General features: G+C 35.0%; 5 protein-coding genes across 6 annotated transcripts; 2 read left to right on the forward strand and 3 right to left on the reverse strand.

The window, feature by feature from the left end:
* The first annotated feature begins 27,638 nt into the window (after positions 1–27,638).
* Positions 27,639–29,358, forward strand: LOC122313839 (NADH dehydrogenase [ubiquinone] iron-sulfur protein 6, mitochondrial). Its single transcript, XM_043129109.1, has 3 exons — positions 27,639–27,807; positions 28,735–28,819; positions 28,953–29,358. Exons 1-3 carry the CDS (start codon positions 27,694–27,696, stop codon positions 29,060–29,062), a joined length of 309 nt encoding a protein of 102 aa, XP_042985043.1. The 5' UTR covers positions 27,639–27,693; the 3' UTR covers positions 29,063–29,358.
* Positions 29,359–30,113: 755 nt separating this feature from the next.
* LOC122313838 (ATPase family AAA domain-containing protein 3) lies at positions 30,114–39,365 on the reverse strand. The gene is made up of 8 exons (XM_043129108.1): positions 38,772–39,365; positions 37,655–37,750; positions 35,181–35,291; positions 34,797–35,106; positions 34,072–34,162; positions 33,075–33,408; positions 31,967–32,115; positions 30,114–30,948 (listed from the first exon to the last, which is right to left on the reverse strand). The coding sequence occupies exons 1-8, from the start codon at positions 39,093–39,095 to the stop codon at positions 30,438–30,440; spliced, it is 1,926 nt and encodes a 641-aa protein (XP_042985042.1). The 5' UTR covers positions 39,096–39,365; the 3' UTR covers positions 30,114–30,437.
* A 650-nt stretch (positions 39,366–40,015) lies between these two features.
* LOC122313837 (trafficking protein particle complex subunit 11) lies at positions 40,016–45,622 on the reverse strand. 2 transcript variants are annotated; one of them, XM_043129106.1, is made up of 7 exons: positions 45,087–45,622; positions 44,751–44,995; positions 44,584–44,664; positions 44,146–44,487; positions 43,600–43,766; positions 42,673–43,508; positions 40,016–42,167 (listed from the first exon to the last, which is right to left on the reverse strand). In XM_043129106.1, exons 1-7 carry the CDS (start codon positions 45,487–45,489, stop codon positions 40,702–40,704), a joined length of 3,540 nt encoding a protein of 1,179 aa, XP_042985040.1. In that variant the 5' UTR covers positions 45,490–45,622; the 3' UTR covers positions 40,016–40,701. The 2 variants fall into 2 exon arrangements, with proteins under 2 accessions (XP_042985040.1, XP_042985041.1); XM_043129107.1 differs by having other exon boundaries at positions 40,016–42,146; positions 45,087–45,621.
* A 1,135-nt stretch (positions 45,623–46,757) lies between these two features.
* LOC122314139 (FAS1 domain-containing protein SELMODRAFT_448915-like) lies at positions 46,758–47,846 on the reverse strand. The gene has a single exon (XM_043129555.1). The coding sequence runs from the start codon at positions 47,782–47,784 to the stop codon at positions 47,026–47,028; it is 759 nt and encodes a 252-aa protein (XP_042985489.1). The 5' UTR covers positions 47,785–47,846; the 3' UTR covers positions 46,758–47,025.
* A 3,528-nt stretch (positions 47,847–51,374) lies between these two features.
* On the forward strand, positions 51,375–60,442 carry LOC122314044 (protein SMG9-like). The gene is made up of 8 exons (XM_043129425.1): positions 51,375–51,762; positions 52,199–52,307; positions 53,751–53,866; positions 57,146–57,265; positions 57,471–57,557; positions 58,377–58,525; positions 58,833–59,100; positions 60,157–60,442. The coding sequence occupies exons 1-8, from the start codon at positions 51,529–51,531 to the stop codon at positions 60,307–60,309; spliced, it is 1,236 nt and encodes a 411-aa protein (XP_042985359.1). The 5' UTR covers positions 51,375–51,528; the 3' UTR covers positions 60,310–60,442.
* The last annotated feature ends 506 nt before the right edge of the window (positions 60,443–60,948 follow it).

Consider the following 60,948-nt stretch of genomic DNA (forward strand, 5'->3'; position numbering starts at 1 on the left):
TATAATTCTTTGAACATGCAAGAGATAAGTTTTTATTAGAATTGAGAGCATGTTTGGATCTACAAATTTTCATAATTCTTAAAATTTCTTGTAATTTCATTTTCAAGTACTAGTCAAACATAAAATATTTTTCAATTTCATATTTTAACATTTTTCATATAATTCTTACATAATTATTATTTAAACACAAAAATCAATGCAAACATTATAAACTTCAAAACAAAAACAAAACAAACCAAAACAAAACAAAATACCAAAAATTTAAATTCAAATAATTTTTTAATTTTATAATGCCTTCATTCAACTTTTTATTGCTCCTTTCTCAAAACTAGGAGAGGGCAGCAAGGTCCCACCCCCTACCACCTCACTCAGCCCTTTCTCAACAGGTTAGCAACCCAATCCATGTAATGCGGAGGCGGGGTACACTGCATGCATCTGGGCACCCTTGCGAGTGTGGGGGTGGTACGAACTGGGCCCTTTCCACCTTTACCTTGCCCCGCTCCATATACACACAAGTATATATATATACGTGTGTGTATTTTAAAAAAAAAAATTATATTGATAGTAAAATGTTGTTATCATACTAAAAGATCAAACCCCCATGCACTCTCACTCTCCCAAACCTCTCTCTCTCTCTCTCTCTCTGATCTCACCCCTCTTTCTCAAACCCTCACTCTTGCACTCTCACCATCATCGTTGCCGAGCGTCCTCTCCTACATTCTATAAGTATCCCAAGCCATTTTTTTAGATTTATTTTGAATTGTCTTAATATTTGAATTTGAAGGATGGGATTGTAATTTGTGTGCTGTGAAGATTTGTGTAATTTGTGTGATTTTACTAGAGTACCTACATATTCAATCGAAACCCCTAAATTATGGTAGGGTTTTAATATTGAAGCCCCTAGATGTTTTTGGATTTCAATTTTGAAACTCCAAATTTAATTTAAGCTTTCTATAAATTAGTTTAGGGTTTCAGTCCAAAATCCTAAATTAAATTACAGATTGGGGTTTCAATATTGAAACTTCTTGATGTTCATGATTATATGATTTTAATTTTTGTTTGATTTTTGCATCATGTCATCATGTTAGGTTTTTATCAATCAACGGCAATAGATAGTGAGTCAAGTCTAATCACTAGCATTAATACTAGATCTCCTAACCCTACCAACTCCCTATCACTCTACCCCTACCCTTACACCCATGGGTGTAAGGGCCCACCAAGTAAAAAATCAATTTCAATTATGTGGTCTCACTTATCCAAAATAGAGAGTGGTGACTCCAATAACCCTCAAGTTAAGTGTAACCATTGTGGTAAAGTGTATGGATATCACTAAATGAGACATGGTACATTCCAATTGAAGGTTCACTTAACATACCAATGCAAAAAAAATCCAATTAGATGTTCTTTACAATAAAAAAGTCAATCTAGGCTTGAGATTGGATTTTAAAAAATGGCGGATGAGAGTAATGGGGGGAAATGTTAAAGGAATATACGAAGTATGATTTAGAAGAGTGTAGGAGATAACTAGCTTATATGGTGATAGTAGACAAGTTACTATTTCGGTTTTGTGGAGGGTGGAGGGTTTGAAGCATACTCTAAATACTTGGAAACTAGGTTTGACATTTCTTCTCACCACACGATAACGAAGAATATTATAAAACTATACATTGTATATAGAGAACTATTGAGAAACCAATTGAGGGGTCAAAGAGTTTACCTCACAACCGATACATGGACACTAGTCTAAAATTTTAATTATATGAATTTGACGGCATATTTTGTAGATTGTCAAATTTTCCCAAATTGCCATTCACAAGAATGAGACTATTGTGAAGGCTTTGGAGGCCAAAATATAAGAGTTGGGGTTTGAGCAGGTTGTGACAGTAACGATTGACAGTGGCTCTTCTATGAGACCTCTTTAGGGTATCTTAATATTAAGATTGGAGGATAATAAGACAATCATGGGTGATGAGTATTTATATGTGAGATGTGTTGCACATATTCTAAATCTTATTGTGATCGACGGTCTGAAAGAGGTGCATCATTTGGTTTCAAGGCTTAGAATTGCAGTGAGGTTTGTAAGATCTTCACCGACTTTGCTTGATAAATTCAATGTTACTATAAAGGTTACGGGTATTGAATGCAAGAAAAGATTATGTATTAATGTTCCTACAACGTAGAACCCAACCTTCTTGATGTTAGAGATAGCTCGGGAGTTTAAAAATGTCTCTAAATTATTGAGTGAGGAGCACATACCATATGTCAGCCATTTTAATGATAATGGGAGATTGGTTAAGCCTAATAATGATGATTGGATTGTTGGGATTTTTGTAAAATTTTTTAGGCAACCACCATTTTTGGGTTTTGTATGTTACATTCAATGAATTTTTTAGCAAGTATGTTAGCTGAAAGAAGAATTGGATAAAATATACAAGAGTGACCAAACTAACTTGTGGGAAACAATAATTAGCATGTGGACGAAGTATGATAAGTATTAGAGGGATTTGAGTAGGTTAAACATTTTCCTATATGTATCTGTTGTTTTTTGCTCTTAGTATAAAATTGATAACATGGTGTATAAATTGGAATTGATGAACGAGAAGGCATGGCCAAATCATATTGCAATAAGGGTACGAGAAACCCTTTAAAGATTGTTTGATGAGGTTTCACATTCAGTAGTGGTGATTTTCCCATCCCAAAGTTGGGATAGGAAAAAAGTGTAGGTTAGGGTAGGGTGAGTGGTTGGGGCAGATTGTTGAGCTTCGTTAGCCTTCAAACACACAGTCAGAGTTGGATAGTGACTCGCTCAAAAATGAATAGCACAAAGGTTATCCCAAGTGCAGGAAGATGTCGTGTAATAATTAGGAATAAAATTCTTAGATCATCTCCTCGGGAAAAATTGTTTAAATCTAAACTAGTATAAAATGGAGAAAAGTTTCACAAATAAAAGTAATGGTATATACAATGAATGGAAAGGTGCAACAGAAATAAGAAAGGCACTAGTCATAGATTAGATTCATATTTTTAGATTTTTTTTTAATTGTCAAAGTGGAACGTAAAAGACTAACAAATTAAAATTAACAATTAAAGATTCAACTATGCTAAACAATTTTAATGAATCTGAAAATTAAATAATAAACTGAAATTAATCTAAAATATAATTGTAATGCATATTTAATAGAAGTTTAAAGAAATAAGAAAAATAACTGATATAGAATAAAATAAACAGCAAATAAAATGCCCCACTTTTAATCCAAAAATATCAAAAATACACCATAAATTTCAAATTGAAATTAAATAAATAGTAGAGAATGAAAAGATCAAGCCAATCGAACGAAGATGGAAATTGAAAGCAGTGGAGGAGGCTAGACTGTAATAACAATTGGACCCCTCAAGAAGCTCTTTAACGATGCTGCAGTTCTTCAATGAAAAGAAAGAATCAATAATCTCCTCCCAACTAACGTGCTACATATTCAATCCCAGAGAAAAAATATACACAGCACTGAAAATGCCCCAGTGAAATAAAAAATGTTTCGGCCAAAGTGCCCCCCAAAAAGAAAATTCTATATGTGGCGCAATTAAAGAGATATTATATATTTTTATTTCTACGTCAAAAGTCCCCAAAAAGTCAATTGCTATATGTGGCCGAAATGCCTCCAATATAATAAAGTAGTCTCCCCCTAAGGTCAAAGTCTCAATCTCCCTTAAAGTAGCATGCGGTGTGAGTTTAAATAAAACAAGAGGCCGATCTTTGACTTTTCAAAATGAAAAATGTCTTTCCTTTGTGCGGCGTGTAACTTTTAATAACTCATCACTTCCATTTCTTTTGATAAAGATAAATAAAATAAAATAAGAATAAGAATAATAAAATATATAAAAAAAAATACGTGTTGTACATATAAAGAAAAATTGCTCAATTAAATTACAAGTTCTAAAATTAAGTATAAACCATACTATTAACCAATTTAAATCACAATTTGGATTTATTCATCTTAATCATTTTTTTTATATAAAACCACTAATAATGTAATGACAAAAATTAAAATATATTGATTTTAAATATATAAAATATGCAATATTTCAGCTCAATCACATATTCCAACTAGTGTTTTGCTAATCCTTGAGCAAAATAATAAAAATTAATTGAGATGAATATTGCATAAAAATTGAAATTCAAACAAAAGCAATCAAACACAATTCTGAATTCTCACAAAGGTGATCCATGACTACTCAACCTTAGGAGCTATACCCATCAAGACTGTCTCAACAATCCTTCATGAAAAATTTGGAAAAATATCTTAGAATTCAAATATGTGTGTAGCTACACGGTTGTGTATTCCTCATTACTAGCTAGGATTTGTCATATGATTTTTCAACAGTAAAATTAATCATTGCTGATTCTAACTACCTCAAAACCCAAGAGACTAGCAGTTTTCACACTAACTCTGTTTAAAGGTTGAATACTCAACTCTCAAAGTTAGGGTAACTATTTCTAGCCCTTTACTTAGGAAAGTTCACTAAACTGCATTTATCTTCTTCTTCTTCTTTTTTCTTGATTCTTTTCGAATCTTGTTTTTTCTTTTTTTTCTCCTTTTTTTTTTAGCATGGTTATGTAGTCCTGCAGTTTACTTTTTCTGTATTAAATTAGTGAACAGTAAATGATGAACACTACATGCGTAAGCATGTACAAAGTGTCCTTCAAACTTTTCCCTTCATTCTATATAAATGTTACCAAGTCTCATCTCAATAAGTATAGCAACCCGATGTTTCAAATCATATATCAACAAATATGATGCATCAGAAATCATACTCTATGTTTAAGGTTGAAAATAAATCTTCACAAAATAATTCTGTTCAACCACTCCACCAAGGTACTCAAATTTCACAAGGTACTAGAAATGAAGTGTGTGTCAATCATATATGTATCAATACACATCATATTAGTGCAATTTTTTTTAAACTATGCACACACGTTACCCCCAACTAGTAAAAGACATGGTTCTCAATGAATCGAATGAAATAAAACAAAGTGCACAATGATAAGTAAGTAACACGGACAACCAATCATGTGATATAAAGTGAAAGCAAAACAAAAAATATAAATAAAAGATAAAATGCAAGGAAAGAAATAAATAATTAATTGAATCAAAATCAAAAAACTTCACCGGGGTCTTGCATAAGCAAGGTCTCTTCGTTTGGATCAAAGGCAGTCATAAACAGCTTTAGACGTTATCCATTGATAGTGAAGCTATTGCCATTCTTCAGATTGAAAATGTCTACCGCCCCGTGAGGATGAACCTCCTTTGTAATGTACAGCCCACTCCATCGCGAATTTCAGCTTCCTGGAAAAAAGATGTAGTCTTGAATTATAGAGGAACACTTTCTAATCAGGGACAAATGTTTATCATGGATCCTTTTGTCATGCAAGGCCTTCATTCGCTCCTTTGCCAAGTGAGAATTGTCGTAAGCCTCACTCCTTGCTTCATCAAGCTCTGAAATCTACAGCTTTTTTAAACCTTTGGCAACATCAAGTGAAAAGTTAATTTGCTTAATAGCTCATAAAACATGATGCTAAATCTCAATAGGTAAATGATAAGCCCAACCATAAACTAATCTATAAGGTGACATCCCTAAGTTAGTTTTGAATGTAGTCCTATAAGCCTAAAAAGTATCAACCAGTTTTCCAACCCAGTCCTTCCTAGTGGGACAGACTGTTTTTTCAAAAATAAGTTTGATCTCTCTATTGGCCAACTCAGCTTGATCATTAGTCTGGGGTGATATGGAGTAGAGACTTTATGGGTCACTCCATATTTCTACATAAGTTTTTAAAAATGTTTGTTATAAAAATGTGAACCCCTATCACTAATAATCGCCTTGGGCATGCCAAAATATGCAAACAATTCTTTCAAAAAACGGATGACAACCTTATGATCATTTGTTCTACAAGGTATGGCCTCTACCCATTTTGAAACATAATCCACAGCAACTAAAATATAAGAATTCTCAAACAAATTTGGGACTTCATCCCATAAAGTCAATCCCCCAACAATCAAATATCTCAAGTGTAAAAATAGGGGAAAGAGGTATCATGTTATGTGCTGTGATTTTTTCAAGTTTCTAACAAGACTCACATGCCTTACAAAAAGACTCCACATCTCTAAAAATAGTGGGCCAGTAGAGTCTACTTTGTAAAATTTTGACAACAGTTTTCTTAGTTGCAAAATGGCTTCCATAAGCTCCAGTATGGAAAAAGTGAAAAACAGAGGTAAACTCATCATTAGGAATACATTGACACACCAACTGATCAGCACAATATTTAAAAAGATAAGGAGTGTCGAAGTAATAAAATTGTACCTCTGCAAGGAACTTACACTTGTCCTGAGCTGTCCAATACTCTGGCATTTGATCAATGACAAGGTAATTCACAATGTCCGCAAACCATGAAGTGCGTGACACTGCAAAAAGATGCTCATCTGGAAAAATCTTCATTCAAGTGAGGAATAGATGTAGACACATCAAGTAGCTGCAGTCGTGACAAGTGATTGACTACCACATTCTAAACTCCCTTCTTATCCTGAATAGTGATGTCAAATTCTTGAACTAAAAAAAATCTAATGTATCAACCTGGGTTTAGCATCCTTCTTTGCCAATAAATATTTAAGAGTAGAATGGTTAGGAAAAATGATAACATTAGACCCAATAATATAAGAACGAAATTTATCTAAAGTAAACACAATAGCTAATAACTCTTTCTCGGTGGTAGTGTAATTTCTCTGCGCATCATTCAAAGTTCGACTTGCATAATAAATGACCGTAGGCTTATTGTCCACTCTTTGGCCAAGAACGGCACCAAGAGCGAAATCACTAGTATCAGTCATAATTTCAAACAGCAAGTCTCATCGAAGAGTTTGCATAATAGGTGCAACTGTTAAGTGTTCCTTCAGAGTCTCAAAAGTATGTTGGCACTAATCAGTCCAAACAAAAGTAGTATCATTTTGCAACAAAGTACATAATGATTTTGCAATACTACTAAAGTCTTGAATGAAACATCGATAGAAGCTAGCGCGACCAAGAAAAAAACGAATATCCTTCACTATCTTAGGAATAGGCAGTTGAGATATTAATTTTATCTTGGCCCTGTCAACCTTTATACCACGTTCAGAAACTAAATGCCCAAGTACCAAACCATTAGTAACCATAAATTGATATTTCTCTCAATTTAACAATAAATTCTTTTCCTCACATCTTCAACACAGCAACAAGATTTTTTAAACAGACGTCAAAAGATTTACCAAACATAAAAAAATCATCCATAAAAACCTCACACATATCATCAAGCATATTAGAAAAAATACTTATCATACAGTACTAAAAAGTAGCAGGTGCATTATATAAACCAAATGACATTCTTCTGAAAATAAAAGTACCAAAGGGACAAGTGAAGGTGGTCTTCTCTTGATCCTCTAGTGCTATGGCTATTTGATAATAACCAGATAAGCCATCCAAGAAATAATAAAAAGCATTACCCGTTACTTTTTCTAAAATCTGATTTAGGAAATATAATGGGAAGTGATCTTTTTGACTAACCGAGTTCATACACATTCTCCAATCTGTTACCTTCCTAGTCGAGATCAACTCACCATTAGCAAAATTCAATAATAGTTAAACTAGTTTTTTTGTACTACCTGTGTTGGACTTACCCACTTGCAGTCAGAGATAGGATAGATGATGCACATAGCTAACAATTTCAATACTTCATTTTTCACCACCTCTTTTATGGTATGATTCAACATCCGCTGTGCATCATGAACTAGTCTCGCATCTCCTTCTAGAATAATGTTGTGGGTACAACTTGAAGGATAAATACTTTTAATGTATGCAATAGTCCAGCCTATTGCTCCTCGATGATGTCTTAGCATTGTTAATAATTCTGTTTCCTACTTCAAAATGAGCTGAGAAGAAATGACCACTGGAAATGTATCCTCAATTGGACCCAGAAAAATATACTTTAAGTTCTCGGGTAATGGCTTCAACTCTAGTATTGAGATTTCTTTCTCTGATGACTTCATGGCTCCTGGTAAATCAATAGCTTTAAAGATTGGCCTATGTCAATTACTCGTGTAACTCACATTTGATAACTGAAGAGACCCAGTCGACTCTGTCAACTGCCCATCTGATTCTATCAATTCTAATAACGTAAGAATTGTCTCAACAAGAACCTCAGACTGCTTAGGAAAACCATCCTCAGATGCACTCTCAGAATCAAATACTGATAACAACTCTAAAACGTCAAAATCATATATCATATCAACAGCATGCACATTTGAATCATCGCATCTACTAGGCATCTTGCAAACATTGAGCACATTCATCTCTAATGTTATATTCCCAAAATTGAGCTTCAGTACTCCATTTCGACAATTGATAAGTGCATTCGAAGTAGCAAGGAATGGGCGTCCAAGGATGACAGGTGCACGGTGAATAGTAGAGACTGATTGTTGCATGTCAAGAACTACAAAATTCACTGGGTAATAAAATTTGTCCACCTGGACCAGCACATCTTTAACTGTACTACTCGACACTTTAACTGATCTGTTAGTCAACTGTAGCATGATGGAAGTCTTTTTCAGCTCACCCAATCTCAACTGCTCATATACTGAGAATAGTAGTAAGTTTACACTACTCCCCAGATCAAGTAGAGCCCTCCCAATGTGTAACTCACTATCATAATGGAAATGTAGGGAGAGCCGAAATTTCCAAACTTTTGAGAAGTCTTGCTCAATATCAGTGCATTAACTTACTCTGTTAAGAAGGCTTTCTTCTTCACATTCAACTTCCTATTCACTGTACATAAGTCCTTAAAAAATTTTGCATACGAAGGTACTTGTTATATAGCATCCAAGAATGAAATATTAATATTTACTTGCTTAAAAATTTTCTGAATCTCAGTGTGATATTTGTTCTTTTGGCTTGCTGCCAATCTCTGATGATAGGAAACCACAGGTTGGTATCCTTTACTAGTTTCAGTCTCTCCACTCACAGGCTTCTTTGACTCTAGCCTCACTTCCTCTGTTCTTTTTCACCTTCATCAGTCTCTGTTACATTTTCAAATTTAAAACTAACTACCTGTCTGTTCATGATCATCTCAGGTTGGGAAACTTCATTCCCACTTCTCAAAGTCTGCTCCTTTTGTCATATACCAAAAGTAAAAGATTAGGTTTGAAATTTTTGAAAAATAAATGATGTTGTCTTTGACAATTGAAAAAGAAGAACCTTTTATTTAAATTTTTTGAAAAAATGAATGATGTTATCTTTGACATATAAATCTTTTTAAATTTGAATATAAAGTCTCATGTGCCTATAAATAGATCATTTAAGAGCTTCACATTCATAATATCTAGAGCATACAACATTCATTAAAAGCTTTCATTCTCTCTTCTCTAAGTATTGTGTCTTAATTCTTGTTCATTTTGAGAGAGATATAGTTTGTGCTGTATTGTTTCACTCATTGAGGAGTGTTTTCTGATAACCAACCCACTATCAGCTCTTGTATCAGTAAAAGAGTGTGTATAACTCTTGTGCATGCAAAAAGTGTTCTACATAGGGAATAGTTGAATCATCACGTGTAAGGTGATTGCAAGTGTAGAGAGTATTCTACACGGATCCTTTATAGCGGTGTTGTTCAAATGTGTAATAGGTTTCTATTTCCACCTGAACGAGGTTGAATAGTAAATTTGGATATCCTTATATTTATTGTTATTTCGTATTTTGTTTATATTTTATATTGTATATTTGATTTATAATTATTATTTTTAAATATAACTCAATTCACCCCCATCTTGTGTTAGTCATCTTGGCAACAATTGATATCAGAGCTAAGAGATTTATTATAAAATTAACTATCTTTTAAGTTAAGATCTTATGGCTAATATTGCAGTTTCATTTGGTGAAAGTCAATCTAGCAGCCGGCTTCCACTCTTTTATAGAGACAATTACTCATTCTGGAAAATTAGAATGAGAATATTCCTTCAGGTTCAAAGTCGAGAAATCTAGAAATGTATTGTAAATGGACCTTATATTCCAACAAAAGTGGTTGATGGAATAAAGGTCAAAAAGAAAGAAGAAGAGTTTGATCGTGAAGACAATAGACTTTATACTTTAAATTTAACTATTATGAATTTATTATTTAATGCTTTCAATGGAAATGAATTTAATAGAATAACGACTTGCATTACGGTAAAAGAAATTTGGGATAACTTGAAAATTATTTATGAAAGAACTTCGCAAGTCAGGGAATCAAAAATTTATATTCTTACTTATGAATATGAAATGTTTAAGATGAATAATGATGAATCTATTTCTAATATGCACACTCGTTTTACTAATATCATAAATAGCTTGACAGCTCTTGGCAAAATTTATTTCAAGATGGAGATAGTAAGAAAAATTCTCAACTCACTACCAAAACACTGGGAATTAAAAGTGACAGCGATTTTTAAAGCTAGAGACCTCAAGAAACTCGAAGTGAATGAACTCATCGGGTCACTTATCACCCATGAGTACACATTGAAAAGAGGAGAAGAAGAAGGAAAGCTAAAGAAGAGCTTGGCACTTAAAGTTGTTCCTCATGAAAGTAAAAGTGATGAAGATGAGAAAAATGAAGATAAAGATGAAAAAGTTGAAATGATAACAAGAAAAATTCAGAGGTTCTTAAAGAAAAATAAAACTCTTTCGAGGAAATCCTTAAAAAAGTTTTCCAAGAAAGATTCAGGTAAAAATGACACTTTAATTTGTTATAAATGCAATAAGCCTGGTCATATCAAGCCAGATTGTCCTCTGCTAAAGAAAGATCGAAACAATGGCAAGAAAACAATGAAAGTTACATGGGATGTTTCAAGTAGCTCAGATAGTGAAGCAAACAATGGAGAATCAGCAAATCTTTGTCTTATAGCTAAAGATGACATTCAGGTAACAAATCTTGATAATATTGAAGATCCTTCACATGAAGAATTGCAAAATGTTTTAGAATACTGCTTTGAAAAAGAAAAATTCTTCTTTAACAAACGAAATTGATATTTTAAGAAAAGAAAGTATCGTTTTGAAAGATGAAAATCTTGAGTTTAAGAAGAAGAAAACTAATTTAAAAAATATTATTGAAAACTTTACAAATGGAAAAAGAAATTTTGAAAAACTTTTTAGTAGTTAAATATGTGTTTTTGACAAGGCAGGCTTGGGATATATGCCAAAACAAAAATACAAACCTTATAAAAACTTCTTTGATAATCCTTCTACCTCAAAATCTAATATTCAAAATTCTTTTCATAAAAATAATTTTATCAAAAAAAGATACTATTATAATCATTCAAGTTTTTTATAGATGTCACATGCTATTTACAATTTTTGTAATAGAAATGATCATAATTATCATACTTGTCCTATTAGAAGAAAGCATACAATGACTATTAGGGTCATATGGATACCTAAAAATCTTGTTTCTTTTAATACTAATAAATAAAGGACCCAAAGAACTTGGGTATCAAGAAAAATCATTTTAATTGTTTTTATAGGTATGCACGAAGTCCTCCACAAGCAAAAACAAATAGTTTTTAGATAGTGGATGTTCAAGACACATGACAGGAGATAAGACCAAATTCTTTAATCTTAAATATAAAGAAGAAGGACACGTGACATTTGGAAACAATTCGAAAGGAAAATCGTGGAAATATATAAAATTGGTAATAAATCTTCTCTCATAATTGAAGATGTTCTACTTGTTAAAGGTCTAAAACTTATTTTTTTGAGCATAAGTCAATTATGTGATAAAGGATTTACAGTTACTTTCAAAATGAATAAGTGCATTATTTTAAATGATCATAATTGTAATATTTGTTTTATTACTTTTAGAAGCAATAATGTTTATACAATCGATTTTGAAGAAATTACCTCACAAGATGCTATTTGATTTTTAGTTCAAAATAAAACTAGTTAGCTATGGCATAGAAGATTAGGTCATGCCAACATGAAACTTATTTCCAAACTTTTAAAAAATGATCTTGTGAGAGGTTTACCAAAAAAAAAAAAATTCTTAAAGACAAGATTTGTGATGCATGCCAATTTGGTAAACAAACAAAAACTTCTTTTAAAACCAAAAAACATATTTCCACTACTAGACCATTGCAACTGATACACATAGATCTTTTTGGACTAAATAGAGTTGCAAGTCTATGAGGAAAATATTATGCATTTGTTATTATTGATGATTTCTCTAGATATACTTAGATCATCTTTCTTACTCAGAAAAATGAGGCACATAATGCCTTTATCAACTTATGCAAGAAAATTCAAAATGAAAAGGCTTATACAATTTCAAGTATCCGAAATGATAGGGGAAAATAGTTTGTTAATAAAAATATTGAAATATTTTGTGATGGAAATGGTTTTGTGCATAATTTTTCTACTCCTCGAACTCCTCAACAAAATGGGGTAGTAGAGAGGAAAAATATATCTCTTCAAGAGATGGTAAGAACAATACCCAATGAGAACAACTTGCCTAATTATTTTTGGGCCGAAGCGGTAAGTACTGCATGTTATGTTATAAATAAAGTTATGTTAAGGTCTAAATTAGATAAAACCCCCTATGAGCTTTAAAATGAGAAAAAGTCAAACATTGGTTACTTTCATATATTTGGATGCAAATGTTTTATTTTGAATGATAGAAATAATTTAGGTAAGTTTGATGCAAAATCTGATGAAGGTATCTTTCTAGAGTATTCTACTAATAGTAAAGTTTATAGAGTATTCAATAAAAAGACTTTGACTGTACAAGAATCTATGTATGTAGTATTTGATGAATCTAATTATCCACTCTCCAAGAAATCTATTGATGAAGAAACAGAGGTATAAATAATACAGAAAGTCTCAATCTCAATAAAGAGAACACAATAAAAGAAGTTCAACATGGAGCCATCAGGAAAGATCATCAAAATTTAATACAAGATGCAACCAAACAGTGAAAATTTGTGAAAGATCACCCAGTGGAAAAAATTTTGAGAGAAGCTTCACGAGGTGTAAGTATTCAATCATCTCTTAGAAATATTTGCAATCATACTGTTTTTCTATCTCAGATTGAATCCAAAAATATTGATGAAGTACTTCTTGATGAATTTTGGATTCTAGCTATGTAAGAATAGTTGAATCAATTTGAAAGAAATGATGTTTGGACACTTATTCCTAGACCCAAAAATCATATTATTATTGAAACAAAATGGGTTTTTAGAAATAAGAAAGATGAGTCCGGAATTATTACTAAAAATAAGGCTCGACTTGTAACTCAAGGTTTTAATCAAGAAGAATGAATCGATTATGATAAGACATATGCACCAGTCGTAAAATTAGAAGCTGTTCGAATGCTACTTGCATATGCTTGTTATAAAAATTTTAAACTTTTTCAAATAGATATTAAAAGTGCTTTCTTAAATGGTTTTATAAATGAAGAGGTATATATTGAGCAACCTCCAGATTTTGAAAATCATATTTCTCCAAATCATGTTTTCAAACTCACAAAAACACTATATGGACTCAAACAAGCTCCTAAAGTTTGGTATAAAAGACTCAGTGGTTTCTTGATTGAAAAAGGTTTTTCAAGAAGAAAAATCGACACAACTCTTTTCATTAAATATGAAAATGATGATATTCTGATTCAGATTTATGTTAATGATATAATATTCAGTGCTACAAATGAAAATATGTGTCAAGTTTTTGCTAAGACTATGTAGGAAGAATTTGAGATGAGCATGATGGGAGAACTTACATTTTTTCTCGGATTGCAAATTAAGCAAGCAAAAAGTGGGATATTCATTAATCAATCAAAATATATTAAGGAATTACTGAAGAAGTTTGGAATGGAAAGTGCTAAGGAAATTGGAACACCAATGAGCCCATAAACTAAACTTGTTAAAGATGAATCCGGTAAGTCAGTTGACTCGAAAATATATCGAGGTATGATTGGTAGCTTATTATATTTAACAGCCAGTAGACCAAATATTATATTTAGTATGTGCTTATATGCACGCTTTCAATCATCTCCAAAAGAATCACATTTAATTGCAATTAAGCACATTCTTAAATATCTTAGTAGTACAATTAACCTAGAGTTATGGTACCCTAAGCAAACATCTTTCGATCTAATCAGCTACACAAATATAGATTATACTGGCTATAAAATAGATCGAAAAAGTACTAGTGGAGTATGTCATTTCTTAGGTCATGCACTAGTTTCCTAGTTTAGTAAAAAATAAAATTCTGTTGCACTATATACTGCTGAGGCAGAATATGTTGCTGCAGGTAGTTGTTGTGTTCAAGTTCTCTACATGAAGCAACAACTCGAAGATTTTAAACTCATGTATAATCACATTCCAATCAAATGCAATAATACAAGTGCTATAAATCTTTCAAAGAACCCAATACAACATTCTAGAACTAAGCATATTGAAATAAGATATCATTTTCTTCGAGATCATGTGCAGAAATGTGATATAGTACTAGAGTTCACAAACACACACGATCAGTTAGCAGATATTTTCACAAAACCTTTACCAGAAGATAGATTATATATGATCAGAAGAGAAATAGATATGATGCATGCTATGAATATCTCTTAAAAGATAGACCAAAGTCAATAAAAATAGAGAGAGATTTTTTTAAATACTTTTACATAAACTTAAGATTCTTAGCCTCATGTTTGAGACGCTCATTCTTTTCATACAATATCATGTCATTTTTATCCATGAGAACCGGCAAGCGGAATGAAAAATCTAATAAAGATTTCAACTGTTTATTCTTCTGCCGAATGATTCATTTCCTTGTGTGTGACTCTTGAACAGTTTGTTGAAGTATAATAATTTGTTCTTTAAACTTTTCAATTTCATGATTTCTGACTTGTAGCTGCTGAGAAAAATCAACAATAGAGGAGGAGTAGCGAGTCCCAAGACTCACCAAGTAGTAGATAGCATCGGAATTTGACTTATTAGCCAAAGTATTATTTTCTTGCTGCAACATGGCACCAATGGCAGGTGCAGAAAGGACAGGAGGTTGAGGTGCAGAATGCCTTATGGATGGATATAGAGAAATGTTAGGAGAATGAGCCATTGAGAAAAGAATAGAAGGCTTAAAACGAAAATGTTGAAAGAATGCAGATGAGTTATAGAGATGAGAAGAAAAATTGAGATGGATTGGATGAATTTTAAGACTGATTTTATAAAGATAGTATAAAGAACAAGACAAGTTATCATCCAAGTCAAAGAGCAATGAGATTGTTTTTTACCGATTGGTGAAAATGACATTTTTTTAGAAACTCGGAGCCCTCAATCTTGTTTGTCAACAACATCGGACGATTTTTTTCAAATCTCCAGCCATACTTGTTGGGTCACAGACGAATTCATTTTTTCAACTATCTACAGTTTCTATTAACGCACTGCTTTCTTCAGTCTATTTGCTTGTTGCGGATCCTTTTTAATGATGCCAAAATGGGGACAAGTATTAGACTAGAACATTAACATTGTTTGAATTGCTAAACTTGTTATATATGTTTGGAATTATATTCATATTTTTGTTTGAAAAACTAACGCACATTCTCAGGGGGAGTTTAAGTATTAATACAGGTTTCAGGTTCTATCAAGTATTTGTCATCATAAAAAATGAGGAGATTGTTGAATCCAAGGTTTCAAACTTTGTATAATTATATATCTACACATGGATTTTGATGATAATAAATGAATTCAAAGAATAAAGGAGTCTCAAACTCAAGTTGTGTATATAATAGAGTCAAGCACATCAAGGAAACAAGCATGAGCAAGAAGGGAATAAGTTCACATGAAAGTCATAGAGTAATGTTGTAAATCTCTTAAAAATTTGAAATTAGGATTAAGACTCAAAATTAATATTTTATTATAAAACATTAAAATACATTTTCCACATGTGCATGAATTTTTTGAAAATTAAATTTGAAAAATTTGAAAGATGATTGATTGTCATCTTTCACATGTGCATTACATGATTAAAGGTTTGAATTTTAAAAATATTAAAAATGATTGATTGTCATCTTTCACATGTGCATGTTTTATTTGAATATTTTCAAAAGTGATTGATGTTTTTTTTGATTTATGCAAAAGGTAGATGATTTTGTTTGAAAATTTTAAAAAGTAAAGTGTGTTCTTTTTGTCATATGCAAAAATTAAAAGATTAGGTTTGAATTTTTTGAAAAGTAAAGTGTGCTCCTTTTGTCATATGTCAAAAGTAAAAGGTTAGGTTTGAAATTTTTGAAAAATGAATGATATTATTTTTGACAATTAAAAAAGAAGAACATTTTATTTGAATTTTTTGAAAAAATGAATGATGTTGTCTTTGACATGTGAATCTTTTTAAATTTGAATATGAAGTCTCATATGCATATAAATAGATCATTTGAGATCTTCATATTCACAAAATCTAGAGCATACAACATTTATTCAAAGCTTTCATTCTCTCTTCTCTAAGCATTGAGCCTTAATCCTTGTTCATTTTGAGAGAGATATAGTTTGTGCTGTATTATTCTTATTTCACTTATTGTGGAGTGTTTTCTGATAACTTACCCACTATCAGCTCTTGTATCTGTAAAAGGGTATGTATAACCCTTGTGCGTATAGAAAGTGTTCTACAAAGGGAATAGTTGAATCACCACGTGTAAGGTGATTACAAGTGTAGAGGGTGTTCTACACAGATCCTTTGTTGCGATGTTGTTTAAAGGTGTAATAGGTTTTTATCTCCACCTGAATGAGGTTGAATAGTGAATTTGAGGATCCTTAAGGGGTAGCTTGAGGTGAGGATGTAGACAATGGGGCCGAATCTCGTTAACATACTGAGTTTGCTTCTCTTTTACCCTTACTCTTTATATTTATTGTTATTTCGTATTTTGTTTATATTTTATATTGTATATTTGATTTATAATTGTTATTTTTTTAAATACAACTCGATTCACTCCCCTCTTGTGTTAGTCATCTGGGCAACAAAATTAAATAAAAAGTAGGGAATGAAAAGATCAAGCCAATTGAATGGAGATGGAAATTGAAAGCAGTAGAGGAGGTTGGATTGTAGCAACAATTGGATCCCTCAAGGAGCTCTTCAACGATGCTGCAGTTCTTCAATGAAAAGAAAAGAATCAATAATCTCCTCCCAACTAACGTGCTGCATCTTCAATCCCATAGAAAAAATATACGCAGCATTGAAAATGCCCTAGTGAAATGAAAAATGTTATGTTCGAATGCCCCCAAAAAGAAAATTCTATATGCGACGCAGTCAAAGAGATATTATATATTTTTATTTCCAAATCAAAAGTCCCCAAAAAGCCAAATTACTATGTGCGGCCAAAATGCCTCCAATATAATAAAGTAGTCTCTTCCCTAAGGTCAAAGTCTCCATCTCTCTTAAAGTAGCGTGCGGCGTGAGTTTAAATAAAACAAGAGGCCGGCCTTTGACTTTTCAAAATGAAAAATGTCTTTCTTTTGTGTGGCGTGTAACTTTTAATAGCTCACCAGTTCCATTTCTTTTGTGCACTGTATATAAAGATAAATAAAATAAAATAAAATAAAAATAATAAAATTTATATAAAAATATGTGTTGTGCATATAAAGAAAATTTACTCAATTAAATCACAAGTTTTAAAATTAAGTACCAACCATGCTATTAAACAATTTAAATTACAATTTGGATTTATCCATCTTAATTACTTTTTTCATATAAAACCAATAATAATGTAATAAAAAAATAAAATATTTTAGTTCTAAATATATAAAATACCCAATATTTCAACTCAATCAAATAGATATTTGGCAGTAGAGATGCACCCATTTATGCAGGGGATTTATATCTTATCTTGGTGGAAGGTCAAAAACTGAATGCATCCAAATTAGGTCAGACTGCAAGTTCGAATCCACTATTAAAGAGTTGTTAAATATAATTCAGCGTATAAACACACTACTTATTTTTAAATCCATTAAGGGCCCATTTGGAATTTGGAAGATACTGAAATCAACTTAGTTCAGTCTAATTTTAAGTTAAGTTTAACATCTAAACACTCAACTCTCAAAGCACTAAATATCACTTAACTCAAAACCTCTTTATACGTATGTGAGACCCACAACCTTTTCAACTTAACATCATTTTACATGCAAGATACATAACCTTTTTTAATCTCTCATAAATACATCTACACTCATCTTAACATCCAAACACATTTTAGGTAGGTCCCATAATACTCACTCTACCATCTATACTCACTATTATTTATAAATAACTCAACTCATTTTAATTTAGCTCAACGTGCAAACGAGACCTAAAACTTCTAAAATATCTAAATACCAATAATTCTTTTGTTCTATTTGATGTGAAAAGTTTCCACACAATAATACGTTGGGTGTATCAATAAAAGACTTATATTGTGTCCATAATTGAAATATTTTCAAATTTTAGGATTTATTAATATCCTTTCCTATTTAAGAACGAATCAAATCATAATCTCTTAGATTGAGATTTGATATTATCTTCATCTTCAAATTATTATTGATTAATCTTCTGTAAATTGGGGAGCAACAAGTCACATAACATTGAGATCAAACAATACAGACAATCTCTCCTATGCTCTTTTCCCTTTCAATTTGTACTGAATTACACAATAATCCATGGATAAGTAAATAGATATATTTGATTGACTTCATTTTGGTACACATATATCCCTTATATCTTGAATATTGTAGGATAATAGGAAATCAGATGAAGAATTGAGAAAGAAGATAAAGAGGCTTCATCACTTTTCCTTTGTGGGTCGAGTTATAATAAGATGCCCATATAACTCTCTTTTATCTCTCTTTTTTCTTTTCATTCTTTTTCTTTTTCTGAGAGGTTTCAAGATAGTGATATAAAGATAAGAATAGTGAATAAAAGTCATATTTTTAACGTTAATTTATTTGGATGAGGAAGAGTTTTGGCTTTCATTTCAGTGGAAGCTTCCCCGTCAAGAAAAGCTTTCAGGAAAAAGATGGGCTTCTGGTTCCAAAAGTTTGTACATTATCCAAAGGACAGACCAACATAATGCAAAAGTGAGACATGAGGGATAGATCTCAATTATGACCATAGGAAACTGCTCTTCGCCTTTTACCACATCAATCATCAATGTTAGGGGAGGTGGGATTCATTGCAGACCATATCATCAATTACAAAAAGGGTACAAACCAAATTTGCATTTCACCGATCATCTCAAGAGTAATATTTTTTTTTTTTTTGATAAGTTCTCAAGAGTAATATTACTTACAGTATATAGTATATAAGTACTACACAATCGTTTTAAAAATAAAATAAAATTTATTATTAAAAAATAATTTTTATACAAATTTCATATTTATTCATTTTTAAAAAAAATATTATACGGCATTGCATACTCCACAATTATAAAATATGATTTCTCATCTCATGATTCTTATTCAAATCTGTCTTGCAAAGTGGGACTCCAATTATTACACCCCTCTTTTTATTTTTGTGAGGAAAATCATGATGGCAATTGATCTTTTCTGATTTTCTTTTCTTTTGCTTGTCTTTTTTATTTAATTATATTATAAGTCAGATTAACCGATATGATAGGCTTTCATATCACTAGTGTTTGTTGTGTATTTACAAATAGATCTTTTTGTATTTTAAAGAGCTCTTGAATGTCTATTGGGGGCATAGCTTACGTTGAGCAGTGTATACCTTCAATTTCGGCCAAAGAACCCCATGTACAAAATATAAGTTTGGAGGTTACAAAAATCTCAAACCAACTCCAAAAAGAAACAGAGCGAGCAACCTATAAAACTGAAAGCCAAAATACGACCAAACCAGAAATCTATACAAAACTAAAAGAATCCAATGTTAAGTCTTCTCTCTGGGGCTTTCTTCGTAAGGTGATTTCAGAGGTAAAGTTTGAGTTTCGAGTTGATTTGTTGAGTGAGTGTGGGAGTGTGCCATGGATGAATTGAACAAAGATGGAGACAGCTTCGACTGTCTGCGGAGGAAGAGTTGGTTTTGGAGTGTCCGATAGGGGATGATGAAGATGTTACGCAAAAGGGTCAAAGGAGCCTAATAGGGAAAGTCTGTCTTGATCGGGTAGTAGGGATGGAAATTGTGAGTAATGCGATGGGGAAAATATGGAGGATTAGCAAGAGGGCAGAATTCCAAGAAGTTGCAAAGAATACATTCGTGCTTACGTTTGCAACTCATGCTGATAATGATAGGATTATGGACGGCAGACCGTGGCTCTTTGATGGTGGGTTGTTTGCTCTGCAGCCGTATGATCGTGCCATTCAACCTTCGCAGATTGCGTTTGAAGTGGAGCCTTTTTGGGTCCAGATGCATAATCTGGCGTTGGGTCAGATGACGAGGGATTATGGTAGGCTAATTTGGGCGTCAGTTGGAAGGGTTATGGATGTTGATACAGCGGAAGACGGTGTAGGGTGGGGGAAGTATCTGTGGGTTAAAATTGAACTATCCCTGAAAAAACCTCTAGCCCGTGGTCGTTTTGTCAATTCCTTTGGCAAAAAAACATGGGTGCAGTTTCAGTATGAAAAATTACCAAGATTATGCTTTAAGTGTGGTTGTTTAACTCATGAGGCATCCGGGTGCCAAAATGACGTTCCTCACATGGAGATGGAGGGGGAGGGAGCTATGCAATTTAGAGCTTGGCTTCGAGCGGAGTTAGTTTTTAGACGTAAATTACCCTTTGCTGTTAGAACTGATAGTGCAGGGGAGAAGGGTGATTACTCTCCTTTTACTCACAGAGGGGAGGGGTCTGTTGGTAGTACTAATCATGGTGAAAGGTTGGTGGTGCCGGAGGAAGAACATGCACCGGCAGTGGAGAAAGGAAGCAGTTACGAGTTTAGCGAAATTGGAGTAACTTTTTCAAAAAATGGAGATAAGGCTGGTATTGTTACGGATAGAACAGGGGTTGGTAGTGAGATGTATAAGGAGTGTGTTTCGGGGAATGAAGGTGCAAAGGAAGTGGAAATTCAATTTTCAAAAGCCGTGGAATTCGATGATAGCACTTATCTGTCTAACAAAGGGGATGGTGGAAAGTTGATGGGCTTTAATGGGCCTCATATGGAGTCATTGGATGTGCTTCAGCCTGACTTGGGGCTAAGGCCCATTAAGCATGTGCAGTCACTAGCTCATTTCTCCACATGCACAGCTCGGGTTGTGCCTGAGGTAGGGGATTCGATTGCTGGCCAGAACAGCATGAATGTTGTAGACAAAGTTCAGGATCAAACTGTTCAGAGGGGTGCACAGAAGTGGGAAAGGAGAGCTCGATCACAGGGTAGCATTGCAGCTGGTCTGGACAGTGTATCGGGTACAAAAAGGTTGCATGCTGAAGATGGTGTCTTGAATGAAGTAGTGGCTGCAAAGAAAGGGAAGTGTGATAACTCTAAACATAAGGTATTGGCGGAGGCTGGTTCCCAGCCCCGCCAATCATTATGAAACTATTAAGTTGGAACTGCCGGGGGCTTGGGAACCCCTGGACAGTTCAAAGCCTTAGCTTCTTAGTTAAGACACAAGTTCCTGAGGTGGTTTTCATTATGGAAACCAAATTGTGTTCAAGACGGGCTCAGTTGGTTGCAAAGAAATTAAACTTCGAATGTTGTGTTGCAGTTGATGCTATTGGCAGGAGTGGAGGGTTGTTGTTGATGTGGAAGCATGATATTCAGTTAGAATTACTTAATTATTCTCAAAGGCATATCAATGCTTTTATCACTAATGACATGGGGGATGCTCGTTGGCTGCTTACATGCTTTTATGGACACCCTGAGGTAAGCCAAAGGAAGGTTGGTTTTGATTTACTAAATTCTTTTGAACCTGTTGAGTTGAGCTGGTGTGTTATTGGTGATTTTAATGAAATCTTAACTAATGATATAAAGGTAGGGGGCAAAGAAATGAGTGAGGGTCAGATGAATTTATTTAGAAATGTTTTAGAGAAAGGTTCTTTATTTGACTTGGGGTGGAGGGGGATAAGTTTACATGGTCTAATCGGCATGAAGATTCTTCTTTTACAAAAGTTAGGTTTGACCGTGTATTGGCAAATCAATATTGGATGAATATGTCAATGAACTATTATGTGGATAGTCTTACTGCTATTTGTTCAGACCATAGACCTTTGCTTCTCAAATGCATGTTTAGATATCACTCACGGGTTTCCATCCCTAATTATTTTAAGTATGAGGCAGCTTGGGGCCAAGAGGATGGATGCAGAAGTTTAGTGAGGTTGGTATGGCAGAAGGCGATGGGAGGACTGAATCAGTGGAGGAATGTGCAATCCAAGCTAGCCCTTTGTAGTAAGGATTTAATGAAGTGGAGTAAAAACATTGATAAGAACAGACTACAGGCAATTAAGGAAAAAATAGCAGCTATTAATCTCTTACAAAGGGAGGAAAGCCCTGATAATATGCTCTTATTGAAGCAATTACACAAGGAGGTCGAATTACTACTAGAATAGGAGGACATCAAATGGAAACAAAGGGCTAAGAAGCATTGGCTGGAGAAAGGGGATCGAAACACAAAATTTTATCATGCCTGTGTTAAACAGAGACGGAAGAAGAATTCTATTAAAATGATACAAGATGAAAATGGGCTGGTATTGACTGGAAAGGACGATATCTCTACTGGTTTTTGTCAGCATTTCTCGAAAGTTTTTCTCTCAACTTCCCCAACACGTGAGAAGATTGATCAGTGCCTATGTGGTGTGGAGCAAAAGGTGTCCGAGGAGATGAGACTCAATCTAAATAAGGTCTTTTTGAAAGAGGAAATTGAAGTAGCTTTGAAGCAAATGTCCCCTTTTAAAGGACCTGGACCTGATGGTTTTAGTGCTGGTTTTTATCAAGACCATTGGGATATAGTTGGTGATGAAGTCGCTAATGCTGTTTTGTCCTTCTTACACAGTGGTATAATGCCTGCTGATCTTAATCACACCCTTATTGCTCTAGTCCCAAAGGTAAATTCTCCTACTTCAATGCATGAGTTTAGACCTATTAGTTTATGCAATGTTTTGTTCAAATTGATTTCTAAAGTCCTTGCTAATAGAATGAAAGGGGTTTTGTCTAAAGTTATCTCTTGGAATCAAAGTGCTTTTATTCCCAATAGGCTTATAATGGATAATGTTATGGTTGCCTATGAATTACTACATTCCATGCAGTCAAGACAGCATAGTAAGGTGGGTAGTATGGCTATCAAACTAGATATGTCCAAGGCCTATGATAGGGTGGAATGAGATTTTTTGGAGGCCATGCTACTCAAGTTGGGGTTTGGTGCTAGATGGACTGGCTTAATTATGGCTTGTGTCAAATCCGTTAGCTATGCAGTGAAGCTTAATGGAGTACCTGGTGATACCTTTATTCCTTCAAGAGGAATACGTCAGGGTGACCCTTTGTCCCCTTATTTATTCCTAATATGTGTTGAGGGTCTTTCTTTTTTACTGATACAAGCTGAAAATAGGGGTGTCTTGAGGGGGGTGGCCGCTTCGAGGGGAGGTATTAGAATTAACCATCTTCTTTTTACTGATGATTGTGTTATTTTTTGTCAAGCAAAACAAGAAGAATGGTTCATGGTGGAGCAGCTTTTGAGTAAGTATGAAGGAGCCTCAGGTCAATTCTTGAATAAGCAAAAAACTTCTATTTGTTTCAGTAAAAATACACATCCAGCAGCAAGAGACTTGATACTGCAGTCAACAAATGGGGTAGTGTGTGGTGATTATAATAAGTACTTGGGTCTCCCTACCATGATAGGAAGATCCAAGTATAATTCTTTTCGAGGCTTAAAAGAGAGGAGATGAAGGAGAATGTGTAGTTGGAAATCTGTTTTTTTATCTACTGCAGGGAAAGAGATTCTTATTAAGAGTGTCTTGCAAGCCATTCCATCTTATACTATGAGTGTGTTCAAACTACCGTGTGGGTTGATAAAGGAAATAGAAGCTTTGTTCTCTAAGTTCTGGTGGAGTCATAATAAGTCTGTGAAAGGCATCCATTGGAAAAGTTGGAAGAAGCTAGGCCAAGTCAAGACTAAGGGAGGTTTGGGATTTAGAAGCCTTGCTAGCTTTAATAAGGCTCTTTTATCAAAGCAACTTTGGAGACTTATCCAGGATCCTTCATCTTTGGTGGCCTGAGTCTTCAAACATAAGTATTATAATTCCTACAATGTTCTAGATTCAAAGGTTGGGACTTCTCCATCTCATATTTGGAGGAGCATTTGGTCTGCTATGGATGTGGTCAAAGCTGGATCTATTTGGAGGGTGGGGAATGGTGAGTCTATTAAGATATGGCAAGATAAATGGTTACCGAGGTACTCTACTTATAAGGTGCAATCTCCTGTTTCTCTATTAAATATGGATGCTCGAGTTGCTGATTTAATTCATTCTAGGACTCGTGAGTGGAAGGCAGATATCATAGACGCTGTTTTCAATCTAGAGGAAAGAAAATTAATCTTAAGCTTGCCAATTAGTATTCAGGGTGCCAGTTATAAGCTTATATGGGTGGTGGCCTCAAATGGGATTTTTTCAGTTAAGAGTGCTTATTTTGTAGCGTATAAGTTACAGAGTATGCATAAGGGGCAGTCTTCTAATGCTTTGGGGTTGGAGGCTCAATGGAAAAAGATTTGGGGTTTGTAGGTCCCAGGGAAAGTAAAACAAGTGTTATGGAAAGCTCTTAATGATATTCTACCTACAAAGGTTGCGCTGGTTAAAAAACAGGTTTTGCAAGAAGGCTTGTGTCCTATTTGCACTAGAGAGGAGGAATCAATCTTGCATGTATTATGGACATGTCCTGCAGCATCTGATGTATGGGGTGACTCATTTAGTCTGGTGAAGAAATGGCATTCAGATTTTGTGGACTTCTCTGATTTATGGGGCCACTTGTCCATGAAACTTGAAGGACAGCACTTGGAAAAAGTTGCAATTGTCTGTCATAAGTTGTGGGCTAGACGAAACAGATGGGTGTTTGAACAAATCTTCCAAGATCCAGCTTCTCTTTTTATGGCTGCGTTGAATGAGCTTGAAATTTTCCAGGCAGCAGGTAGTATACAACAACAGAACAATTATGCAGCAGCAATTTTCTGCAACAGGAAGTTTACGGCAGCAGCAAAATTCTGCTGCAGCAATTCAGCAGAAGCAACTTTCTGCAGCAAATAGTATACAACAGCAGCAAAATTCTGCAACAGCAGTTCAGTAGCAACAATTTTCTACAGCAGGTAGTATACAGCAGCAACCAAATTCTGCAGCAGCAGTTCAACAGCAGCAAATTTCTGTAGCAGCAGGTCAGCAGCGAGTAGAGGTCCACACCAAGTGGTCACTAGCAGGAAAGCCTTTTTATAAACTTAATTTTGATGCCTCTTTTTCAGCAGATAGTAATTGCATGGGGATTGGGATTGTTTTGAGAGATGGAAGGGGTGATATAGAGGTGGTTCTGGCTGCACCAAAGGCTCATGTTCCTTCAGCTTTTCATGCAAAATGCTATGCCTTATTAAGAGCTATGCAACTGTGTAGAGAGTTGGGTTTTTCACACATGGTATTCAAAGGTGATGCAAAACAGGTCATTGATTGTGTTACTGGCAAGTACTCGGATTGTTCTTGGAAGAGGCAGCTTGTAGAAGACATCCAATTCCTGTTGAATGGGCAGGCCAATTGGAAGGTTTTATTTACTAAAAGAGGGGGCAATCAGGCAACTCATGCTGCTGCACACTTGGCTAAGTTTCTAAATTCCGAATGTGTGTGGATTGAAGAGGGACCTAGTGAGGTTATGGAGGTTGTATTGAGGGACAAAAATTGTATTATTTCTTGAGGGATTAATGAAATTCTGTTTTCATTCAAAAAAAAAAAAAAAAGAATCCAATGTCTAAAACTTGATCTAATTGTATGTAAATGATTAGTTGCGATACGCATATGATAAGAATAATAGTAGGTGGTATATGAGATCCTATATTGTTTGAAAATGAGAAGTTCTTGCTCTTTATAAGATTCTAATAGAGCGTCAATTGTATCATTGACTAGTTATTTTAGAATATAGACCATGCAGTTTGGGTCTTCTATTGGAGCGTTACATTAGTTCAACATTGCAAGCTTTCTATTTTGAATTGTGCAGTAATTACCCATTTCCATCTCATAAAATTTGTTAGTAGATTAGGCATAAAATAACGTTGTAAGCCACTGCAGAATTTTATAATCAAGCAGAAGTAGATGGATGAACTTTTACATGCCATATATATATGCAAAGAGATGGTTCCTCATCTGACTCCTTCACATTCACATACCTTTTCCTTGTTGGGTTTTTACCCTGAGAGTTTGAAATACTCAGAAGTCGAGGAAACCATTGATTCTATGCAGAAAAAGAGGCATCCCCCCTTCTTGTGCACATTTGAACCTCTTATTCTCTGGCTTTTGCAAAAGCAGGTGTAATCATGATAGTCAAAAGGATCCATCAAAAGCTTCTCACAGCTGGTTTATATCCTGAATTTGCATGCAACCGGACCATGCTGAGTGGTTACATAGACCCTTATATATTGAAGGAGAAGACCAAATGAATAAAGATAGATGTCAATTATTTGGTAATTGAATTGTGCTTGATATAAACAAATGCCTTGATATATCACTCAATTTATTGCTAATAGTCCCTAACTTGATTGAAAGAATAGGAAAGAGCTCTTCTAGTACTCTATTATCAAGATTTGATTTGAGGGAGATGCTGAATTCTAAGGGACTATGGTTCATTGTTAATCCTCGGTGGATCTAAGGGCATAGAACCTGTTTGTTGTTTGAAGGTATCCTTACAATGAATGGTCATGTTCAATTGTTGGGGGTTGTGGGGTGGGGTGAGGACTTGGAAATCTTGTTGGAAGGGCCATCATCTCGTGAGCGGCATTGATCCTGTTAAATGAACAAGGAGTTTTGACATTATTTCTATTAATTATTTTTAGAGATGTTTTCTACTCGAAACACTTTACATCAATATTTATCATATTAATAAAGAAAAATGATTTATTTGATTGTTTGTCAAGTCAAAAATATTATACGCATATTATATTTAAGAGTAATGCTAGATATAGTTATAGAGTGTGCAAGCCACGCATACCTATTTTGGAAAAAAATAGAGTTCACTGATAAAAAATAAATTTTTATGAAAATTCCTGATTTAACCACTTTTTTTAAAAAGGACTGTACAAAACTTGACTATAAATATTATTTCTCTATATTTAAAGTGGAGAACTTCTATGACTATAAAAAAATTTCACAAAAATAAACTAATAAAATGATATAATTTTATATGATATATTAAATTTATTTTATAATAAAATTAATTTTATAATTTAAAATAATATATTAATTTATAAATTTATTTTTATAAAATATCTTCATGACTAAAGCATGTTTATTTTTTAAGTGTTATTAGTAGAATTTTCATCGATCCGTGATTGGTAACAAAACGTGACAATCGACTATATGAGTGGTCCAAAACTTGAGAGAAATTCGGGCCTTGGCTTTTTTCATTGGGCCGTCTTCTGAGCCCAAGACCACCCAGAACTCTATACCTTCTAATTTTCCTCCCCTCTTCTTGTACCTGCGGATCATAGAATCATAGATACCACTTGGTTTCTCGAGGGATGGCGTCGAGTTTGTTCAAAACCCTAATCAGATCGTCCAATTCTCCATCGGCGGCCAGAAACCTCTGCATCGTGAGTGCCCAAGTCAGCAACCACACCGCCAAATGGATGCAGGTGCCTTTTGATTTCCCCACTGCCAACACCTCACTATTATTTATGTGCATAAAACTCTAATTCTTGTTTTATTACCATATATCAGATCCCATTTTATATATTTTCTTCTCTATTTAACGGGAATTTCTGAAGTTTTTCTTGTTAATGGAATTTCTTAGAACTGAAAATCTTGTGCTAGAGTAATTATATAAAATCTGGACTGGATGAGCTTAATTTTTGGGAGGTACTTTTGTTTGTTATAATACCTAATTGGTTTCTTGTCGTGAAAATTGTATGGTTTGGCAGGTATAAGCTTTTCTTAAAAAAAGGAGTTTGAGGTTGACGCAAAAGTCTGCTTGGTTGCTGTGATAATGTAGGATAAGGAAAAGAAAACCTGTTTACAGTCAGTAGGATCTTCCCGGGTTTTATCTATTTTTTTGGTTATTTACTTTCAGGCGGTACCATTTGTTGAATCTATAGTGTTTAGGTTTTTCTTAAGTCAGAAAAAAAAGTTTTAGAATTTTGTACCAATTTGGGAGGTTAATTAGGCCTTCTTTTTTGCCATAAACAATAAGATTTTGTTGAAAAGATAAAAGGGCATAGCTAGTACACAACACAAGTACAAGATACATACAAAAGAAAGAAAGAAAAAAACTAAGATCTAAGTAAGTCCCTAAAAGGAGGAAGAAGCCCTAAAGGCACAAAGTCTGAAGGTGTAATGCAATTTAGGTAGTTTTCCTTTCCTTTCCTTTTACCCCGTCTCTCTCTTTGTTACTGTGCGTCTATGCATGGGCATGGTTGCTCTATCTTGAGTCTTTTCGAATGTTGGAAAGTTATAGTTATTCCCTGTTATTTATGGTTATTCCCACAAGGAAAACTTTCTGGAAGGCTTAAAAATGTTTTAATGCAGGAGTATATGAACATTCCTATTTTCATTTTCTTTTATAGGATGTAAGTAAGAAGTCCCCAATGGAGTTGATCAATGAAGTTCCACCTATTAAGGTTGAGGGCAGGATTGTTGCTTGTGAAGGAGGTTAGTATGTACACTGATTGATTTACTTGTTTATGTTACTTTCACCAAAGAAGCTAGATGTGGCTTCTATGTTCATGACCAAGTCAATGCCTTCCCAATGGATATGATTGGGTTCTCTTGTTTCTGGTTGCAGATAGCAATCCTGCACTTGGGCATCCAATTGAGTTCATATGCCTTGACCTGCATGAGCCGGCTGTCTGCAAATATTGTGGCCTTCGCTATGTTCAGAAGCACCACCATTAGGAGTCTTATGGTGATTATTCTGCTGCATTGCATTCTGCAGTGATGAGTCCCCGAGGGAGAATTGTGAAATTGGCAGGGTGCATAATTGTACCAGCATATTCTTTTTTCCCAGATGAAATCATGGTGTAATGATTTACTTTGTGATTAATATTTAGCTAAAATAAGCATTTGACATGCCCCTTCATGCGTTTCTGTGAGGCCCTTCTATATGAAAATTTGAATTGCATTCACTTTGTCTACTAACTGTTTCATGAAACGTTGTTGTGAGTTCCATTATTGCAGAATTACTTCTATGATTTTTTTTTTTCCATGAGATTTTATAATTTTCGGTTCTCTTCCAATTGGAACTCATTTAATTGCATTAAGCTTGCTCATTTGGGGTTCTTTTGCCTTAAGAACTGATGCTCATTTTGATTAATCACATCTTTATTCATGAGGTTTTGAAAACTAATCTCTGTCGATCTTAAATATTCAATTATGGCTCGTTGTTTTCCCTGCGAATTGGGATCAGCTTATACGATATCTTGATTATTGTTGGGTTTTCAGTGAGTTAGGTTGGGTCTCCTGCTTGAAAGTTGGAATTACAAAACATTTGGAGTCAATTTGGCCGTTCCTAACGACCATGTCAGCAGTAGAGGTACCTTAATGGTTTTAGATGAGATGACATCTATTAATTAAAGGTTTAGCGTATTGAATTAAAGAGGGATTTATTGTGATTTTGGGAGAAAAAAAGAGGCAAGATTTCGTTTCTAACTCTTTATCGCGTTACTTCTGTTTGACTATAGGTGAAAGAAATCAGCCTTTCACCAACATAGCACTGCACTGCTTCCACATCAAACATGAACATTTTGAGCTAGCATAGAAGGTTTTGGCCATGATGATGATTAACCAAAACTACAATCAAATAAAGGATAGAAGCCCCCAATTCCCTGTATATTCTGTAGAGCAATCAGTCTCAAAACTGTTGAAGGGCCAACCCGACCCTACGAGAAGTTGAGAACTACAATGGCAGCCAGAAAACAATTGTAACAAGTACACGAACTACGAGTAATTCAGTTATCACCATCACCAACATTTGACTTTTATTAACAAAATGCAAGAGGCCAATTGGCACAAACCCAACTAGAAGGATGGCAAGAAACTATTTTAACAGATATGCCTATGGATATAATCCATAATTACCACGAGCAATATTAATATCGAAATAACCTTAAGATATGCCTCAGACCAAAATCCCCAAATGAACAGGGGCCAAATAATATGATAAGATCACGATGCCCAGAACAAAAAAGCATGGGCCGTTCCTAATAGCTAAGCAGAAAAAAACCAGCCAATAATGGCCACGTTATACATGAATTGCGCCTGTTACACAGCATCATGCACTACCTTTATCAGCTGCCAATTTGCTTCTCTGTTGATGCTCTGCGACTTTATAATCTACCACCTCTCGGAACAGGCTTGGATCAAGCACACAATTCTCACTTCCATAAACAGCTGCTTGAACACTCGCCATCAATTTCGCTATTTCTCTTCCAGAGAATCCCTCAGTTTTAGCTGCCGCTTCCCTTAATATATCATGAGTTAAACCCTTAATCTCTATCTTCTGCTGTTCCCTTTTGAACAAATTTTGGATCCAACTAGATTTCTTTGGTCCAGCATGAGCTATATACTTATCCAGGTACAGTTTTAGAAGCTTGTAGCGTTCCTGTTCCCCAGGCAATGGAAATTCCAAAGCTTCATCAATACGGTCTGCCACAGCTGAATCAAGATCACCAGGGCGATTTGTAGCGAGAGCAAGTACTATGTCCTTCGACTGGTCACCCGTGCGGAAAAGGAGGGCATTGAGTGCACTTCTTTGAGCTTCACTCATGTAGGTTTTGTTCCGCCTGCAAAAATTTAGACAGAGTCCTCAGCTAGGGTTTCTTATCAACAGATGGATGGAAGATTCTCATCTTTTTTTCTTTTCTTTTTTTTTTTATATATTTTTTATTGGTAATCAAAAATTTTTATTCATAAGTGGCAAAGCCCAAGTACACGGAGGGAAGATTCTCATCTATATTTGAGTAACATAATATACATTAGCCATTACTCAACTGTTATGGATATAAAAATGAATAGAGCACTCTTATAAGACCATGGGGAAAGTAAAAGAGGAACCAATAATAGGTATAGTCAGACGGTGAGCCATTATACCCAATGACCATAGCTATAAATCATTTTTTTTTTTAAGTAAGAAGTAAATTTTATTCATTCGAATGAAATAGGCATAGCCTGTATACACATGAAGTATACAAAAGAACACCTAAATACACTATATTAAGGAAAGAAAGTCATGAACATTGTTTCCATCAACTACAATAGTTGAGAACCAAAGAATCAAGGTGCGCATAAAAAAATTCTGGAGCGCCGCGATCGTGCGCCCCCATCCCATAGCTATAAATCATTCACCCTCTTCCATTTGATAATGAATTTGTAAGGCTTTTGATGAAGTTAGTTTTCTCCATGAACGAGGAATTTCACAAATATGGGCTTAGCTCAAAGGTGAAGATGCACTAGAATGTACTTGGCAATTAATAATCAATAGCTGTGGCCCAAACTACCATTAGTATTGAAAACCACTAATATCACATTTTGTTCACAAGTCTAAGATATGTTGAGGATAGTTTCGCATTCATGCTCAATGAATTATTCAGATGATGAAAAAAGCAATGAGCCTAATTCATCTTGGTAATGCCAAAGAGTATTACGATTGACAAATTGTAATTCATACTGAAGTGACTGAACATCAATACTGGCAAGCATAACCAATGCCATGGTTCAGTTGGGGTGGTATGAACTGGAGTATGTGGTAGGTATAAATTATTAGATTCTTCCTAATTAGGAGAAACTCTACTGGCAACTTACTCGCACAGAAATGCATCAGCTTCATCAATGAAAAGCAATAAACCTTTCCGTGACTTCTTGGCCCAATCAAACAACTGGTGTATCTTGGTGACAGCCTGAGGTCCCAATGGAGCAACATCTCCTCCAGTCATCAATGCATAATCCAATCCCTATATGCATTAGAATTAGTAAGATGCAAATAATGATGATGACGATGACAGTGGTGGTGGTGAGGAGGAACCAAAAGGCATTCATGAAATTACGACTATATCATGAAAACACATGGAAAAACCGTAAAGTACTGCTGTCCATATACATTCACTAACAATTTCAATAGCATCCAAAATCTTGGCAAGATATGTTGTTATTCAACTGCTAGTAACAGAGAAAATAAAAGTCCTATTTGCTTTCTCAGTGTCCATATATAAGACATCATTTTCATTCCTAAAATGCCTAAGAGCTCTACTTTTTTTTAATCGACAAACAAAATTGTATGGATCATAAAATAGACAAAGGCCTGAGTATAAGGGGCATAGGGGCATATATAAAAGCATCGCCTATTCATGCACCTAAGAGCTCTATTAACATCAAATTTATCTAAAATTCAAAATGTATAGGGAAATCGCACTTTTATCTCTCCAAACTACCATTCCTTTTTGTAATTCAACCCCCAAACAACTATACGTGTTGCTCGGCACCCCAATTCAAAATAGAAGTTGCATAACACTATTGCCATCCAGCCATTAGGAAGGACAAAATATTCAACACTGCACAATCGTCACATTTGATCTTAAGTGGCCACTTTAGTCTTTAGAGGTCACATTGTAAAGGAATGATAGTTCAGGTGGAAAGGGGGTAAAATATAACAATCCCAAATGTAAAAAATGAATGTAAATAATGGAACCTACTGCTATCAACTTACGAAAGCAACCAAGATGTACAATCACTTTGTTTATCACTCGAACATCTTACCATATAAATGCTACCACATAGTAGAAGAAAGTAGTTCTACATGCCTATGTGTATGTATCAATGTTTTTACACAGAAAATACATTTTTATCTAATTGTGTAAACTAAATTAAATGAACAAGAACATGAATTACTGAAGGGGTAAGCAAGATCTCATACAGATTTACGAGCCAGCTCTCTAGCAGCCATTGTTTTTCCCGTTCCTGGAGGACCATAGAAGAGCATGTTTCGGAATGGTGCCTGATGGGATTTCGTATTGGCAGTTGCACCAGCCAGCTGTTCAATCCTTTTTTGAAGAGAAGAATGTAAAATTACATCACCAAACGCATTCCCATTATTCAATGAAGATCCCTTCTCACCACCACGAGAAACCGTGCTCATGGCACGAGAAAACAAGCCCGACCATGGATATTTCCCTCTGGAGGACTCTCTAATCAGTGATGGTTGTCCTAATATTCTATCAACATAGCTCCATATCACCTTTGCACCTTCCCTGCAATGAAGAAAAGCAACCTAGATAAGCTATAACCATGCAGAAAGAAAATCAACAAACAAAATAATACAATGAATACATCCAATGAAAAAAGTTCTTACCAATAAGATGTCAAAATTAAAGAGCTTTACCGGGGCAAAAAACTACCTAAGTGACAATGGTCACTATGTCAAAAGAATCGGTGCACACGGAGAATAATAATAAATTTCAGTAAATGAAGTTATACATCTTGTTATAGCTTTCTTGATACAAATTACTTTTACTACACCTTCAAACTAACTCGAACTGAAAGCAACAATATAGAGGAAAATGACAGGCTAAAAGGCATTTTCTTTCCACTTGGGAAAATTAAACCCAGAGCAAGCATTAACTCCTTGGAAAGTTTCGCTATAAGGTGAGTAGTAGAGCAGGGAAAAAAAGAAAAAGAAAGATTTTTTTGTAAGTTTTCCTTTTTGGTTTTTGGTATTAAAAAAAAAAAAAAAAAAAACTGAAAAGAAAGAAAGAGGAACAGCCAATAACAAATACCAATGTCATAACTAAAGCAAGAAATGTCAAGACTATGCAGCTCACTGATAGATATTTTAGGCTTTTGAAGGCAAACGTGCACATACAAATAAAAAAGGATAGCATATTCCTATCCTCTAGTATGATTTAAACAAATACCTTGTGGTGTAAACTCCTGCAGCTAGAGCTGTCACTCCCCCAACAAATACAACCAACTTATTTTGATCGGTTAGAATGGCTCTCAAGCCACCTGCAGAAGGTAGATGACTCCACACTAAGCCACAACTTCTCAAGAAAAAAAATATATATGCAAAAAAAAAAAAAAAAAAAAAAAAAAAACTACAATTATGCCATGTCCTAGGTGGACTGAACTCTTGGTATGCCATACATATTAGGAATAAACGATGTGACAAAAGAAGATTAGCTATCTCAATCGCATGCCTTGTCTTCCTTAGTAAACTGAATCCAAGATATGAGGAGAATCCAAACAAATTAGTCACCCTAGTCCACTACATTTATACAAGATACTGTGAGTTTTGTGATATCCATGCCAGCAAATGATGAAAAAAACTGAACATTTAATGAAGATACAATTCAATGTAAAATGATATATGAAAATATGTTTGTATGTGGCTATATTTTTTTTTTCTTTATGCTGTCTTCAAAAATCAAAGAAGACTACTTGGAAAACCAAGAAGGAGTAAGAGGATTCAAATCCTGCAAGTACTAGCAAAGAAACAATATACAATATTACTTGAGATAAAGTAAAAAATGCATGTTTTTCTATGATGAATAATTATCTATAGTGGGCAACAGAGTGGAATACTTAATAGTGATAACAAGTCTTTCTTGGGTCAAATTAAACAATATAATTGAGTTCATACCTCCAATATGTTCAAAAGTAGTATTTATCGCAGCTACCCATTTCTCTCTCTCTGCATTTGCACGATCCACAAGAATTCGTCTGTTAACCTCTTCAGCTAACTTTGCTTCATGGGCTCTCCCTTCTGCTTCTGCCATAGCTCTCACTCCGATGGTTTCACGTTCCATCTCAGCCTTCTCCCTCTCTGTTTGCCGACGTTGTGCTTGAATCTGCTCTTCTGTTGCCCGTCGAGCTTGCTCCTGCCTAATTGATGATTCTTCTTGTAGCTTTACAAGCTCTTGATTCCTCGCTCTCTGGTACTCATTTTCTGCCTGCCATGAAAAATAAAGCAGATTTAATTATCCATCACAAATAAATTTGTAAGAACCCAGAATAAAGTACTTGCCTGCATCCTCTTCCTTGCCAATTCATCCTCATATCGAGCCATTTGGGATTTTGTTTGTGCTTGATGCTGAGCTAGCTTCTTCTGTTCATCATATATTACCCTCTGCCTCTCCTGCCAAGCAACACAACATAGAATTCACAAACCAAAGAGTATACCAGCGAAAAAAGGGCTTGGTATCATACTCTCATAACTACTAGAAACTCTTGAACATAAATATGGGTGCATGGACCAAATAACACTCAAGAGAGAGCTAGACCGCCTTCTTATTTGTGTGGCTAAAGCTGACACTTCACTGAGCAGTTGTATATACACGCATATCACTAACTCTGAATGAAGGTTAAAGCCCAAAATCATTATTAGCCAAAAACTTGCAAAGATTACAGAACAAGCTGCCGGCTGATGCAGCGCTAAAAGAAAGGGGCTTATCAAATGGAAGTTCAGCACCCACCCCAGCCCCTTCTTTAAATTTCTAATGAGTTAATAGCAATCCAACTCATATGATTCACATTGAAACTATTGGTTTGTGAGGAGAATGGAACCACAGTCCCATGTTGGTCCTTTAATGCACCCTAAAAACAATAAGTTTTTTAGAAGACAATTTTATTAAAAATCGGAACAAAGTGTAACCGAAGCACACTGAATGCATACTGCCACCCATTGCCTCATCATCATGGGGAGATCTTAACAACTCGAGAAAACAGCTTTCAATGCCTGATCGATGCATCAAACATCATGCCAAAATCTTATCTTTGACCATCTCCCAAGTTGAATATGATAAAGCTCTAGAAAATCCCCTAACCTACCCTTATTTTTTTCCACATGCCAACCCATTAAGGCCCACTGATTTCATTAGAGCACCACTCTCTCCACATACTACCATACTTGACTTCTGTCATTGATCGCCATAATGCCTTGCTTTTGTAGCCAAGTACCACAGGCATTAGCACAACAAGGCATGATTAATACTGGCAAATTTCTAACCCCCAACACCCCTAAAGAAACACATATCTTGGACCAATTGACTAGATGAAACATAGACTTATCCCCAATCCCACCCTCAAGGAATCCCTCCAAAGCCTTTTCATATGATCGGCCACACCAATTGATTTAGAGAAAAGAGAAATGGTAGGTGGGCAAATTGGATGGTGTTTGTTTAATCAAACTATTTTTGGATCGGTAAATAAGATTTTATTGATCATAAGAATAGGCAAAAAGGCAAAAGCCAAGTACATGGGTCTTTTTAATCAAACTTATTGTGCCTCCTTCGAAAAATGGAGTTGCCTCCACCCTTTGGCCTTGAATAATACCCCCAGAGGAATTCTGACCACTTCAAAGGCAAAGTTGTCACCAATATCCAAGCACTCTAGCCAATCTGCCAATATCCATCACTGACTAACAAAAACTAATTCAGATTTAGTCAAATTAATCCTCAAACCTGAAACAGTTTGGAAACATAAGAAAAAATAGCGTACATAACATAAATGAGTCTAAATGGTCTCATCAAAGATCAACATATTCATGAATAGGTGCAACAAAAGCAACTCAACAGAACTCCTCTAACTCGCAGAAAGTCATGATAGGAGTTGTCTACCCAGGCACACAGCAACAAATAGTGTTTTACTCAGTGCCTCCACAAGAACAATTAACAATAAGGAAGATAGTGATTGCCCTTGTCCCAAATGAGCTACTAAAGAAGTCAGAGGATGATCCATTAATTAAAAATGAAACCGCACTGAAGATATGAAATGGACAATCCACCCACGCCATCTCTTCAAATCCACCTCTCCATGATAAATTATGAATGATCCACAGGTGAAATTGGGCTTTATAAGTGATTCCAGGGAAACTTCAAATTGACTAGTCTTTTTGGAGGTTATAGCACAAGTGTGGATGGTGCTTTCCATGAGTTACATAAATGCATAGAATCCCAAATGAACATTATTGTAAGCTTTTTTCTCAATCCAGATAGTTTTTTTTATAGGTAAAGCAAGAAATTCTAAATCCAGATAGTAACCTTGGAATCATGGATCAAAGTCTACATCCAGACTCATTGACACTAAAAGCTGGATCTAGTTTATGTCTTCCCCTTTTTTTATTGGCACCGGGTGTCCAAGAACAAAGTCCTGACTAATCTCGGGGGTACACAAGCCCTTGGCAAGAAGTTTCCCGCAAGTACACCTCGGGTAATTTAAGGAGAAGCTCCCCCAATCCAATAGCCCCTAGAAATTGTTTGCACTCAAGAGGATTTGAACCTTAGACTTGGAGGGAGCATTCCACCAAGACCAAGGCTTTTACCACTTGAGCCAACCCCTAGGGGTTTAGTATATGTCTTCCCTTGATGACAATAACAATACAATTGGATTTTTTTGTAAGTAATAAATCTTTAATAAGAAGCGCTAAAAGACACAACTCAAGTACACAAGGAGACAAGAGATACACCTATGGTTATCTCTTGTAAGAAAAAAGAATTTTACAGTTTCAGCTTGAGCTTGCAATGCCTTGAACTCTGCAACCTTTGATTCCATCTCCGTTTGCCTTGTCTCTTCTTTCTTCTTGATAACTTCAAACACCTATACTAACAAAAAGAAACCAGTCAATCCCTCCACAAATCATAAATTCTAAAAGAAACTTACTAGATTCACAAAGAGATCTCACAAAAGTAAGTTCACAAATTGATGTGACTAAATGTTATACGTTAGATTTACTTTATAATAAAAAATAGTTTTACAATCTAATGCATCACAATGAGCCACATCAGTTTGTGAATTTTATTTTGTGAGATTTCTTTGTGAACCAAGCATTTCTTTTTGTAAACAAGCCATGAGATAAACAAGCTATTTGAGGCACTTTCAAAACCATGTTTTTTTCTTTGATTTCTTTGTGAACCAAGCATTTCTTTTTGTAAACAAGCCATGAGATAAACAAGCTATTTGAGGCACTTTCAAAACCATGTTTTTTTCTGAAGCATGTCAGAAATTTCATCAGATCTAAAAACCATTCACCTTGATTGTTGAGGAGACATAGGAAAATAATAGATTTATTACATCTTACATTCCATTATATAAATCAAAAATTAAAATTTTCCAAAAACTGTGTTCACCAATCAACTGAGATTAGAAAAATAATTTGACTTCACATAAATTCTCATTTTTTAAGAAATTCAAATAAAAAATTATCAAAATTATTATTTTTCTTTTCCTCCATTTTCCTCAGCTAAATTTATCAAATACCCACAGTAGTTTTCTTCTCGTTTCTTTCCTTTGCTTTCCTTTCCACTCCTTCTGTTTCCTTACCAACCATACAGGGCCTACAAATGCTTAAATTCAAACTAAATCTAAACCTCATTTGAAAAGCGGGGAAAAAGCAGTCCCCATTAAAAATCCATTTACAACTCCTCAACATTATTTTTCACAATTCCTCAAGATAAACAACCGCAAATACCCATTTGGGGAAACTAAAATGATAAGACTAAAACTAAAAACTTCAAAACCCATCAACGATATATCGGAAAATGACGAACCAAAGATGACAATGCAATGAAAAGAAAAATATAAATAAATATAAATCCATTTATAGAAAGCGCAAACCAACCTTCTTGGCATGAGAGGAACCGGTGATCTCCTTTAACGCCTTGGCCCCCCGCTCCAGCGCCTCCGGGTCGAACCCCGCCGATGTGGTCCTCGGATTATCATTCCGAATCCTCGGCGGAGAAGAAGACTCGGTATTAGCCTCAGATTCTGGCGGATTGAAAGGATGAGATTGCCCAGGAGGAGGAGTAGGCGAAGAAGAAGAAGAAGAGAATGGGGAAAGTTTGAAAGACCCATCAGCATAAGCCAAGTTGGATTGGGACGATAAGGAGGTTGAAGACGAGGCTGCCAGGGCTGATATGAGCCCCAGCGCAAATGATTTAGCCATTTTTGCTTCTCCTTTTCTCCCCTCCAGGTAAAAACCCTCTGAGTTGAGATTTCGTGTGGGAGACAGAAAACTAGGGAGTCTTTAGAGAGGTTTAATAAGGAAGGATTGGCTTGCAGAGCAAGAATGTGGAACCTCAAACTCAGAGACTCCCTTATGTAACTTCTGTTATGTTATGTCATGTTATCGTAGAAGGTTGCAGAGAGAGAATTCAGAAATGGTGTTTGAGAGTTCAGCCGTGGGGTTTTGGTAGGGTTTGTGTCCTTTTTTTTTTTTTTCTTTTTTTGTTTTTAGGGTTTTGTGGCGGTTTTAGATTGGTGATGGTGGGATTTCGGATTTTTTGGGCTTGGGCTCCAATTACCGCTATTACTGTTTTTTTTTTTTTTTGTTTTTTCTTTGTTAGTTTGGGATCTTTATTAAATAAATTTACAATCATTAATAAAAAGTCATTTTTTTTTTAATTTTTTTTTTATTTTCCTCAAATAAAAATGACCTCTCACCGATGGCACGTAAACATGAGATAACATAGCTACTAACAATTTGAGCCATTTGCTTTCTCTATTATAAGCGATGTCCGTCTAGGAATAATCCTTGATTAGGACAACCCAAACTGTAAAGAGAGAAACCAATAAACAGATGAGAAATTGGAGAGAGAAAGAAGAAGGCAAGAGAGAATGGACAAGAAGGTGAGAAAGAAAGAGAGGGCAGGAGGTACTTGAGTCTCAGTCCAAAGAAGGGAGAAGGAGAGGAGCAAAGGAGAAAGCATTTTCTCAAAATTTTATTTCATCAAAATATAATCCATTGGATTACAAAACACCATTAAATAGGCTGGCAGATATTCTAATATAATTAGGACTCTTAAAACAAATAAAATTTCAATTATAATTTGATTTCAGATGTCTATACACTCAAAATAACAACTCTTTAAAATAAAAGATAACTAATTTTATTAAAATTCATTCCAACGTTACAAATTGCCTCTGACTGAACAAGAAATTGCCTAGAATATATCTTTAGTCCTCATAGGGCTAGAGTTACACCTCCATATAACAAAGATAGAAGCCGCCAAAATTAGATTCAAGATAGTGCACAGCATAAATTATTGAAGATCTTGATCCAGGCTTGGCTATAATATGGGCTCCACTGTTCATGATGAAGAATTAAAGACCAAGACCCTTTTTTTTTCTTTTTTTAAATATTTCATAAACCCAGAGTTTCTTGTATGCATGCAACATTTAACCATCCATTTAACAACAAATTTTCTTCTATCAGTTAGATGTTCTTTCTGGATAAACACCTTCTTACTGAGAATACCGAGATCTCCCAGAATCACAAACACAAGCATTGCTTGACTAATTGTACCAACTATGATATCCCCGCAACATGTCAGTAGATATTGTCTCGAGGTCTCCCAATTTTGTGCATTCATGAATTGTTCTCCACTCGAGCTTCCGAACAAGTGGATTCTAATCATCCAACAATCAGTCAGAGACAAGGTCTACCAAGTTGTTGTCATCAACAATCCTGTGATTGCATCCTTTCAGCTTGGTTACAACTGAGTTTTCAAATATATATAAGATGGTCGGGATTCATTCAGCCACAAGGGATCCTATCCTCCTGTCCCCACATCAGCCCCCTTGAAGTGAGGCTTCGAGGGAAATATGAATATAGTAGATGCAGCAATTGAGGGTTGAAACCCAGCTGAGTATCTTACTGCTGTCACGGTAAATCTGGGCATCTGTTGGACGCCTGAGGCAAGTGGTACAAGCTTGTAACTGAGAATATGCTCAGATTTTGGAAGAACAAAAACCGTGTCATTATGAGACCCAGATAACACAAAACTCTGTGCATCTGCCAATGAGAATTTTACCTCTTGAAGCAGTTGTGTTTGGTTCCGAATTTTGACAAGATATGTGAAGGGATCACCAAGGATGGCATATGGGGGACAATCCAAACTCACAACCAGAGGAGGTGACTCCACATTTACATCAGGAAGGGTTTGTTTAGTCAAAACCGAAGCTGCTTTTGAACCAGAATCCCTCGTCCATGTTACACACGCAGTCCCTATCGTAAGCTTTGAAGAATCATCCTCAGAAATGACCGTAAAAACCTTTTTGAACTCTTCTCCTGGCACAAGAAGGGCAGGTTCTAGAAGGTCTTCACCCTCGTGTCGCACAGAACATGGCCTTCCAGTGTCTTCATTATCTTCTTGAAGAGTCATGCCTAGTAACTTCAATGGCACCTCTGCAGAGTTCTTAGCACTAACAAGGAGAATACATGTTTCATTACGAGGCAGTGATGCTGGCAGATCAGAATCAGCAACTGCCTTGATCCTAGATAGCAACAATGGGTCCTGACGAAATGGCAGCAGAAACCGATGGCTAATTACAATAGCAGTCTTTCCTTCAATTTGCAAGCTCTTGTGGACATTAACCTTTTGAGCAGTTGATTCAAAGCTATACGGAGAATAGCCCAACGATACGTAAAGCATTACAGGTTTGGGCCGATGCCACTTGATTTCGAGTTTGCAGGACCATGATTCTCCACATTTCAGAAATGGAACAGAAAACAATCCAAAAGACTTCTGAATTTTATTGATTTCATCCGTATCCAATTGAGTTTCATCCTTTCCTTCTGGAACAGAGATGCCAACAAGCTCAACATGATGACTATCCAAAGAGTATGCTTCTGTTTCCCTAGGACTAAACAAGCTGCCACCTCTTACATCCACCAGATTGATCTTCAACTCACCAGAGTAGACTGCATGGCCCACAGAGCTCACGGTAACAGGTACTATGAACCTCTCTCCAACAAGTGCAGGGCCAGAAGCACCTAAATTAAGATCTACTTGCGGGTCCGGTTCTTCAATCTGGGTAGCCTTCTGACCAGTGAAGGCTAGAGCAGGATCCTTGGTTGGAGAAGTCTCTACACGGTCTTCAAACTTGAAAAGTGGTAAATCCTCCATTGAAGCTGGACTTTCAGCTCTGCAACAGATCGTGAAGTACGGTCCCATTTTTGCAATAACAGATGTGCATTCAAGTTTTCCACTTTGATCTGAATCAGTCATAAAATATTCTGAACAATTACGAAACAACAGATGGAACATTTTTCATCCAACGATAATATTCCTGATTCTGCTATAGGTAGGGTGTCTTTCTAGTCTAAAAAATAGACGAATAAAAAAGATAAGCAAGGAGCAATTCCTTAAATTGGATCGTTATAATTCTGCTATAGCTAAGGCATCCTTTCAAAGCACAAAAATAGTGGAACCGAAAAGGTCAGCATGGAGCAATTCCTTAAACCGGATCATAAGTAAATTTTGGCAATAGAATGGGGTGAATCAACTTGCACAATTCATGCAATCACAAACTTGGCAACCCCCCCCCCCCCCCCCCCCCCCCCCCCCCCCCCCCTCTCCCACACACACACAAAAAAAAAAAAAAAGCTTCTTTTGTGTAAATTATTTCTTGTGGGTATCAGGAACATGTTCAGTGCCCCCCACCCAATTTTTCCCCTATAATAGATTGAACCTAGCACACAACCTAAACATAACAGAAATCAGATCAGATAAGTGACTTACCAGATTTGACGTCATATGTCAAACGTAGCCATTTGTTTGTAGAAAGTGTCAGAGAAGAAGAAGTTTCTACTCGGTGGCCTTGTTTATCATCAGCTGTAGCAGCTAGAGGAGGTCTTTGGGCATTCATGATGATAAAGTTGCAATTAGATTGATTGAATTGCACTTCTAATCGATCAATTTCAACAGTCAGGGGTAATTGTGATAATAGGGAGAGTGTAATCAAAGTGGGTGCACTTGGCTTGATTTTTTGTTCATGAAATGCAACTGAAGCAAGAAGCACCAATCTTAATGGACTGACAAGATCAATCTCAAGGTGAAGTGGATTATCTAGAGTTATTTTGAGATCATCATTTCTCTCAACTGATGATAGCCCTGATTCCCCAATGACAAGCCCAAAAACATCCTTGTGTATTTCTTCTCTCCGTGCCAAACTTGCAGGACCAGCTGGACCATTCTCTCTATATTTCATCTGGGTATCAGTACCAGATGATACTGGCAGCGCAGCCATTTCAAGTGAGTACTCTATAAGTTCTTTCACAGTACCATATTTCCTTGCACATTCCCGCAGGTAACCCAAGACTTCCCAAAGCAAAGTGACCCACCCCTCTCGTCTGTACAGACTTGCAATATCATCAAAAAGCTGTTTCGCATTATTAAATTCACCAGCCATATAATATTCCTTGCCAATTTGGAATCCACAGAAAGAGCCCATCCTCTGGACTTTGAGATTACTATATGATTCATAAGATTTTTTCAACAAGGCAATTATTTCATATGAATCTTGAAACCTTTTTCCTTCCACAACAGCAAAACGGATATATTCTTCATCAGTGAGACTGAAAGCAGGATGAAACAACATCAAGCGTTAGTAAAAGGAAAATTTATTGTTGAAAGTAATCAATCTCAGCATTATCTGTGAAGACTTACGACTGCATAGCAAATTCATCCCCTTGCTCCAGTAATCGAGCAAACTGACCAACATAAGCTGAAGGTACCACAGACTCAGCACCGTTATCCATCTCATTACCAGTTTCTGACATTGAGAGCGCAAGTTCCAAACAAGCTCTCTTCTCCTTTAAGTAGTGAGCAGCTAACTGTTTCAAGATCAAAAAAGTCGAGATTCAAGTCAGTGAAAGGTGTAATTAGTTTCAACAAACCCTAAATAGTCCAAATCTCTCCCGAATCCTTTTTTTTTTTTGATAGGTATAAAGCTTGAAAAGAAAAAGACAGGAAATTAGATGTGACATAGATTTGATCTACAGAATCTCTGGAGTTGTGCCTTTCCAAATTCAAATTTTAAATAAACACGCAATCTTTAGCTATGTAGCTACTATTCTATCATCCAAGGAGCTTCCCATATACCAATAAGGATCCCTCATTACCTCCACGTGCACACAACTAGAGGCACAGATAAACTGTATTTTCCATTTGCCTCCAAAATGCACACGCAAAAGTAAAAAAGGCTGCGCTCACCTGATAGTAATACGCTGGACGAGATTCCCACTCGGACAAAGGTTTGTCAGCTGTACCTAAAGCTAGAGATGAAATATTTGTAATGGCTGCTGAACTTTTGTCCAGCAACTCCCCGAATACCAAAAATTGTCTACTCATCCACTCCCAATGAAGAAAGACGGCTTCTGGGGTTCCAACCAGCCTTCTATAAGAACCATTATGCTGGCGGAACCACGTAACTGCTTCCCCAACCTTTCCACCATGCAATAACAGAGTTGATATCTTGAAGTGCAATTGCTCTGCCACAGTTTTTATCTCAACTAAGCGTTGAATAGCTGGCAACCTTTTCGATGTACCAACCATCTGTAGTCATAAATATTCACAGAAAGGTCATAAAAAGTATTTTATGTTTTGAAAAGATTAAAATGACTGAAGCATGGATGTGAATTTTTAAAGTACCTCTCGCAGTGTATGATAGGCATCTTCGTAAAATCTCAAAGCTTCAGCCCAATCTCTTCGGAACTCTGCATACACAGCAACCTAGCAATTCACAGCAACATACATTATCTAAACGCATACAAAAAGCAGCATGTATTTGGGAGCAAGGCCCAAAGAGGCGCTCTTACTTTGAAGCAATAACGAATGTGCAACTCAATACTAGAAGAACTAGAGGTCTTCTTTTCAATACGCAATTTAACTCGTTTTCCTTCATCTCTGTAATATGTATTGGCCAATTCTGCCAGGGCGGATCCAAGCCTGCTGAGTGACTGTTTGAGCTCGGAGGGCTCGTCCGGCTTAAGGATGACAACGTATTTCGAATCCAGTTCGGCACGCTTGCGTAGAGCAAGCATTCGATCTTCGCCAATATCGTCTGCAAGACAACCCAACCAAATATACAATTTAAATCACAAGGAGAAAGAGTAGTGGATCCACTGCCCAATTCCAATTAAGCCGGTATATACCTCCATGCGGCACCACCACCACAAGAAGAAATTTAATGTTTCGGGAACGAAGGACGGCTTTGATTTGATCGAGGAGGGAGCAGACCTGGAGCCACTGGGCGGGGTCGCCAGAGAGCTGATCGGAAGAGAAGAGAGCGGCGAGCACGGAGGGAACCCTAGTGCGGTGCTTGAGGAGCCAATCCCGCTTCAAGATGCCCGGAACGACATGAGCAGGGGAAGGATCGTCGCCTTTGGGGGTCCTAGAGAATAGAGAGACTTTGGAGAAGTCAGGGAGAGCGAGGGTGTTGATTGGTGGCTGCTCCGAATGAAGGTGCTTTGAAATGGCGGCGTGAAGCTCCGGACATCCCACCAGCGATACCAGACTCACCGGCGGTGTCCTTAACTCCTCCGGGTACTCTTCCATTACTCCGCTAGGGATTTCGGAGTGGGAAGGGGTGCTTTTAGATCTGTATCAGTTTAGCTCTCTAGAATTTTGTCGTCTTCGCCCCCACTCCCCCGCAAGGCCACGATTCGCCAGAAGGCTGACCCATTAAAATTCCCCATCGTATTCTTTATCATATTAAAAAATAATAATTCTACGTATAAGTAAACATACTAATCGCTTTAAAAAATAATAAAATTAATTTTTAAAAAATTAATTAATTTTTTTTAGGTAATTTTTTTTTTAAATGATTACACGATAGTAACACAATTCACAATTATAAATATCTATTTTTTTTTAAAAAATAAAAAATTAATAAACAATAATATTAATTTCTTAATAGTAATATTACATATAGTCGTAAAGTATATACATATTGTGTAATTATTTTGAAAAAAAATAGAATCAATTATTAAAAAATGAGAAATAATACTTACAATTGTGAATATACAAACGTCACTCAATCACTTTTGAAAAAAGTGAATAAATACGAATTTACGTGAAAAAAATTAAGTTTTTAATAATGGGTTCATTTCTTTTTTAAAGTGATTACACGACACTTACACATTTCATGAAAGTATATAGCATTCCTTTCAAAAAATTAATTTTTTTCATATAAGTTCTATATTTATTTATTTTTTTCAAAATAATTGTTCAATGTTTACAACAATCAATTTTTTTTAATATAATTATAGTTTAAATAATTTTATAAATCATTTCGATGAATACCTACTAATTAGAAAATAAAATAAAATCTCTCAATTTAAACACTTTAAATCTAATATTCTAATTTCTTTTTAATAAAAAGATAAAATCAAGTAAAATATTAATAGATCACATGAGCCATGATATATTAGAAGTGAAAAATAATAAAATGATAGAATAAATCTTTGTAAATAATGTTTATAAGTTATAAGTTGTCACGTGAACTCTTTTTACAAACTTTTTTTTTTATCATATTATTGTAGCTTTTGTCATTTTCCAAATCATAAATAACTCAATTTCTACTTATCAATCCCTTTGTATAATAGAAAAATAAATGAATTTGTAAATGAAGAACTAACTTTATAACTCTTTTTTAGCACTCAACTCTTTCTAGTATTCAGCTATTCATAATTTTTTAATCATTATCCTTTTATCATTCTCTATTGGTATTAAATAAATAAGAAATTATTTTTTATTTTTTACTTTTACTGTCAATTATTTTATATCAGGCCTAGAGATGATAAGAAAAAAAATAATAGTTAAAATGATTATGAATAATATTCTTATTTTTATTCTCAAGTACAAAATCTGTGCTGGAATAAGAATCTGGAAGGAGGGGGACCAAAATGGCAAAACAATACTCGTAACTTGTAAGGACTAGTACATATATGGACCTTTTTCCAGCAATGACTTCACAGTTCAGGCCTGGGAAAACAAGGACCCATCATGAAAATTATACAACCAGTTTGCCCATTTACAAACACCCCGGGCTCACATAACACTTGCACTGGTTTTCAAGCTATATTACACTAACTAGATAGACCCCACTATCAACACCATCATACAGGAAACTAGGAATTTCAACATTCCCCCATAAGAGAACCATGGGGAAGGCCCTGATCTTTGTGGACTGGCATTTGGTTGGGAAGGTCTTGGGGCACTTGCTGTAGTAGGATTAAGTACACCAAGTGGAATTGTTGGTGATGGAAATGATGGAGCTGGAGGTCTACCCACTGCAGCAGGAGGTGAGCTGCTAGAGCAAGAAGGGATTGGAGAAGTAGTTGTGTCGTTCTCTTGCATCTTTGTTGGCAGCAGAACACCATCAATGCCATGGCACCGGATTGAAGACCCCTCCGTGCAAATATTGGGGCTAATGATCTTCACATTGTTGATGGAGAAGTTTCTCCTGCCATTGTTGATGATTCTGAGCATGTAACCTGGGAATGAACTAGGTATGATAGAGCCTGTTGGGATACGCTCTAAGTACTCGAAAAACAAGGGAGATGGGATGGAATGGTGGAGCAAGAACTCAAAGACATTGCCTTGTGGCATCACAGTCCTTGATAGCATCCTGTCATTAGGCATCAAGAAAGTAACATTCTCTTGAATTTTTCTGCCCAGAGAAGCCATGTTGATGAGTGTGACAAAGGTGAAGTAGTTGGCTCTTTGCATCTCTTCAATGGCACCGACAAGGTCTAGGTTTTGGTTACCTGGAGGAGTTGGAGTTTCCGTGGGAGAGGCTGGGGAGACAAGTACTCCAAGAAGAACTGCCAATTTCATAAAGGCTGCCATGAGGTCTTTTCTGGGTGATTGCTGATGAAATATCTATCAATTTCATTTCGTAGTCTTATTATTAAGGGGTACAGGTGAGGTTAGCTATTCATCCAGAAATAAAGAAAAGGGGTTAGCTTGGACATGCAACTTTGCTTCCTTAACAACTGATTTTCACACATCCTGCATGCATAGGAGTATTTTATGGGCAAGATTTACCTATTAGGTGTTATTGTTGATGTTAGTAACTAGTCCATTTTGTATGATACTATGTTAGGCTTGAAGATTTCCGGTCCAATGTTCTTTGATTGAAGTTGAACATCAGGGATGGGTTCAGTGTGATCTTTCATTGATTTTCTTCCCTACTTTTCTCGCCAACCCAATTCCAAAAACTTTATACAATTATCTTATTGTGCCATGTAGAAATTCTAGCCTGTCTGCATCCCCCATGTTCAATGGCTTGCCAAATGGGCTGTTGATTAGCAATGAGTGGGGAATATCCCTATTGAACATTTGCCAATACAGATCCATTCAGAGGTTCAAAAATTAATTTAAATCAAAACTTTTATCAATTGATTTGTATTGGCTAGGAAAACATGAGTTCCCACTTATGAGAGTTGTAACGACACAGCTCAATAATTCTAAGATCGAGATATTACAGTGACTATGGAAACATATTTTAGATTCACAAGTTCCAATGTCACATAATTTTTACCATTTTCAACTTGTATGCATAGTACCATTTTAAAAAAATATAGCCATAGATGTACAATGTATCAATTTTAATTTTTGACAACTTGAGGTGTGAAATATAAAACATATAATAATTTATGGGTGATATCTTTATTTAACTCATAAAAGGACAATCACTTGTAACTATCCCTAAATCAAAGTAATCTATCCTTCAACTGCTTCGCACGTTCTATACCCTATTCCATTTTTGATGTGCTTTCATGTAAGTATTTAGGATTAAATATAAAAATCGGTTTCTGTGGTGTACTTCAAAGTCTAATTGGACCTTATGGTTTTTAATTTAGAAGAAAAGCAAAGTTTGAACATTGTAGAAGTTGTGAAGAGAAATACTTTAGCTACAGATGAATTTCATAAAAGAAAACTTACAGATTGATATAGATTGATGCATTACGTCAAATTGTGAAACTACTTTCCTATTAAATAAATATAATGTATCATATAAAATTACTAAGTTATTTTCGCAAGATTTTTTTGTAAATATAATACTTTTCAAGAAGAATAGTGATAATAAGGTGGTTAGTATTTTGATTTTACAGACGATTTTATATAAAGAATTACTCAAAGAATCTCATTTTCTCAACAAATTCCTCTTCTTCTTTTTTTTTTTTGGTTACATTTATTATCAACAATTCCTAATTTCTAATGCACTCTCAATATTTTTGAGTTTTTTGATGATACTAACTAATTCGAAAAAATGTTTTAAGAATTACTCCCAAGAGTTGTCATGTAGTATTAGGGAAGTCCTTAAGTCATTTCCTCAAAGAATGATTAGTTTAGATTGCAAATTCATCCACTATCGAAAATAAAAGAAAGTTATAACCTAAGACTGTCTACAATGATATTCACAATGAAAATCGATTTTTAGATATTATTAAAAATGCCATTATTTCTTTTTACATGAGATGGTGAATGAATACTAAAGAATATGCAAGAAAAGTGAATAAAATAATATGTCAAACACGAGTGGGGAAGATGAAATATTTAGCTAGCATCTAAGAATTTTTGTTTTAATGTACCTTGACACTACTTACATCACTTCCATACATTAAGTAGATTTGTGAATGTACATTGAATAAATTGTGATTATCATTGCTTAAGAAGCTAAACCACATTCATCAACCTCATCTAATCTAAATGTTTCCAAGCAATAAATGGAAGTTTACGAAACTTACATTCTAAGGGGCATTTCATCAAATGTGATGTGTGCAAATCAGAAAACTACTATTTTCCATTCCATAAAATTCAATCTAACCTAGGAAAAATTGTACTACTTAATTAGAATCAGTCGACACGAATGAGATAGAACCAAAATACAAATCCAAAAATATGGAACAAGCATAAATATAACCCAATGTGAGTGCCGCATAAATGGAAAACCATGGGAAGAGGAACTGTAATCCACCAAAAATGGGTCCAACACACCAGTAACTACTGCAATTAAATCATTGAAATACAAACCAAGCTGAAATGAAAAACAACTTAACGTAAATGCAATGAAAAAAGAGAACTTAAATCCAGCACAAGTCTTGGATTCAAGAAGGATGTTGAAACCAAAAATGATGAAAGGTGGGCCTTGGGAGTCGACTGAGCATTGTCTATAACTCTCTAGCAACCGAGTATTTTTCTCTCATCTTTGAAGAAAAACTCAATTGCCTTTGTATGCACACAGACCAAAAGCATCCCAAAAATGGAAGACTTCCGCTTGTCTCTTCAGCTGCTGTGTAACCGAGCCTTACTTTTCTACTAGCAGTTATTGTATGTCCAAAAATGGCAATAAGCGTGGTCTACTGCAGCAAGATGAAACTGCAACGTTTTAGGTGAGTTTGGCTTGGAGAAATCGAATGCTTGGAAAGTAAATTTCCATGCGACTGCATTGTCTTGGCCTAGAGTGAATCGGTGTAAGGGAAGGAAATTTCCGTGATGCTGAATCTGTCTTGGTCCGTGGATCGGCATGGATTATGCCACTCATGGCCCCTGCATGTATGCTAATGAATTATACAACAAATGGATCTCATGAATTTCATGTAATAAATTATAGATAAAAAGTCATAAAACTAGACTGTTATTAATTGAGTTAAAGTTGATTTATCAAGGTCCAATTTACTCAATTACTAGTAAAAAAAATGAGATTGACTCAAGTTGAAGTATAAAATAATCAGAATATTATACTTCAATAAGATACATATAATTATCATATGATTAAAACTCAATTATAAGGTTGTCTGGTAAGTGATGTAGTCTTCTACTATTCACTATTATTTATATATTATTCACTAATTTTTACTATTATTTATAGACTATCTGAGATCCAAACGTAACCTAAATAATCAAAAGTAAATAGGAAAACACAACTATCCTTAAATATTTTCTTATTACTTTATTATTATTCACAAATAATTTACTATTATTTATAAACTATTGAAAATTAATACTTGTAGTCATGAATATGTAAGTACCATGTAATTATTTAAAAAATAAAAATAAATACAGAACTTACATGAAAAGAAAATTAATTTTTTAATAATAGACCTAACTCTTTTTTAAGCAATTATATGATACTTATACATTTCACGACTGTATGTAGTATATTAATATTATTCTAAACTATTTATTATTATTTTATTATTATTTATAAATTATTTACTATTGTTATTATTATTATTATTTGTAATTCTATTACTATTTAGATGATACGATACTTGAATAATGATAACCTACCAATTAAATAACAACTTGTATACAACAATGTAATACAGTAATATTTTTTTAAATTTTATTTTGATTTGATGTGATTCAATCCAATAAAATATATTATTTTATTTAAATTGTCTATAAGCTGTGAATATGTTGTTCGCTATCGCTACTCATGATGCTTTTGCCATCCAAACTGCCACGCTCACACTTACCAGTTTTCATGCGTACGGTTGCCGAAAAGAGAACTGGTAACACTTGGGGAATCCAGCCTGCGCGTACCAAGGTTTTGGGGAGGAAAGAAGTAGCAATAGGTCGTCAATGGCAGGGTCCACCGGCGGCACAGGTTCATCGAATCCCTCTCCGGCTCCACCTCCTCCTAAAATCCTGTTAGCAAAGCCCGGTCTCGTCACTGGCGGACCAGTTGCCGGTAAGTTCGGACGTGGAGGTTCTGCCGATGATGAAGCGGCGTCGCTTCGGTCCCGCCTTCCTCCAATCGGCTCCCTCAACCTCCTCTCTGATTCCTGGGACTTCCATATCGATCGCTTTCTCCCTGTACTCTCTCTCTCTCTCTCTACCTGCATATTTTTTTTTGTCAGTCCCTTTCTACCTATATGTGTGTGTGGGCGCGCACGCATAATAAATCCCGGATCTCTCACTCTTTAGCGTTATTGGTAATTAAGCCATGTGGAATTATTTTGTGGCCCAGTAAAGTTGTTAAAAATCTTGAAAAAGAAACCCTAAAAGTGTGAAATTTCATGTTTAATTTGTTTTCTTCCATTTTTCTGAGTAATTAAACAAGATATAAGTTTTGAAATTTTATGTTCTGGTCTTCTAATTCTTAGAACAAGTAAAGATTAGCTCAATTGAGTCGAAGGGGTTGGTTTTGCTCAGTTTGAGGTGGAACAACTCTCAAAATGATAATATATCTGTTTTGTTTTTTCAGTTTGTGTCAATACTAACCATGAACGAGTTTGTGTCAATCTCGCAGTTTCTAACCGAGAATACAGATTTTACAGTGGTGGGGGTGATTGGTCCAACCGGGGTGGGCAAGTCTACGATTATGAATGAGCTCTATGGGTTTGATGCAAGCTCCCCTGGTGAGTAATGTTTGTTTTTTTCTTGACAATTTTCTTGTTTATTTTCCTTTAAGAGTTTCCGATTGAAAGCTACTCGATGTGCTCGGAGAGAGAGAGAGAGAGAGTTTCTAACTGCCAAATCATTTGACAGCTGACCAGGTTTATGATTGTCCTTGTGATTGCAAATTTCATCTTCTCTCGGTACATTCACTTATGTGGATAGATGCTGCATAAAATCTTCCATGCATGACAACTTATTTCCTCGGGTGACAAGCATGATACTTCCTCTCTCAGGAAAGCAATGGACAAGAAAAATGTTATTAAAATGGAATATAAATGATCGAAGTATTCTCCCTATAGCGTCACTGAGTGTTTTTCAATGAAGTTACGGAAAGGAATAAAATTATTTTTTGACAAATAAAATAAAATTTATTAAACCAAGTAATTAGGTGCAGCCCAAGTATACAGGAAGTAAGAACACCTAATTACAATCAAGGATCTAAAAAAACCAAGCAATGAAATTTTTTATTTGGCAAATACATCACTGTCTTTTTATTGGTGTCTTTTAAGGTACAAAAACAAAAATGGAATTTCATCTTTTAATGTATGGGAAGAAGGATTCTCGACTTCTTTTTCTAGACAAGGGAACAGTGTCCCAACATTCCCTTTCCATTCCATTCCCCCAATACATTCAATCCAAAGTTGATTGTTAGTTTCTTCCCATTTTCCTCTTGTATATTGAGAATCAAAAGACTCTGGAGTTCTAGTTTATGATGAGGAATGAAGACCAAGTGCAGCCCTGTGTTTCAGTGAGCAAGCACATACTGAAAGCTAGAATCAAAACCATACTTTGTTAAGGCTGTGCCTGATCACTACTTAATAGAAAAGGAGCCATTAATTTATACTGGATTGTAGGGAGGACGTGACTCCTTAAGTTTTTGTGTTACTGCAGAGTTGTGTCATTACCCTGCCTATGGTTCTGGTTTGACTATTTTGTTGAAAAATGCTGTAATACATGTCCATTTTGTCTAGGAAAATATCTTCTTTTAGGCTTCATTCTTCTGGTAGAGTAACTGTTCAGTATCAATTCAGCTGCTATATTTTTCCTTCATATCTGGATAATAAATTTAAATTTTCATTCATCTGTAGCATAAAATTTGAGTATTTCTACATTCACAAAGGAATTACACAAAAACAATCACATAAACTGATGTGGCTTAATCTGATTCATTAGATCTACTTTATAATAAAATTAACTTTATAATCTGATGAACTACATTAAGTCACGTCAGTTTGTGGGATTACTTTTGTGTAATCCCTTTGTGGCTAGAGTATTTCCCATAAAATTTTACTTAATATGTGCAATATCACTGTGTTTGATGTTGCCTTTTGAGTTCAATTCTTCCCTTTTAGTTTAAATTGAGGTACGCCGATATAAGATAACCATTGTGCACTGGCTTTCAGGAATGCTACCACCATTCGCAACACAGTCAGAAGATATTAGAGCAATGGCAAAGCATTGTACTATGGGCATTGAACCAAGAATTTCTGCTGAACGTATTATCCTTCTTGACACCCAGGTTCAATGCTGATATTGTTGTTTTTGCCCGACCATTTTTTTTTGTTTGTTGCATACAATACATTAAATATTATGTATACTTATATATAAAAAATAATAATATTTGTCTACTTAGTTATTAATGTTCAATGATAAGTTATTTCCTATCTTATAATTCTCTGTGTTATATGTTGAATCTTACAAATGAAGTCACAAGATAGTCAAAGATCTTCCATAGTTGAAGCAGATTTTTTTTTTGATAGGTAATCAAGATGTTTTATTCATAGAAGTCAATATTGTACCAGGCTTTTGCCTATTCTTTGATTAATACAATATATTTACTTATAAAAAAAAAGTTTTATTCATAGAAGTAGGTGAAGCCCAAGTACACAGGGAGTATATATGAGAATAACCTAATTAGAGTTTACAATTGAAAGTAGAAGATCATGTTTAGCCCATTACAAATAATAGCCCCCACCCATAAGAACAAAAGAAACGAAAAAGTTGGGTGGAGGAACTAAAGAAAGCTTTCTATAATTAACTAAAATAAGCTTGATAGCACCAAATGATTTACAATTTGAGGACGAGAAAAAAAAATTTGTGCTATTAAGCATATGATGTTGACAGGCAATTTCTAGCTTTTCTTTTATAATCTTCTTGACCTAAGAATTGAGGAACTGGGGACTACCAATTAACTTGATCCTAATTTATTTTTTCACATTTGTATCTTTTGGGAATGTAGGGGTTGGTTGTGGTGCAGACTCGTGTTTTGTTCTTGACAAGTTTACTTTTATAGCTCACTGTCCTTTGCATTTGAAGTGGCATGAATGTTATCATAACTGTTTCTCCCTTTTCCTCTCTCAGTGGTATTTAAGTCGGTAGTCATGGTATTAACAACTGTATCAATAGGGATGTAAGAAAAAACTGAAAAACTGACCGAACCGATTTTGGTTCCCAGGAACAGAAACCGATTGAAAACTGGTTCGGTCCCAGTTTTTATGATTTGGTAACTGAATTGGACCGAACTGAACCGAAATTAATATATTTTAAATTTTTTATATTATACATATTATAATTATAAAATAGTAATGTTAGCTACAAGCTCCAAATAGAAAAGCCCTTCATAGGCCCTTTGTAAAAAAGTGGGTCTCACTAAAAAAAGAATGGGGTCCACTTTTTTACACTTTTTCAAGGCAGGGTCCACTTCTTTATAGAGGGCCTACTCAGGGCTTTTCTATTTGGAGCTTGTACCTAGCATTTCACATTATAAAATTAATATAATATGAAATTTTAATCTTAGCATTTATTCTTCCTTGTTATAAACTTACACCTAAACATGAATATTAATATTAAGTTATTAATATGTTTCTATTTATCTTGTGGCGGTTTGGGCCTACGAAATTTGAGAACCTTTAACAAGGCACTCCTTGTGAAATGGTTTTGGCGTTTTCATCTCGAGGGAGACGCTCTTTGGAAAAATATTTTAGAAATCAAATATGGGAGTGTATGAGGAGGTTGGTGCTAAAATGAAGTCAGAGGGGACTATGGCGTGGGAGGTTGGAAATATATCCGGAAGGGTTGGGATGATTTTCTCGACAACTGCAGGCTCGAGGTGGGAAGAGACACGCGGACAAAATTTTGGCATGATTGTTGGTGCGGAGACGTGAACTTGAAAAACGCTTTCCCCTCTCTTTATATGATCGCGTTGGATCAAGGTTCTTCAGTGGCTGATAATATGTGCTATAATTCTGATTCCATTACTTGGTCTGTGAGTTTCACTAGAACTGTACAGGATTGGGAGATGGGGGGACATTACTGAGTTCTATAGAGTGCTATATTTGCTGAAGTTAAGGGCAGGAAGGGAGGACAAACTTCTTTGCATTGGCACTGGGAACAAGAAATTTTCAGTTCGTTCACACCATAAAGCCTTGTCGACCCATTTCTCCAATGCTTTCCCTTGGAAGAGCATTTGGAGGGCAATGTTCCCCTCAAAGTCGCTTTTTTTGGTTGGGTGGCCTCCCATGGTAAAATCTTAACAATCGACACACTAAGAAAGCGTGGATTTTACATGATAGATTGGTGCTACATGTGCAAACGTAATGGCGAATCAGCGGATCACCTTCTCCTTCATTGCGAAGTAGTTAAGGCTTTATGGGATGCAATCTTCTCTAGGCTTAACATTGCATGGGTCATACCCAAGAGGGTGATAGACCTATTGTCTTGTTGGCAAAGGATTAGGGGCAATTGCCAGATTGCTGTTATATGGAAGATAATACCTTTATGCCTAATATGGTGCACATGGAACGAAAAAAATGGCCACTGTTTTGAGGATAGGGAATGCTCCCTGGACAGCTTTAGGGACTTTTTCTTTCATACTTTGTTGCTTTGGGCCCATTCTATTGCATGGAATGGAACGGGTCTTAATGATTTGTATGCTACTATCCGTAGCACTTAGCTTTGTAAATAGGCTTTTTCTTGTATACTCCCTGTGTACTCGGGCTTTGCCTATTTACGAGGATCAATAAAACTTCTTTTACCTATCAAAAAAAAAATAATAATAATAAAAATATGTTTCTATTTAACATATTAAGTTACATACTTACATATATAAATTGATATAAGTATAAAATATATATTATATGTTTTTTGCAAGTACATTTTTTTAAGCTAAGTAGTTGGTAAGCAGTTATTTCGTAAATTATTTTTTTATACTTTGGAGTTGGACCTTTTACTTTGGTGGTTGCATTTGCAATCATTTGAGTGTATTTGTTTTGTTAGATTTTCTTTATGTTGGTTAATTGTTTTTTATATGCATGTTTTTGGCTTTTAGCCTTTAGGAATATTGTTATGTGAATTTTTTAATAGGTTTTTTTAGGCATTATGAAATGTGTGTTTTAATTAAAGTAATTAGTGTATTTTGGCTAATTATTTTTAGCATTTATATGGTTAATTGGTTACATGCATGGTGTTGTGAGTTGAAAATAATGTTTTGGGTTATATCAGATTTGGACTAAAAAAATTATTCATTTTCAGTCGGTTTCAGTTCTCAGAATTCCAAAATGACTTAAGACTGGTTCGGTTCCAAAATATGTTCAAAACCAGACCGGACCGGGCCGAACCGAACCGATTTTACAACCCTATGTATCAATAACATGCTTGATATTATATTGAAGGATCTGAATTCCCTTTTTTTCCTGTTGCTTCCTTTAAAAATTTCCAAGTTTTCTTTTTACTACTGTACATAATGGAGTATTTATGTTGCCTCTGTATTGAATTATGATGTATTCTACTTGCCTTGCAGCCTGTATTTAGTCCTTCTGTTTTAGCTGAGATTATGAGACCTGATGGCTCATCCACAATATCAGTTCTAAGTGGTGAGTCTCTGTCTGCTGAATTGGCTCATGAACTTATGAATATTCAGGTAAATTTGAAGTCTTAGAAGTGGGTTTATTAATTACACCGGTTGCTTAGGGTCCATTAAATTTCTGAAGATGTTTTTGTATTTCCTTATTTTTGCTTTTTTCATGGAATTATCTATACTATGGTGGTATTAAGCACATGTTGACCAAGTGTTGAAATTCTAATGATCTTGTCCTTTTCTGCCATGCTGCAAGGAATTCTTCTAGCTTGGCGTTCTAGTAGCATCCATATGTCACATTTTGCTTGTGGTATCAGAGGGAGCTCATGATAACATGTGGAGATTGATATCAACAGTAAGGACTCTCATCTTAGTCATTACTTAGTATATTATATATACATATAGATAGCTCAGTTCAAGTATGCTATAGCCGTTGCTTGTTTGAATGGCAAATTTAATGAACTGTTATTTTTAAATATCATTTGCTTAGACCATCTGTTTAGATATGATGTTTCAGATTTCTATTCCTTACATGTTTGAACGTGGTTCCTGCATTGAAATATGGCTCTTAAGCGTATCTGATCTTCATTCATAACTTGCGCCTCCAAACTCACTATTTTTGCTCTGTTTTTTACATGTATGTTCTTGATCGAGTGCTTATTGTTTCTCCATTTGTAATTGTTAATGTTGCTCCTTTCTTGAAGAATAGTGCACCATGAATTACCCTTTCACAGCCTATGAACATACTGCTTTGTTACACCAATAGTTTGGCAATTCCAGTTACAACTGACGAAGTTATTTGTAGAATTGCAAAGATCCACAGAACATACAATCTGCCCCTTTTTCTTGTATGATATCTATCTTACCTAGCTTCCATCTGAAGTTTAAATCTACTGGTATCAGGGTTGCATAACAACTAACAAAACTGATTATCACATGGAAACTAAAAACTTGGATTGAAGTAAAGGTTACCGAGCATCGTGAGTTTCTTAGTTTCATTAAGGATGTAGGGGTCTTACCAAATAGCATGGCTAAATTCATATTTCTTGTGTTGGTCTTAGCTTTTGGATCTGCATTAATTGCTTTTTGTTGCTTTTGTGGGAATTGCTCTTTCTATTTTTTTCTTCTGCCACAATTTTTCCCCCGTGATCTTTTACATCAAGTCTTTATGCAGGTTGACTTGTTGAAACATGGCATACCTGACCCATCTTCAATATTCCCTTCTCATACCCAGAGCTCAAATTTGGGGCCTGAAAAGGAAAACAAAGATAAAATTACTAAAAGTGAGGAGTATATGGCTGTTCCAATTTTTGTCCATACAAAGTGAGTGATCTTTTCTCAACACAAAATAAATGGAGAAAATACTTATTTTATGATAACATGTGAAGTTAGAGGAAATATTTGAAGATATGACAGCACAGAAACGATTGATTATACTCTCTTTGTATCTGTTTTTGCTTGTTTCTATATAATGCCATTTTTCTCTATAACTATCTAAAAATTAGTAAATGAAACTATTTGCAGTTCATTAATAGTTTTGCTATCTTATATTATTTTAAAATTCTTCTATACAGAAGGTTAGAGCAATAGAAGTAACTAATCTATTTGGGTGCACTTTCCCTGTTTGCAGATTTCACGATGAAGATTTCAGTCCACGTAATTTTTTCCAAATGAGGAAGTCCATTTCACACTATTTCAGCACGTCTTCATTCAAAAGAGACAAAACTGGAGGCATAACCAAAGATCAACCACTTTCATCTGTGGCTTCTGGTATTCAGCATAATGATCCTGATTCCCTGTGGCCGGATTTGTTTGTTATTCCACGTAAGAAGAAGGATGATTCCCCAAGAGATCAATATGAAAGTTACATTTCCGCGCTATGGAAATTGAGGGACCAGGTCTGTCTGTCTGCCTGTCTCTCGCGTGTGCACAAAAAGAAAGAAAGACACCTATAAAGCCCTAATATGAATACAGATACATATTCAATATGATATTTCGATTCTAGAAACTTAAAAAGTTAACCAATCTATATATTATATTTACCCAGAAAAAAGATCTATATACTATATAATTTTCAAATCATGGAGCTTTGTTCTTGTGATTATATTATTATTAGATGAAAATTAAGTAACCAATTAAGTAAAAAATAATTTATAATCTTATTAATTTAAGTCTTAAATTAGTAGTCCTTGAGTTTTCAAAATGCATTCATTTATGGTTTTATCAACCTTTCTTTTCAACTATAACTAGAAGATTCAATAATGCTATCGAATGGTATTGAATTTTAAAAGAAATTAAAGGGAAAAAGGAACTTTGGAAAGAGTATATAATAGATACATGACTAGCCTTCCTTGCTTAATGATATTGTAGGGAAAAAAAATGGTTCACAAAAATTGGCTTGGGTTCTTTTGTTTGTGTTTGTGTTTTTGTTTTGTTATGTATTTTGTGGTAGATGAATAAAATGTATCTAAACCATTTTACATATCTTTAAAAAATCTTAAACATATCTAAGGACATTTTGAGAGAAAAAAAATTAGACAATTACATATTATTTTTAACTAAATATCTTAAAACTATTCCTGCATGGCAACAAATTAAATTATAACAGACTGCATATATTGGTAATTTCAAGCTTAGAAAGATATCTAACAAACACCAAAAGGCATAACATGTGTACAAATGGTCAAACTGATTTGGAATGTCCATTCTATAGACCACCAAATACACCTGTGTCAAAACCAATTTTGTGTTAATGGCTACAGTATCTGATACTGATGTGAATACTGTGTGTCAGATATGGGTAAGGCCGCAGTTTTGAACTATGTATATATGTGTGCGCGCTTCCAGACACACACAAGGATGTGATTGCTGCATTCATCGTGTCTTCAAATTTTCATCTATTTCTGAAACATGAAATATAGGAGAACTGAAATTGAAGTAATTTTCTTATACAGGTTATATCCATGAATGGCCCTTCTTTTGCAAGGACTGTATCTGAACGTGATTGGTTGAAGAATTCTGCTAAGATTTGGGAACTTGTGAAAAACTCCCCAATAATTGCAGAGTACAGCAGAACACTTCAAAGTTCGGGTCTATTTAGGAGGTAATCAGCCTGTAGTCTTTTTCTACGCCTTTGCTCAAATCAAACAATGGGCGGTTTTTATCCTTTGTTTTTTTGGCTCAATATAGCTCATTTTAACGATTTTATTATAACAGAAAAGTGAATTTTACCCTCCCTAATCCTCTCTTAACATGATGTTTAAGCCATAGTCTTTACTAATTGTCTAATTGTTTCAAAAAAGAAAAATGATATTTGCAGTGTTGAGTATGTAAGCGCCGTGCAATCATTTTAAAAAAATAAATAAATAAATAATGAGACATATATGAAAAGAAAATTAATTTTTTAACAATAAATTTGATATTGTTTTTTCAAATTGGCTGTACTACGATTGCACATTTCATGACTGTGTATAATGTTATTCAAATTGACAATTTTTTGTTATAAACTTGCAAGATGTTGGGAATTTGAAGTGAAGTGTATTTTGTTTTGTTTCCTTTCATTTACCTGCGTGGTGCTCTGTTTCCTTTTCAACTCTTGTCGATCACACGCTTGGCTATTGGAGATGATTTTGTCGATACAAAAGGGAAAATAAAAACAGCTTTACCAGAATTAATAAATGAAAATCTCATTTGTAACTAGAGTTATCACAAATATGCCTCTTATGGAAAAGATTGATCACGATACG

Source organism: Carya illinoinensis, chromosome 6 (genome assembly GCF_018687715.1).
Source record: "Carya illinoinensis cultivar Pawnee chromosome 6, C.illinoinensisPawnee_v1, whole genome shotgun sequence".
Taxonomy (NCBI): domain Eukaryota; kingdom Viridiplantae; phylum Streptophyta; class Magnoliopsida; order Fagales; family Juglandaceae; genus Carya; species Carya illinoinensis.

Coding starts and splice junctions, on each gene's coding strand:
- LOC122314139 (XM_043129555.1), bottom strand. CDS start 47,784: ATGGCAGCCTTTATGAAATTGGCAGTTCTTCTTGGAGTACTTGTCTCC.
- LOC122313839 (XM_043129109.1), top strand. CDS start 27,694: ATGGCGTCGAGTTTGTTCAAAACCCTAATCAGATCGTCCAATTCTCCA. Junction 27,808..28,734: donor ACACCGCCAAATGGATGCAG/GTGCCTTTTGAT, acceptor TTTCTTTTATAG/GATGTAAGTAAGAAGTCCCC. Junction 28,820..28,952: donor GATTGTTGCTTGTGAAGGAG/GTTAGTATGTAC, acceptor TTCTGGTTGCAG/ATAGCAATCCTGCACTTGGG.
- LOC122313837 (XM_043129106.1), bottom strand. CDS start 45,489: ATGGAAGAGTACCCGGAGGAGTTAAGGACACCGCCGGTGAGTCTGGTA. Junction 44,488..44,583: donor CCTATCATACACTGCGAGAG/GTACTTTAAAAA, acceptor TTATGACTACAG/ATGGTTGGTACATCGAAAAG. Junction 43,767..44,145: donor GTCCAGCGTATTACTATCAG/GTGAGCGCAGCC, acceptor ATCTTGAAACAG/TTAGCTGCTCACTACTTAAA.
- LOC122314044 (XM_043129425.1), top strand. CDS start 51,529: ATGGCAGGGTCCACCGGCGGCACAGGTTCATCGAATCCCTCTCCGGCT. Junction 52,308..53,750: donor GTTTGATGCAAGCTCCCCTG/GTGAGTAATGTT, acceptor ACTGGCTTTCAG/GAATGCTACCACCATTCGCA. Junction 58,526..58,832: donor CCAATTTTTGTCCATACAAA/GTGAGTGATCTT, acceptor CCCTGTTTGCAG/ATTTCACGATGAAGATTTCA.
- LOC122313838 (XM_043129108.1), bottom strand. CDS start 39,095: ATGGCTAAATCATTTGCGCTGGGGCTCATATCAGCCCTGGCAGCCTCG. Junction 35,292..37,654: donor TGCAAGCTCAAGCTGAAACT/GTAAAATTCTTT, acceptor GTTGCTTGGCAG/GAGAGGCAGAGGGTAATATA. Junction 33,409..34,071: donor GCAGGAGTTTACACCACAAG/GTATTTGTTTAA, acceptor TCTTCATTGCAG/GGAAGGTGCAAAGGTGATAT.